The sequence below is a fragment of the Dendrobates tinctorius genome, unplaced genomic scaffold (genome assembly GCF_039654945.1).
Source record: "Dendrobates tinctorius isolate UK_male_01 unplaced genomic scaffold, ASM3965494v1 ptg000240l, whole genome shotgun sequence".
NCBI lineage: Eukaryota > Metazoa > Chordata > Amphibia > Anura > Dendrobatidae > Dendrobates > Dendrobates tinctorius.
The window spans coordinates 2488126-2560214 of NW_027361907.1; the positions used below are offsets into that span (position 1 = coordinate 2488126).

Sequence of the window (72089 nt, forward strand, 5' to 3'; positions counted from 1 at the left end):
TTATCCAGAGTCACACACAGATAGCTTGTATTTGTCCGTGATACCAGTCGGTACACGGTAGTGTGTGAGGAGCGTACACCGCTATACGGTGTCTGTATGGAAATTGTCAATCTCCGTCTATTTTTATACGGAGTGACACGCTGTCTCTGTATAGTTTTGACGTAATCAAACAGCAGATATACAAAACTGTTTGAAAAGCAGACAGCTCAATAAGGTGTAGGTCTGGAAAAATGGAAAATCTCGGTTTGTTTTTCCAGAGACACACACAGATAGCTTGTATTTGTCTGTGACACCAGTCGGTACACGGTAGTGTGTGAAGAGCGTACACCGCTATACGGTGTCTGTATAGAAAATTGTCAATCTCCGCCTATTTTTATACGGAGTGACACACGCTGTCTCTGTATAGTTTTGACCCTCAGCAAACAGCAGATATACGAAACTGTTTGAAAAGCGGACAGCTCAATAAGGTGTAGGTCTGGAAAAATGGAAAATCTCCTCGGTTTGTTTTTCCAGAGTCACACACAGCTTGTATTTGTCCGTGATACCAGCCGGTACACGGTAGTGTGTGAGGAGCGTACACCGCTATACGGTGTCTGTATGGAAAATTGTCAATCTCAGTCTATTTTTATATGGAGTGACACACGCTATCTCTGTATAGTTTTGACCGTAATCAAACAGTCGATATACGAAACTGTTTGAAATGTGGACAGCTCAATAAGGTGTAGGTCTGGAAAAATGGAAAATCTCTTCGGTTTGTTTTTCCAGAGTCACACACAGATAGCTTGTATTTGTCCGTGATACCAGACGGTACATGGTAGTGTGTGAGGAGCGTACATCACTATACGGTGTCTGTATGGAAAATTGTCAATCTCCATCTATTTTTTTATGGAGTGACACATGCTGTCTCTGTATAGTTTTGACCATAATCAAACAGCAGATATACGAAACTGTTCGAAGAGCGGACAGCTCTATGAGGTGTAGGTCTGGAAAAATGGAAAATCTCCTCGGCTTGTTTTTCCAGAGTCACACACAAATAGCTTGTATTTGTCCGTGATACCAGCCGGTACACGGTATTGTGTGAGGAGCGTACACCGCTATACGGTGTCAGTATGGAAAATTGTCAATCTCCGTCTATTTTTATATGGAGTGACACACACTATCTCTGTATAGTTTTGACCGTAATCAAACAGTCGATATACGAAACTGTTTGAAATGCGGACAGCTCAATAAGGTGTAGGTCTGGAAAAATGGAAAATCTCCTCGGTTTGTTTATCCAGAGTCACACACAGATAGCTTGTATTTGTCCGTGATACCAGCCGGTACATGGTAGTGTGTGAGGAGCGTACACTGCTATACGGTGTGTGAAAAAATGAACGCTCGGTAACTCACCAGAACAAAATAATAAAAGTTGGAGTGCTTTGTCAAAAGCAGTTTGAACAGCAGTGTGCACACAGCAATGCAGCTATCAGGTAGCCTTAAAAGGCAGCCTAATCACCACCAGCGCTGCTGCACACAACAAAAATCCTCCTTTTTCACTGCACACTAACTGTACAGTGAAAAGCGCTATCAGCAGAAGCAATTTTTTTTTCTTCTTCCCTGCCTTACGCTCTCCCTTATTCAGAATCAGCAGCAGCACCTCTCCCTATTCTAAGATCGGCAGAAGTAAGATGGCGGTCACGGCCTTTTATAGCCACTGTGACGCCACACAAAGCCAGCCAATCACTTCAATGCCCTTCTTTAAGATGGTGGTGGCCGCTGCCCATGTCATCGCGTTGCCCACAGTGTGCGTCCTCCATCATTGGCTGAGAAAAGGTGCTGGAAGCATTATTTGAAACGCGACTTTGGCGCTCAGCTCGGCGACCTCATGGCCGACCTCGTGTTATGGTCGGGTTCGATCGGCGAAACCCGACTTTAGCTAAAGTCGGCAATTTTTGAATTTGACTGACCCGTTTTGCTCAACTCTACCCATAAGATGCCCCATAGAATATGCCCCATATGCTGCCCCCATAAGATGCTCCATAGAATAATCCCCATATGCCGCTGCTGCTGCAAATAAAAAAAAATTACATACTCACCTCTCTGTTGCTGGGGGCCCGATACCGATGTCGCTGCAGGCTCAGGACCCCAACACTGACGATATTCACCTGTCCCCGTTCCCACACTGCTTGCTGCCGTCTGCCATTTCGTCTGTCAGTGACGTTCAGGCAGAGGGCGCGGCACGCAATAACAACATCACTGTGCCCTCTGACTTGAACATCACTGACAGAGGTCGCAGCAGGCAGCAGCAAGCAGTGTGGGAACGGGGACAGATGAATATCGCATATACTCACCCCCTGGCGTGGTCTCTGCAGCCCGTTCTCCCACGGTCTCTGGAGCCTGCCTTCAGCGGTCACGTGATACCGCTCATTAAAGACATGAATATGCGCATATTCATGTCTTTAATGAGCAGTACCACGTGACCGCTGAAAGCAGGCCCCCGAGACAGTGTGACAAGCAGGGGGCTGCAGAGACCGCACCGGGTGGGTCAGTAAGATCTGACACCCCCGCTCCCCCTCCCCCGCCGACCCCCTGGCGTATATGACACGCATCTAAGCCAAGAGGGGGACTTTCAGCCCAAAAAAATGGACTGAAAATCTCAGCTTATACGCAAGTATATACGGTATTAGAGGGAAGCAAATCTGATGAGATTTGAATTTGCCAAATCGTGCTGAAATTCAACTTGCAGTAAATTTATTCTCTGCGGATTGAATGGCCCTTACTGTTGTGAGTTCATTTTCCCCTTCACCATTGAGGTCTGATGAACTCCCTCTTCTGGTGAAGGAAGGTAGTGAGGCTGAGCAGAATGATGATGACTGGGTGACTGGGATTGCTGACTGGATATAAGGCAGCTGACGCCCTTCTGCCTTGCGGGTGATTACTCTGAGGGATTCTTGGAGACCAGTCTGATTCCTGCTCCTCAAAAGCTAAGTTTTCTGCTCTACTTTTTGCATTTGTGTTTTGTTTTGCCTTGTTTTTCTGGATTTCTGCCTTTCCCTGCTGGGTGAGCTGAATTCCTTTTTGCTCTGTCTTCAGATAATACCTGAGTACTGATATAGTCTTTTGAAGCCTAGCGTCTTCAGGGCTTTTTTCCCTATCAGTCTGTTGGCTCTTGTTTTTGAGAGGGTTTTGGTGGATTGCAGGCAGCAGCTTTTCTATTCTGTCTTATTTAGTTAGCTTGGGCCCCATCATTTGCTCAGCCTATCTTTCTATCTGTGTGAGTGTTTTTTCATCTTGCTTCACCGTCATTATATGTTGGGGGCTGCCTATTGCTTTGGGGTCTGCTCTGGGGCAGTTTAGATTTCCCTTTCTGTCTTTAGGCTATGTAGTTCTCTGGCTGTGACCGAGGGGTCTAGGGCACCATAGGAACCCCCCACGGCTACTGCTAGTTGTTGTTGTTAGGTTCAAGGGTCTGCAATCCGATAGCTGCCAACTTCTCTGGTTTTCTGGACTTAGCTAGTATTTCTGTTTTTGCCTCCTACGGTGACTCATTCATAACAGAATCACCCGCCATACCGCAGATCCTAGGGTACTCAATAGCAGGAAAGAATTGTAAAAAAAAAAAAAAAAAAAGTGTGTATATTCTTTCCTCTATATCTCTGAGGCCATAGGGGGAATTTTTTTTCTCTCAATGGAGATAAAGCAATTGTCTGATCGTGTGGAGCAGCTCGCTGCGGAAGTGCGGGGAATTTCCACCTACCTTGCTCATTCACATGCTGCTGAACCAAAGATCCCTACTCCTGATGTGTTTTTTGGGGATCGGTCTAAATTTTTGAATTTCAAAAATAATTGTAAATTATTTTTTGCCTTGAAGCCTAACTCGTCAGGGAGCTCCGCGCAGCAGGTTAGAATTGTCATCTCTTTGCTGCGCGGCGATCCTCAGGATTGGGCATTTTCTTTGAAACCAGATGATCCTATTCTGACTAATGTGAACGCATTTTTTCAAGCCTTGGGCTTGTTGTATGACGAACCTAATGCTATTGATCAGGCTGAAAAGACCCTGTTGGCATTGAGACAGGGTCGAGATTCTGCAGAATTGTACTGTCAAAAATTCCAAAAGTGGGCGGTCCTTACTACCTGGAATGATAATGCCTTGGCAGCTCTCTTTCGGAAGGGTTTGTCAGAAGCCGTAAAAGATACTATGGTGGGATTATCTGTTCCCTCTGGCCTTGACGATTCTATGTCATTAGCCATTCAAGTTGATCGGCGTTTACGTGAACGCAGGACTGCACAAGAGGTGTTGCCACCTGTTGAACAAGTGTCTGAACCTATGCAATGTGATAGAGTTTTGTCCAGGGAGCAACGTCAGGAGTTCAGAAGGCGTAATAAGCTGTGTTTTTTTGTGGAGATGCCTCGCATATTATTTCTGTCTGTCCTAAACGAGAGAAACGTTTTGCACACATGTTTTCTGTGGGTGGTGTTCAACCTAAGTTTCTTCTGGCAATTACTCTGATCTGCTCCCTGTCCACATTTTCCGCCAAGGCTTTTGTGGATTCGGGAGCAGCCCTGAATCTAATGGACTTGGATTTTGCTAAACGTTGTGGATTTCCGATGACACCTCTGTGGACGCCTATCCCTTTGAGGGGGATTGATGCTACTCCTTTGGCGAAAAATAAACCTCAGTTTTGGACCCAGGTGGTAATGCGGGTCGCCCCAGACCATCAAGAAAATTGCAGATTTTTGGTGTTGCATAATTTGCATGATACCATTGTTCTGGGTTTCCCTGGTTGCAAATTCATAATCCAGTTTTGGATTGGAAATCTGTGTCTGTGGTGAGTTGGGGTTGTCAGTGTGCCCTTAGTGAGGCTACGGTTTATTCCACCTCTCCTCAGTCGCATGATGTTCCTGACTATTTGGTGGACTTTTATGATGTATTTAGTGAGAATGAGTCTGCGTCTTTGCCTCCTCATAGGAGTTATGACTGTGCAATTGAACTGAGCCCGGGGTGTAAATTTCCAAAGGGTCGGCTCTTCAATTTATCTGTACCCGAGCACGAGGCTATGCGATCCTATATTAAGGAGGCGTTGGAGAAGGGTCATATTAGACCATCCTCTTCACCCTTAGGAGCCGTTTTTTTTTTCGTGGCCAAAAAGGATGGTTCATTAAGGCCTTGTATTGATTATCGTGCCCTCAACAAAATTACTATTAAATATCAGTATCCGTTACCCCTGATTTCGGATCTATTCTCCAGAGTTAAAGGTGCTTGCTGGTTTACCAAGCTTGACCTCAGGGGGGCATATAATCTTATCCGCATTAAGCAGGGGGATGAATGGAAGACGGCGTTTAATACTCCAGAGGGACATTTTGAGTACCTGGTGATGCCTTTTGGGCTCACTAATGCCCCTTCTGTCTTCCAGTGCTTCATGAACGACATTTTCCGAGACTTTGTGGATAAATTTTTGATTATCTATCTGGATGATATTTTGATCTTCTCCAAGGATTGGGATTCTCATGAGGAACATGTTCGGACTGTGTTCCGGATCTTGAGGGAGAATTCCCTGTATGTCAAAGGATCGAAATGCCTTTTTGGGGTACAGAGGATTTCATTTTTGGGATTTATTTTGTCTCCGTCAACTATTGAAATGGACCCGGCCAAGGTACAGGCCATTTATGATTGGGTTCAGCTCACTTCTTTGAAGGCCCTCCAGAAGTTTTTGGGTTTTGCTAATTTTTATCGGAAATTTATAGCAAAATTTTCTAGTATTGCCAAGCCATTGACTGATCTGACTAAGAAGGGTGCTGATGTGTTGAATTGGTCTCCGGAGGCTGTTTCTTCCTTTCAGGAGTTGAAGCGAAGATTCACTTCTGCCCCGGTTTTGCAGCAACCTGATGTCTCACTCCCGTTCCAGGTAGAGGTGGACGCTTCTGAGATTGGTGCAGGAGCTGTTTTGTCCCAAAAGGATCCTGTAACATCTAAAATGAATCCCTGTGCTTTCTTTTCCCGAAAGTTCTCTCCATCTGAACGTAACTATGATGTGGGGAATCGGGAACTGTTAGCCATGAAATGGGCATTTGAGGAGTGGAGACATTGGTTGGAGGGAGCTAAACACCAAGTCGTGGTCCTCACTGACCACAAGAATTTGATTTACCTGGAGTCGGCTAAACGCTTGAGCCTTAGACAGGCTAGGTGGGCCTTGTTTTTTACACATTTTGATTTTGTGGTCTCTTTTCTTCCTGGCACTAAGAATGTCAAGGCAGACGCCCTCTCTTGGAGCTTCTTTGCTGATTCTCCTGTGGTGACCAAGCCTGCTACCATCTTAGGCGAAGGGGTAGTTCTTTCTGCCATCTCGCCCGATTTGAGATGTGCTCTGGAAGAGTTCCAGGAGGTCAAACCTGACCGTTGTCCCAGTGGAAAGTTGTATGTTCCTGACCAGTGGAAGAAGAGAGTGATGTCTGAAGTTCATTGCTCTGCATTAGCTGGTCATCCAGGTATTTTTGGTACTAGAGATCTGGTGAGTCAGTCTTTTTGGTGGCCCCCCTTGTCTCGTGATGTCAGGAATTTTGTGCAGTCCTGTGGGACTTGCTCCCGGTCTAAACCTTGTTCTCGCTCTAGTGGGTTGTTGATGCCTTTGCCGGTCCCCAGGAGACCATGGACCCATATTTCAATGGATTTCATCTCTGATATGCCTGTCTCTCAGAGAATGACTGTTATTTGGGTGATTTGTGATAGGTTCTCTAAGATGGTTCATCTTGTACCACTCCCTAAGTTGCCATCTTCCTCTGAGTTGGTGCCCCTGTTTTTGCAACGGGATTCCTGAGAACATTGTATCTGACAGAGGAGTTCAATTTGTGTCTAGATTTTGGAGGACTTTCTGTTCCAAGCTGGGAATTCAGTTGTCCTTCTCCTCTGCTTTTCACCCTCAGACCAATGGGCAGACAGAGAGAACAAACCAGACCTTGGAGTCGTATTTGAGATGTTTTATTTCCGCCGATCAGGATGATTGGGTTTCATTTTTGCCCTTAGCCGAATTTGCTTTAAATAATAGAGCTAGTTCTGCCACTTTGATGTCACCTTTTTTTTTGTAACTTTGGGTTTCATCCTCGATTTTCTTCAGGGCAGGTGGAGCCTTCTGCCTGCCCAGGTGTTGACACTGTGGTGGAGGGAATGCACCAGATCTGGGACCAACTGGTGGATAAGTTATCTCTCTCCCAGGAAATGGCCCAGCGGTTTTCCAACCGACATAGGACCATTGGTCCCCAGTTTAAGGTTGGTGATATGGTTTGGTTATCATCAAAAAATATCGCTATGAAGGTGGCTTCTCCTAAGTTTAAGCCTAGATTTATTGGACCTTACAAGATTTTGGAGATTATTAATCCGGTCTCCTTTCGTTTGGCTCTTCTTGTCACATTTAAAATTCATAATGTGTTTCATAAGTCCTTGTTAAAGAGGTTTGTTGAACCAGTTGTTCCTGGGGTGGTACCTCCGGACCCTGTATTAGTTGAAGGTAACATGGAATATGAGGTAGAGAAGATACTGGATTCCCGTCTGTCTAGACGGAGACTCCAGTATTTGGTTAAGTGGAAGGGTTATGGTCAGGAGGATAATTCCTGGGTCTCTGCCTCTGATATTCATGCCAAAAGATTGGTGCGTGCCTTTCATCAGGCTCACCCTGATCGCCCTGGTGGCGTGGATGAGGGTTCGGTGACCCCTCCTCAAGCGGGAGGTACTGTTGTGAGTTCATTTTCCCCTTCACCATTGAGGTCTGATGAACTCCCTCTTCTGGTGAAGGAAGGTAGTGAGGCTGATTACAAAGCACCTGAGCAGAATGATCATGACTGGGTGACTGGGATTGCTGACTGGATATAAGGCAGCCGACGCCCTTCTGCCTTGCGGGTGATTACTCTGAGGGATTCTTGGTGACCAGTCTGATTCCTGCTCCTCAAAAGCTAAGTTTTCTGCTCTACTTTTTGCATTTGTGGTTTGGTTTTGCTTTGCCTTGTTTTTCTGGATTTCTGCCTTTCCCTGCTGGGTGAGCTGAATTCCTTTTTGCTCTGTCTTCAGATAATACCTGAGTACTGATATAGTCTTTTGAAGCCTAGCGTCTTCAGGGCTTTTTTCCCTATCAGTCTGTTGGCTCTTGTTTTTGAGAGGGTTTTGGCGGATTGCAGACAGCAGCTTTTCTATTCTGTCCTATTTAGTTAGCTTGGGCCCCATCATTTGCTCAGCCTATCTTTCTATCTGTGTGAGTGTTTTTTCATCTTGCTTCACCGTCATTATATGTTGGGGGCTGCCTATTGCTTTGGGGTCTGCTCTGGGGCAGTTTAGATTTCCCTTTCTGTCTTTAGGCTATGTAGTTCTCCGGCTGTGATCGAGGGGTCTAGGGCACCATAGGAACCCCCCACGGCTACTGCTAGTTGTTGTTGTTGTTAGGTTCAGGGGTCTGCAATCCGATAGCTGCCAACTTCTCTGGTTTTCTGGACTTAGCTAGTATTTCTGTTTTTGCCTCCTACGGTGACTCATTCATAACACCTTACTATGCTCTGAGAAACGGAGAGACTCAAGAGCATAATACATGTTGCTCACCATAACAGCTCACTGGCTCACTGTCTAGGTCAGGCTGTCCGAACTTGAATGTGCAGGACCTAGTTGCAGCTGGAATTCCTGGCCTAGCATGATGATGCCCTTAGTGTTAAGAAGAGGCACTGAGACTTTTTTTGTATCCTTTACCAACACTCTACTATTCATCAAAATGTCCAACCAGCCACCATTTTGCAGGATTTAGGCATATGGATGTTTGGATAAATTCACCCAACTGTAATGCTCATGCATATTTTTTGTAAAGATGCTGTAAAAGACACTTTAAAATATCTTAGCGCCTAAGTAAGGATAGACTTTAGGGTTTTTAATTCCCCTTTTTCCCTTAACGACCTTTGGCATATAATTATGTCAAAGGTCATGTACATGCCTTTTATGTGGGCTCACAAGGGGTGATCCAAACAAGCCCTTGTATGGCCATACTGATGGTAAAATAAAAATGCTATGGTTCTTGGAAAAAAATGGAGGAAAAAATAAAAGCTCAAAGGTGGAAAATCACAAGGTCATGAAGGGGTTAACAATTTTTCATGTTGTCTAACTACTCACAAGAAAGACAGGCTCTGCTACTTTATTAAGTGTCATGGCCAATCAGCATAAAAGATAGATTCTTACCAATTGGGCATTGGTGATTTAAATGCTTTGACCCATCAGCTAGAATAATTCCTGTCAAGTCCACTCTGGATATGATCATTACGTGCTTCCTTGCTATCATACTCTACTGCAGATCTGGACAAAGTGAAGCCGGGGGGGCAGACAAAAGACTGAAGCAGTGGTCCATGAGCCGCAAAGTGCCCTACCTTGCCTGCTGTCCATCCACTGCTACCATTATCTGCATTATATGGATGCAGACAGGGGTCTTCCTCCAATCAGCATGTGAGACTGCTAACGCAATGAAGTAATTTCACTGGGTCAGCTCTGCACTGTGGAGAGACAGTGAACCAGAGACAGGAGCAGAGGCAGAGTTCTGGGAGAACGAGTACGAGTTGAGTAGGTGCTGTTTTATTTTTTCACATGTATGGGATGTTTGTACATACCTAAGAGGCTATGGGGGCTCATACTGTATATGGAAGGCTATTTGTGGGCTCATACTGTATATAGAAGTTATGTGGGGCTCATGCTGTATATATGGAGGCTATGTGGGGGTTCAAACTATATATGGAGGCTATGTGGGGTTCATGCTGTATAATATAGGGAGGCTATGTGGGGCTCATGATGTATATAGGGAGGCTATGTGGCTTTCATACTGTATATGGGAGGCTATGAGGGGATCAAGCTGTATACGGGAGGCTATGTGGGGCTTACCCTATATATGGGAATCTATTTGACACTCATGTTGTATATGGGAGATTATCTGGGGCTCACGCTGTAATTGGGAGGTTATATGGGGCTCACACTGTATATGTGAGGCTATGTGGGCTTTCTGTTTATGGGAGGCTATGTGGGGCTCATACTATTTATTGGGGCACATACTGTATATGGGAGGCTCATACTGTATATAGGGGGCTATATGAGGGCTCTTACGATATATAGGGGTGGTGTTTGGGCTCATACGTTATATGGGTGGCTGTGTTTGGGCACATACGGTATATAGAGGGATGTCAGCAAACCTAATTTTGCTCAATATTACCGTAAGTCATACAATTAATATAAAATAATTCTAACATATGTTAATATTAATATTGAGCACAATTAATTTCAGCCTGTATTTTCAACCCTCCACAAAAGTCAAAGTGTCTTACGTGGCCCCTTGGGAAAATTAATTGCCCACCCCCGTGAATATTGAGGGTCACACTGGATGGACCTCAAATGATATGCCACCAGTGTCTGTGATAAGAAAATATTTAAAAATGAAATCACTTCTGTATCTTTACTATTTGCTTCCATCATGTAGAGCCTAGTGAAAAGTGGTAGCTAAGCTGTACTTCACCAGGGGAAAAACGTTCAGTTCACTGCCAAGGCACTGCATCTTAATAGCCTAGTCAAGACAAGGTGGCTTGTTTAGTAAACCCCTCACCAGTCAGTGGGCACCCAGCAGCACATGCCCTAAATGCCCGCCTCTGCCTGATATGATTTTCTGACAGGTAAAGGAATGGTTGAAGTTGTATATTGTATATACATCGTAGCTTCCTCCACTAGCTTTACACTAGCTCAAATGCTCCTGCTCTTTCTTATTATTTTATTTGTACTTTAATTACTTTTTATTTTTACTTTTAGGCTAGAGCATTAATTAATGGCAAAGACCCAGACTGTTTGTGGAAAAGTCAGAATCAGAGTGCCCTATATCACGCATAGATTCAGATGGGACATTGCTTAGCGGATCACTCTAATGTGTATGTGGAGCTATGTCCATGTGACTGATGCCTGTATAAAAGCAATTATTTTTAAGCCATTTCAAATTGCTTTTCCAAAGACATATTGATTTAAATAGAAACTTACTGTAAATTGTAACAATCGTTTCATTTATTTCTGCTTTCTTTCTATAATGTTCAATTATGAACATGACACTTAATCTTTGTTAAGACCATAGCTTCTCTCCTAGGGAGACTATAATAGTGTTGCCTTACTGACAAATGATGGAGTAGTGATCTGTAAATGTAGCTGCTTTAGTGACCGGACAAAAAAAATGGCATATTTACAGTGAACAATAGCATAACCCATCTGAACTACAACATAGCTTAGAAGAATATAGGAAAACAATAAGTAAGTCGCTGTACGCTGGTGGCTAGAGGTTTTCAGCCACAATTACTAGGGTCATTTATACACAAAATGCGCAATTTCACATTTTTCTATATGTTTTCTCCCTTTAAATAACATAATATTATTAGTTAGAAAATATATTAAACTAGCTTGTCCCGTGCAAAATTTTCGCACATTGGTTGTCAGGGGCGCAGGCAATTTCAGAAAAAGCAAACTGGTCAAATGACAATAGAAATCTCTGAGTAGTACTAATTGGCTAATCAGACTGATTTCTTTAAAGGAAAATCAGTCCTCACATAAAACCATTAATATGGGCATACAGGTTGTAGCGTGAATAAGAAAGGGATCCCTGTCTGTCTCACATCTCATGCCTTGTTGCAGAGAAATTATCTTCTATGACTTTATGCACTTTCCTTCAGCACAAGTCGCTGACACTTTGAGTCCAGTGTCGGCAGTGTGCCTTTTCTGTGTGCTTGAGAAAACCGAGATGAGAAATACCAGTGACTCGCCGGCCCCTGTGCAGAAGGAAAGTGAAGCCTGTGCCCTTAGAAGGGCGGAATACGGAGGAGGAACACAGGAAGATGGAATGCGCATGCACAAGATTTCATCTCTAGCACCCAACGTCACAGGGACATAAAGGTCCCATTACATTTAGCGATGCACCAGCGATGCCAACAACGATACGACCCAGTCAGGATCGCTGGTGCATCGCTAAATGGTCGCTAGTGAGCTGCCAAACAGGCAGATCTCACCAGCGTTGCAGCAGCGGTCGGCGGTCGTCACCTGTCACACGCAGCGAGGATGATGTCTTCCGCCCGCGTCCATGGAGTTGCTCGTCGGCGCCAGCAGGAAGCCGACGACGAGAAATGGACCATCCTGTTTTCGCGCGATCAGCAATATCCAGCGGGGAGCCGGGTCGGAGGTAAGTGTCACATGTAGCGAGATCGCTACCGATATCGCTGTTGCGTCACAAAAATCGGTGACGCTTTAGCGATATCGCTAGCGATCTCGCTATGTGTGAAGGGGGCTTTAGAATGATGAGGGGCAAAAAACATGCTAATGAAGTGCAGAGTGTTTTCTTCCTGAAAGCAGCCTTACCAGAGACTGGAAGAGCTCATTAACATAAAGTCATATAAGTCATCAAGACTTAAGATATGAGACAGTCGTCAGTTTTTTATTCACTCTATTTCCTGTATGTCCATATTAATGGTTTCCTAGCTCAAATGTGGTGACAGATTCCCTTTACGTAACAGCCTATGGACAAGTTTCGAGTGGAAAGTACCCATGATTTTGTAGACTCATAAAACTCTTTTTAAAAGTAACTAAACTTTTGTTTTTCAAACTAATTTTGACTACCATGGAAAGTTATAAAATTTTGCAAATCATTTTATTAGGAGACTTGTTTTCATTCCGGTAAAAAAATGCCTGGAAGTTGCTTCCAAACTATGGCTTCCAAACTATGTATATAACTAAATACAGGGATAAGTTACTGCAGGGGATGACTCAAACTGTCAGAAATTGACCCGAGTGTCATCTGAGTGTGATTCAATTCTCTCACATCTAAAGAGGATGAAGAATGTAATTTCTCCATTTTCTCAATTGTCCCTGTAAGCATACATCGGACTGCACACGGATGACATCGGAGTGCAGTTCGATGTTTCACACGCACCCATAGACTTGTATGGGTGCCTGGAATCCGATCCTCGGATGCATTCGGAGCATGTTGTTTACATATTTACATAGGTTGAAAAAATACCTAGGTCCATCCAGTTCAACCTTTCTCATCAATTGTATATTTTTTTGCTAAATTATCTATAACCTACAAAGTTATGTGTTCTGAGGAAGCAATCCAGCCCATTTTTAAAAGCGGTTATAGTGTTTGCCATTACTACCTCCTGTGGTAGCGCATTCCACAGTATGACTGCTCTAATCCTTTCCTATTTAGCTGCCAGGATTGCCTTTTCCCCCCCATAATGAGTGGTTTTCCCCCTGGTCATTAGTATGATTTTTGGAAGGTATAAGTTGTGTGCCAGATTTTGACTACACACACATTTGCACATATAAATGAGATCACCTCTGAGACGCATTTTTTCTAAGCTAAACAAGCTAAACAACTTTTCCAACCTTTTATCATATGGGAGACCTTCCATCTCTTGTAATAATCTAGTTGCCCGTATTTGAATTAACTTCTGAATATCCTTTTTAAAATATGAAGCCCAAAACCGGATTCCATATTCAAGATGTGGCTTTAGAAGTGATTTAGAAAGAAGTAACAATACGTTGGGATCACGGGATTTATCTCTCTTTTTTACACCCTACAATCTTGTTCGCATTTGCGGCTGCTGCTTGACTTTGAGTATTACTGCTCAGCTTACTAGTAACCAGAAAACCCAAGTCCATCTCCTGTTCTGTAGTCCAGAGAATTTTTCCATTTAATGTATATGCACCAATAAGATTACTCCGTCCTAGGTGCATTAAGCCCCCGTTACACACTGCAATATCGCTGTAAAGTCACCGATTTTGTGACGTTGCAGCGATATTGCTAGCGATATCGCTGCATGTGATACTTACCTTCGACCGGCTCCCCCGCTGGTTATCGCTGATCGCGCGAGAAGCTCCTGGACCATTCCTCGTTGGTCACTTCCTGCGGCGCTTCCTGTGGCGCCGACGAGCGATGCGTGGAGCCGGGCGGGAGGACGCAGGATCACCGCATCTGACGGGTAAGTAGTGATCCCCGTCCCCAGCGATGTCGCTGGTGAGATCTGCCTGTGTGGCAGCTCACTAGCGACCACCTAGCGATGCACCAGCGATCCTGACCGCGTCATATTGCTGGTCGGGATCGCTGGTGCATCGCTAGGTGTAACGGTACCCTTACTCTACATTTATCAACAATAAGCGTCATTTGCTAACTGTTTTCCCATTCAGACATCTTATGCAGATTGTTTTGTAAGGCCGGGGTCACACTAGAGAGGAATACGGACGAGTGAGAGGCGTTAACAGCACGCATTACACACGGACAAATGATTCTCTATGGGGCAGCTCCCAACAGCCGTATATTTCTCGTCCGTATTCTACGGTCCATTCCAATTACAGCATGCTGCGATTGTCAGCGTACTACGCCCTTAGTACGCCAATGAAAGTCTATGGGTGCGCTAAAAATACGCATTACACATGGACCACACATGTGACTTGCGAGAAATACGCACCCGGTGTCTTTTAGAAAAGCCGGCAATTCAGTGCGCTATACAGTAAACTCACACTGACAGGTTTAATAAAGAAATGAAAGAATAGATATATACACATAGAATACATATATATATATATATATATACATACATGTCATTGTGACAAACATATATATATATATATTTATATTTCACAGAGTTCTGCATAGCAGAATAGCCGCTAATTAAATTGCCGGCTTCTATCAAATCATTCCCCAACCCGACATAAAATGACACATGGTTTACATTCAGTAAAACATTTCATTTCATGTTTTTTTATATGTCCCTGACTAATAATTAGATGAGGGCTTGTGTGCAAAATTTGGGAGTTGTAGTTGTTATTTTAAGGGGTTAATTCGTTGTTAAAAAATGCGTTGGCTTCCCATTGCCCTATAGTGGCGACGAGTGGGTTAATCTAACAAAGGGTTAATGTCACCATTCGATTGTATTGGTCCCGAACACATCACACTTTATAAGGTTGGTATGTAATGTTTTTAGTCATTGCTATTGTTTCTTTAGCTTGTTTTATGAATGGATAGAGAAAGGTTTGTGGATATTTCATATAAATAAGGCAGATTTTCTTACAAATGAAAGTGTGCTTCTCAGGCACATTGTTCCCTAATGCATACTCTCTCTTGCTTCAGATTATCTTCTGAAATGGAGAAAAAAATATATGATCTTTCAAAACCCCACAGGAAGTGGGAAACATGCTGTTAGATGATGATGATGATGATGATGCAGACCCCACAATGAATGAGGATTTTGAAGAAAGTGAGATTGATTCTCATGATGAGGTGGAAGTCTGTGAACTAAATTCTGAAACAGAGCAAGATGGTGACAATGATGAGGAGGAAGAAGATATAGAATCTTATTATATGGGAAAAGATAAAAAAAACAAATGGAACAAGAATCCACCCATAAAAAAACGTATGGAACCTCATAACATTATCACTCACCTTCCTGCAGTTATGGGAACAGCACGTAATGCAAAAAATGCAGCTGAATGCTGGAATACTTTTTTCACAGATGACATTCTGGACTCTATTGTCATATACACTAATCAATATATAGACAATATAAAGCACAAGTTCATCTGTGACAGAATCCTGAAGCCCACGGATGAAATCGAACTGCGAGCATTTTTTGGATTATTATACCTTGCAGGAGCTTATAGGGCAAATCGGCAAAGTATGGAGGAACTTTGGGGTATAGAAAGTGATGGAATTGAAAAATTTAGCGTTATGTCTCTAAAAAGATTCAAGATTCTAATTCGTTGCCTTCGATTTGATGACAGAACTACCCGAACCGAATGTAAAACATATGACCGACTTGCTCCAATTCGCGATGTATTCAAAAAATTTGTGGAAAACTGTAAGATAAACTATCGCCCTGGGGCAAATGTCACAACTGAAGAAATGCTCCCTGGTTTTCGTGGCAGATGCGCATTTCGTCAATGCATACCATCAAGACCTAGCAAATACGGAATAAAAATGTATGCCCTTGTTGATGCCAGTAAGACCTACACATACAACATTGAAATTTATGCTGGAAAACAGCCAGATGGTCCTTACTGTGTCAGCAACAAACCCACTGATGTTGTGAAAAGAATGTCTGAGCCCTTATTTGGATCAGGTCGCAATATAACTGCTGATAATTGGTTTTCAAATTGTGATCTTATTGATTATCTAAAAACGCAGAAGCTTTCATATGTCGGAACTGTAAGAAAAAATAAAAAAGAATTGCTGCCACAGCTTGTTACTGTGACAGGGAGAAAACAGTACAGCAGTATGTTTGAATTCCATGATGGAAAGGTTTTGGTTTCCTAAGTACCACGCGAAAAAAAAATGTACTTCTTCTCTCAATGCTTCATAATGATGATGCCATCGATCCTAAATCTGAAGCACAACAAAAACCAGAGATTATTACATTTTATAATGAAACCAAAGGGGGTGTTGATACAGCTGATCAGATGTGCTCAACTTTCAGCGTCAGCAGAAACACCAAGCGCTGGCCAATGGTCATATTTTTTGCTATGCTAAATTTGGGTGGTATAAATTCACAAATTATTTACCTTGAAAACCAGCTTGAACCACTCCGTAGACGATTGTACCTGAAAAAATTGGCCCATGAACTAATGCTTGGAGAGCTGCGCAGGAGAAGTATGAAAACCATCAGTATCCCCTCTGGCCTTCAAGTTAGGCTCAAAAGATTCCGCCCAGATATTGATACTGAAAATCCAACACCTGTACCACCTCCCAAAAGAAGGAGATGCACCACCTGCACCATGGAAAGCGGGAACAGAAGGCTTTCTAATTATGAATGTCTCAAATGTCATCATGCAATCTGCCTGACACATGCAAAAATGTATTGCAATTCTTGCTCTTTGCTTTGCAAATGTGTTTTTTCTGGGGAACCTTCAGGATCTAATTCAGATGAATTCTATGTGTAATATTATTCTAGGTGCCTAGAAAATGTTTTTGTGCCAACATTTTCTCTTTTTAATAACCGTTACTTGATACCATTGGGGGCTATTTGGTGGGAGTTTTGAAATTTGTGTATATCAAAGTTATTACATTTATGTTGAGTAAATGGGTTTGTTATGCACCTGATAATGTGTAGTCTCTTTTATTACATCCCTATGAAGGTCTCTGATCACTTTTAGATCACTGAAATTGAGAAAATTAGATATTCTAGGCATTTTTCTAGCCTGCGCTTGACAGGCACATTGTTCCATTACGAGTTAGTGCGAATATTGTTCCTGATGGAGGGTTACATGTTCTCGGGCATGTGCAGTGCGCACTGCCCGGGAACTGCCATCAGGCTATTGCACTTGCGTGTTGCAGAGGCCCCAGCCCCGCAGTGTGAATACTTCATAACACACTGCGGGACGGGATCTGGGGATGCCATAGAAGCTGTCAGTACTGCACTCACAGGGAGACTTGCTGACCATGCACTGCGAATGATCAACAAGTTTCCTAAATCTGGCGACCCAGATGTCGCCATGACGACATCCGCTCACCATGGCAACAATCGGTACCCCGCGGGGGTCTCTGATCCCAAGGCAGAGGGGCTGTCAGCCCTGCGCCGGCTCCCAGAACACTGCGATCTTGTTTTGTCGCAGTATTTTGGGGGTTAGTGCACCCCCCATGAGCGTGGCCGATCGCGATGATGTAATGATCCGTCCATGGTCAAATTGTGCCAGGTCACATGGACGGATTATTACATCCGATGTCAGAAGGGGGTTAATGGAAAGTTGAGTGGAAGGAAAAAGTGTGATAGAAAAAGATGCACAAGCAACTGGGATAACCACAGTCTTGAAAGGATTAAGGCCATTGAAAACTGTGGGAGATTCACAAGGAGTGGATTGCTGCTGGAGTCATTGCTTCAAGAGCCACCACACACAGATATATCAAGGACATGGGCTACAAAAAGTTGCATTCCTTGTGTCAAGCCACTCATGACCAATAGACAACGCTAGAACGGTCTTACCTGGGCCAAGGAGAAAAAGAACTGGACTGTGGTCCAAGGTGTTGTTTCCAGATTAAAGTAAATTTTGCATTTCATTTGAAAATCAAGGTCGCAGAGTCTGGAGGAAGAGTGGAGAGGCACAAGCTGCTTGAGGTCTAGTGTGAAGTTTCCACAATCAGTGATGGTTTGGGGAGCCATGTCACCTGCTGGTGTAGGTCCACTGTGCTTTATCAACATCAAAGTCAGTGCAACAGTCTACCATGACATTTTAGAACTTATCATGCTTCCCTCTGCCACCAAGCTTTTTGGAGATGGAAATTTCATTCTCCAGCAGGACTTGGCACCTATCCACACTGCCAAAAGTACCACTAGCTGGTTCAAAAACAACAGTATCACTGTGTTTGATTGGCCAGCAAACTCTCCTGACCTTAACCACATATAGAATTTATGGGGTATTGGCAAGAGGAAGATGAGTGACAACAGACCCAACAATGCAGACGAGCTCAAGGTTGCTATCAAAGCAACCTGGGCTTCCATAACACCTCAGCAGTGCCACCGGCTGATCGCCTCCATGACACACCACATCGATGTAGTAATTGATGCAAAGGGAGCCCGACCAATTATTGAGTGTATTTACTAAACATACAGTTCACTTTTTGTATTGAAGAACTGAAAAAAATTAACTTTTTGATATTTTAATTTTGTGAGAAGCACTTATATTTATATAATACACACACACACACCATGAAACCTGAACTCTTCATTTCTGGTTTGTGCTCAGTACAGGAGGGATCTTTCTGTTTAACTTAATGATCAATGCTGTATGTAAAGGGGAGCAGGATGGGGAGGTCTAGTGACTGGCTCATTTCAATAGCTAACCAAACTCACTTATCTGCCTTTACAGTAGTGTTCAAAATAATAGCTGTCCAATATGACTAACCAAATTACACAGTTTTTGGTATAAATTAAATTACATGTCAAGTCATTTACCAGTTAGTGCAGTAGATTCTAAGAAAACCAACAGAATCGGCATTCATGATCTGCATGTTTTTGAGTGTGTATTAGAATAATTAATTGAAAGGGGGTGTGTTCTAAATAATAGCAGTGTGGAGTTCAATTAGTGAGGTCAATCATTTTGTGAAGAAACAGGTGTGAATCAGGTGGTCCATATTTAATGGTGAAGCCAGGACATGTTGTACATGCATTTCTTCTTGAAAGTCTGAGAAATATGGGTAGTTCGAACCATTGTTCAGAAGAACAGCCTACTTTTTTTTATCAAAGTTGAGTTGGAGAGGGTAAAACAGGCTGTTCAGCTAAAATGATCTCCAATGCTTTAAAACAGAAAGCCAAACCAGAGAAGCATAGAAGAAAACGGAAGGCTACCACTGGAAAGGATGGAATAGCCAGAATGGCAAAGGCTTAGCCAATGACCAGCTCCAGGATGATGAAAGACATTTTCAAGTTACCTGTGAGTACTGTGACAGTTAGGCTGGAGTCACACTACCGTACAACGCGGCCAAGTGCTATGCAATAAAACATCACATAGCACTCGGCCCAGTCTTACTGTATGGGGCAGCTCAGATCTGCGGTTATATTCCTATGCCAAATTGGCGATTGGCACCATTACTTGGCTCACTTGCACCCATATGAGTCTATGGGTGCGAGTGACACAATGCACAGCACTCTGATATCACCCGAGTGCGGTGCGATAAACACTGATGCCGGAAGCAGAGGAGATGCAGAAATTACTTTCTACACCTCTTCCGCAGCTGTGCTCTGCAGAATCCTCTCTATGCGAGAGGATCGGAGCACAGTAGCAAGACGATCAGGTCCTGCTCGCAGCAGAGCAGGAGCCGAGGGTCATTAGCATATTGCATCCAATGCTCTTGCATCAGATGCCATACGCTGGTGTGACTCCAGCCTTAGGGTACTGTTACACTTAGCTATGCACCAGCGATCCCGACGATATGACCCGGTCAGGATCGCTGGTGCATTGCTAAGTGGTCGCTAGTAAGCTGCCAAACAGGCAGATCTCACCAGCGACATAGCGGCGTTCGCTACTTACCTGTCAGACGCGGCGATGAAGACACCCTCCCGCCCGCGTCGACACAGCAGGAAGCAGATGATGAGAAACGGCCCAGGACGTTCTCGCGCGATCAGCGATAACCAGCGAGGGAGCCGGTCGGAGGTATCACATGTAGCGATATCGCTAACAATATCGCTGCTGCATCACAAAACCAGTGGCGTTATAGTGATATCGCTATGTATAACGGGCCCTTAAGATGATGCCTGTGTGAAGCTTATCTCTTTGCAAGGATTTCTTGATAAGTCCCACTGTTAAAACAAAAAACTAAAAAAAAAAAAACCCACATGTACTGAAGTGGATACAATTTGCCATAGAACACATCAACTGGCCTAAAGAGAAATGGAGAAACATTTTGTGGACTGATGAAAGTAAAATTTGTTCTTTTTTATAGAACACTTGTGGGGTGACATTAAAAATGCAGTTTTTGAGGCAAAGCCAACAAACGTCAAGAAGTTTGGGATGTAGTCCAAGCATCCTGAGCTGGAATAACAGATGACCGGTGCCAGAAGTTGGTTGACTCTATGCAACATACTGTAGATGTGAAGCAGTTCTATATAAAAAAAAAAAAAAAAAAACTGTGGGTATGCATCTAAATATTAGGTTAGTGATTCACAGGAATGCTAAATTCACAAAATAAGTACCGTACATATTTTGAGTTTGTAAAGACAAATGCAGACACTGCTATTTTTTTAGAACATTCCAATGTTCATTTTTTGATATTTTCTGTAAAGTAGTTAAAATGTATATACATTTCTCTTCACGTTTTGAATTTGAAAAACAGCGTACAATGTTCCCAATGCATGGAAATAAAAAATAGAGTAAAGATGTTGTGATAAACACACTATTATTTTGACCACTACTGTACATTGGCAATTGCAGAGGAGGCAAGCTTTGCAATTATTATCACAAACTAAACTGGTCTATCATCCTGAAGAGTAAACAAAAGAATCCAAATATAAAAATTATGTTAGGGTTAACTGGGACCTTGTTTCATTAATGGGAGTCAGTACGTACAGAATTCATCCAGGTTTAAATCGGGGATTAGGGCTGTGGAGTTGGCAAGCCAAACTTCCTACTCATTTCCCTAACTCCACGATTCCGCCTCACTACTGAGCATGTACATAAAGTGCAGCACAGATTCATCTCAACTAAAAGTAGAGATCCTCAGACCAGGAATAGAACAGACATTTATAAAAGACACTTCATAACTTTTTTCAAATTCTTCTGAAAACATTTACAGCACATACTGCATTGAACTACTGTATCTAATTTATTATATATTTTAGGAGTCGGAGTAGGTCCATTTTATACATATTCCACCAAAATGGACACCAACTCAGACTCCACTACCCTGTCACATTGACTCAACCTGTGTTAGAGAATGTGATCCTATGAAGTTGTACATCCTAGCATGAAGAGTACAATTGTTGTATAAAACTGAGAAAGGAACAAAAGTCTTGGATATTTCTTCTGCACACATTAGTTACTTCGTAGACAGTCTGGTTAAAATCATGAGTGCAAAGTGTGCGGCACAACGTTGGACATTCTTAAGCGCAAGACACACAATATTAAATTTTTATGAGAATTCAGAAATGACATTTACACCACTAATTAGAAAGAAAAAAAAAAAAGTATAAATAGAGAGCAGATGACAGTTTTGTTAAAAAATTCACCCATATCTTTATTGTTATAAAAGATGGCAAGGGGAAAAAAAGAAAAATGAAAAAAAAAAAAAAGTCAGCATCAACAGCAAATGGCATAAGCCAAATAAAAATATAAGTACTATAGAGAACTGACATGGTACCATGTGTCATTTAGTTTAAATAATGAATATAATAAATTATAGCAAACATTAACTGTAGCGATACACACCATCATCCCAATTATGTCATAATGAAAAATGTAAGAATAAATTAGAATAATAGTAATATCATTTTTGAAGTTACAAATCCACAGAAAGCACACTCAAAATCCTATCATAAATAATGTATTTATTGCATATGGCTATTAAGACAGCATCCAAGATCAATAAAGACTATATACAATGTACTACCCTATGTTTGTTGTCTCCAGCAGCATCGTATCATTTATCATTAAATATAGGAATACATATATTTATTCCCAATGTAAATCGGAAGACACTGCAAGTTACGTCTCTTGTCATACCACGATTGAAATATATTTAACATCTTGATATTCAGAAACGATATGTACCCAGTAGAGAAAGAATAAAATACTGTTTGATAACCTTTAAGTTTACGATAGCAAAATATCTTAAATTTAAGGGACACTGGGCAAGAATGTACAAAGTTTCAACTATACATTAGGATGTTTCTGCAAAACCTGTACATTTTGGTTGCATTCTGTAAACTAAACGTCAGATATTTAAATATTGCATATGCCTTATGTGAAATTTACACAGTCGAGCTTGATGTAAGCCTTTTTTTGCCCAACTACTCTAGTAAATCAAAAGACATTTCAAAACACATTCTCAGTATAAATGAAACGTTGACGTCAGCAGATAACAACGATCAGTGCTGTTGTGGTTCGTACGTAGCAAATATTAAATTCTATTTAATTTCGAGCCTAGGTCAAAATAGTTTAGAAAGTTTTACATCTTTACATTATATTTATATAGAAAACTACACTATACAGAAACAGGCCAATAGCTTGTACGCCGCTTTATGAAGCACTATCTTCCTCTTCCAACAAGAATCAAACTCTAAAAAGGAGCAATAGAAAAACATATGAATTTACAATCATTTTTGTCTGGCAATACAATCCTTGTTAGTAAGACTTTTGTTAAGCAAGTAGGAAGACATGAAGCTTTTCTAAATAATCAATTCATATGCAAAATGCACTGTTCAAAGCCTGGAAATATTATCTTTGTCATTTAATTGTTGACCGCCACCATCAGCCTTTATTTCACATTCAACAAAATTGTGACATTACAGATATATGCCCACATGGAAAGGCAGAAAAAGGGGGATAAAAAAAAAAAATGTCACAGTCTTTTTTACAAAACAATGTCCCATTTAAGTAAGGAGCAGTCATATAATTTCCATCTAAAAATAAGCTATGAGAATGCAGCGCTTTGCTATACATGTAATTTAACATAAACACTGCATTTTCTATACTGAAAGCAACAAAGAGTGCACGTGCCACTTTTGGAGTACACCAATAGCCACATGTCACACAGGAACTCGAGGTGGAATCCATAAGATATTACTGCAGCGTTTTGTTAAAAAGAGAAGAAACAGGCTGATCATTTCAGTGTTGTAACAACGCATCACTATACTCCAGAAAAAAGGGGAAGTTTTTGGTTAAGAGCAATGCAGCTAGGTGTATGGATTCTTACAATCAATATTAAAATCAATGTAGCATACACTGAAAAGTACCAAAATGTGAGGAAGGTATTAGGTCATGATAATAAGTAGGTGTGACCACACGCAAATCACTTGTTAAAAAAAAAAAAAAAATATGATAAAAGTATACCCCAAAGATCATCATTGATATAAAACAAAATTAAAATCACTCCCCCCCCCCCTCCCTGGCTGTGACTATTGTACATACAGTAATGTGCTAGGCCAGACTAGCGAATGTGAACTACTAAGGGACTGTGTAGTGCATGCAGCTGTTAGCGTAACATAGTCACATATGTCCATTAGTAGCATTTTTGGTCCACTTGTAGAAACGTGAACAGCATGTGTGCACCAAACCATTGTTATTTTATGTTCCCTAGTCACTTGGAAAATGGACACACCATGGCAGCATGTAAACTGTGAAGCGAATAGTTTTGATCCATCAAGCAATATAGTGTAAATTTTATTACATGATAATGCTGAACAATTTCTTCAGAATCTTCATTGCACAACCAAAATAATTAAAAATAAAAAAAAAAAAAATCTCTTAATTTATTATTTTTGTTTGTCTGAGGTAGGGCAACTGGTAGTCTTCATTTCATTTCAAATAAGTCCAATGTTACTGCCATTTCCCAATGTACTGAAGAATAAATAAGGAAGTCATATGAAGGCCTCGTAATTCAATATGGACTTGAAAGTACATGGTTGGTTTTTCATACCATCCGTGTAAATATGACAGATGAAAAATAATGCCATTCGGGTACATTGAAACAGGTCTGTGTCGTGGTAGCTCTCTGAAGGATGTCCACTACTTGTGTACCTGAGTGGAAACTTAAAACCGCAGGAGCGGAAAAAGAGTGAGACTTTAGCAGCATTTGGTCACAATGTAGGCCCGCCGATCTCTTCTGTAGCGTGGTGAGGTTTGGAGCCAGCGCCTTCATTCTGAAATATATAAATGGCAGGAACAATTAGTTACATTGTTATAGGTTAGTTGCCCACACCACACACATAAAAAGTATATTTATTTAAGTAAAATGATCAAACGCTTCAACATTGTGCATATCGATAAAAATGGTCTAGAAAGGAGGCTGCTTAACATTTTTTCTCCCAGAACACAAAATTGGAAACATCTTCCTTTTACTGACTAAAAAGTTTTCCACTATTACGTTTTATTCACCAATTCCTATTCCTCCAAAACAAACAGCAGATACTCTCCCGGGTCCTCCAAAAACATAGTTCTGGTTTCTGTGTGCAGGCTGTAGCACAACTAAAGCACATATCACCACTGCAGACAATTACTGAGCTCAGCATTTGACAGTGTCTACCTCTGCAGAGCCACTGAGCTGATTGGCGCACATTGCCCCTGCAGTCATAGTCATGATGTCACCACTGCATCCACCAAACAGGATCAGGAACAGGGCAGAACTTGTGTAAGGCATGAACTAGCTCTATATTTTGTTTTAGAGGTAAAGGAGCATTTAGGGACAGAAAACATGGGAAACCCATTTAAACATATGGTTCTGGACCAATTTCAGGATGTAGGATCCCCCGCTACACAATAAAAACAATAAGGCTCTATGAATCTGAACGATGAACTACTTTGCAGCAGTTACAAATTCCAAATCTACACATAAAAACAGGGCTGTGAAGTAGAGTTGGTGTCCATTTTGGTGGTGTCAAAGTTGGTATAGAAAGGACAGACTCCTAAAATATATAATATATTGGGTCCAGTAGTACAATGAAGTATGTGCTGTAAATGTTTCCATGACAATTTGGGAAAGTTATGAAATGTCCTATAAAGGTCTGTTCTGTTCCTGATCTAAGGATCTTGGGCTTTTAGGCCAGATGAATGCGTGCTGCACTTTATGTACATGCTCAGTAGTGACTAGTGCTGTGGAGTCGGGAGTCAGGGAAATTGGGCAATCAGAGGTTTGGCTTACTGACTCCACGGCCCTTCATAAAAAACATGATCTCCAAATTCTAAAAACATCAGCAAAAAAAAAAAAAAAGTATTAAGCCATGTACGTCAAGAGATAATCCATTAAGGGAAATACAGTTTCCCTTCTAAAACCTCCACTTAAGTGAAAACTCAAAAAAGGAACATGTTACACTGGTTTATTCTGAAGTCAAGTAAGCATGTAAATTACACTTGACTAGAACTGCTGAAAATATATTTGTTTCCCTAAAGTACTTTCCAGAAGTGTTTTTGAATTATTCACCTGTGATCAGGTTACAGCATGCAAAGCGGTGGCATGCCTCACCTGAAGCTCCACTGTTCACTGCTAATCCACCAAGAAATCACACTCGCTGTGCCGCCTGTGATACATCAACAATATTGGAAGTGAATAGGAAACCTGACATTGCAGCACAGGGTCTAAAAAATAAATCTAACTAGAACATTACCTATGTAAAATATGCGTAAGACCTGGTCAGTCTAAAATGCAGACTGAACACTCTGAATAAGGAGTAGAGGTGACAAATCTTCTGCAGGTAAAAATGCAAAATAAACAACTGCAAATAAATGGTCAAATTTGCCTGTCATATCCTTATCTTTCTTGCTATTTTTAAGGAGAAGCTGAAAGGGTTAAGGTAGTTCCCTATGTTCTTGTGAACTGCCACAGTTCTGAATGGCTGCTTATTGTCTTTACTGTTGGCCATCTGTCACACTAAAAGGAAAATAGGGAAATTCCTGCTTCCTGTCTTAATTCTGCACTGACAGACAAAGTTTACCAAAGGAGTTGCTCAATGTTTGTCTATTTGCTCAGCGATACACTAGAACTAGGTGCTATAATATCACTTGGTATGACAACGAATGAGATGTTGATTTATCATGTCCTGAGTCAACAGCACATTAATATTTGCATCATATCCATCTCCGATGACGTGGGAAAAGCATGGAACCTCATCATTAGCCCTGCACTTGGAACACTTGATGACTATCACCTTCAGGTAGTGTACATAAGGAGATTCCCTCAAACAAAGGCAAGCCAAGGTTCAACTTCCTATGCTGATGGAAAAACTAGGCTGCCATGCAAACAAACACCACCTTATTACGTCTTTAGAAAGTCAATTTTAACCAAGAGACAAAAACAAACAAACAACTAATTAAAAGAGAGAACTTACTAAATGCATTGATAGTTTCAGGTATGTATACTTTTGCAAAAATATGGACTGAATTAGATTGTTAGCAAAGTATTCTGTGTTAGTCAGGCTTATGATGGTCAAAACAAATCTCAAAAACTTTCACGAGATCTGACATGCACCTAACAAACATGAAATGTGATTTGCCCAACAGATAATTTTTGCACAGGAAGTATTCATATAAAACAAACAACCCCCCCCCCCAAAAAAAAAAAAAAAAAAAAAAAAATATAATATCTGTTTTAATCATATACTCCAGGATTAAAGGAAGGCTGTCCTGGGCTGCTGCACTGTCCCAGCCCATCATTGAGGGTTTAGCAATTAGCCTCTGGTTATATTACTATGCAAACACAATCTCGGTTTGACAGTCTAGCCTTGTGTCAGCCCCAGGGCTTTCAATGAAGACACACATCACCAGAAGCCAGCAAAACATCTATTTTTCATATGTGAGCAGGGAAAAATGCTAATCACTTTCCATTCAAACGAAAACATTTAGACTTGTTTGGTTCTTGGATGGGTGTTTATGTATATGTCAACCTGGAGCAAAATACATGTCTATTTTATAAAGTAAGATTTACTGATGCAAGTAATAGCGGAGGAGACTGTGACAAGGTTGCTCTCTGTTAGAGCCATTTTCAACACTGACTATTTGCAGCAAAAAGGTAAAGGGGTTGACAATTAGGGTAGTGAGGTTTAATAGACAAGAGTCAATCAGTCGAGTTATCCAATAATTAGATGGAAAATAGCTATAAAGAACATATTCAACACAAACAAAACACTGATGGACACTTTTTTCTGTGTGGGAGAAACCTAGGAGTATCCAAAAAAAATATACAAACTCCCTGGAGATGTTGCCCTTGGTCACATTCAACTCCAGGACCTGAGTGCTACAAGGTAAGACGGCACACCACTGAATTAAAAAAAGCAGAATGGATTCAATGTAAACTGTGTAGCGCTTCATTTTCCTTTGGCGAAGCTGTAGGAAATTTAAACATGCTGTACGTTTCCTCACAGGCGGGGTGTACCTGCAGTAGTACAACCAGTGATCAGCTTCCGGTTAAATATATATTTCCAAAGAATCATTTCTAGCCATGTTCGACGATTGGAAATTAATCGTTTTTGTTGGGTGAGGACGCATACAGTTATTTTGTGGTGGTGAGCTTTGGCCAGATAATCTAAGTCTACCCAGACTAGAGATGAGGACAGGAGTGTTGGCTGATGCTAAACCTACTAGTAGGATAGCTTTTAGTGATATGATTGGCTGTATAGCCCTTTAGGTTATTCTCCTATCCAATTATAAATCATGGCTGACATCAGACTGAGGCTAGTGATACACCAAGACATAAATAATGAAACCATGCTATGAATTATGAAACAATGCTCTGAATTACTTCACAATTATGAGTTATACGAGAAGGCAATATATGAATTGCTGAGGTATTAAGCCTAAAAGGTATCTTTGGAGGTTGAGCAAAGTATAGATGGTATCTTATCCTTCCAACATGCTGCCTGCACTTTGAGATTGCAACATTGTTATATTAGTTCAAGACTCCTCTCTGTAAAAACAATAGTTGCAAATCATTAATGTGCAGAGTCTTTGAAGTAACCTTTGCTGCTAGCAATAGTAGATCTTGCAGAGATGGAGCATTTCTTAGGGCCCCGTCACACATAGTGACTCACCAGCGATCCCGACAACAATATCACCTTGTCAGGATCACTGGTGAGTGGCTATGTGATCGCTGGTGAGCTGTCAAACAGGCAGCTTCACCAGTGATCAGCACCAGCGACACGCGGGTAACAAGCGACGCACGTCACTTAGTTACCCACAGTGTATCTTAGTTACCAGCACGCTGATGCAGGGAGCTGGTAACCAGGGTACACATCGGGTTTCTAAGGGGCGCAAAGCATTTAGAAACCCGATGTGTACCTTAATTACCAGCTCCCTGCATCAGCGCGTTGGTAACTAAGGTACACATCGGGTTTCTAGGCACAGCTCGCCCCCTTAGAAACCCGATGTGTACCTTAGTTACCAGCTCCTGCTCGCTGGTCTCCCGCCTGTCACACTCAGCGATGCGTGCTGACCAGTGGGAGACCAGCGAGCCCAAAAATGTCCAGACATTTCAACAGCAATCAGCGATACCCGGCAGGGGGGCCGGTCGCTGATAGCTGTCACACACAGCGATCTCGCTGGTGAGATCGCTGTTAAGGCCCATTTACATTTAGCGATGCACCAGCGATCTGACCACGATACAACCCGGTCAGGATCGCTGGTGCACCGCTAAATGGCCGCTAGTGAGCTGCCAAACAGGCAGCAGCGGTCGTTACTTACCTTTCACATACAGCGATGCTGACGTCCTCCCGCCCACGTCCACGCGTCGCTCGTCGGCGCCAGCAGGAAGCGCCCGACGAGAAATGGACCCGGCCGATCTCGCGCGACCAGCGACAGACAACGGGGGAACCGGTCGGAGGCAAGTATCACACATAGCGATATCGCTAGCAATATCGCTGCTGCGTCACAAAATCGGTGACGCTTTAGCGATATTGCTAGCGATATCGCTATGTGTAAAACCCCCTTTGCGTCACAAAACTTGCGACTCAGCAGCGATCTCGCTAGCGAGATCGCTGTGTGTGACGGGGGCTTTAGAGGCTATTAGGAACATTATAACAATTAGTCACTTAGGTCCATCACTGGATTTTGGTGATAGCATAATTTAGAGTCACCCATCTCCACTTTTGGGTGTCAGGTATAGCTGTTGGATAGATTTGCGCACAGCATAGGGAATGGAATATATGTAATTTTAATATTGCAAATAAAGGTTATATATACAGCTCTGGCAAAAATTAAGAGACCACCACATCAAAACCCTGTCATGGGCAGCCCAATCTCCAGACCTGAACCCCATTGAAAACCTCTGGAATGTAATCAAGAAGATGATGGATAGTCACAAGCCATCAAACGAAGAACTGCTTACATTTTTGCACCAGAAGCAGTAAGACTAGTGGAAAGCATGCCAAGACGCATGAAAGCTGTTTTTAAAAATCATAAAATCATGGATATTCCACAAAATATTGATTTCAGAACTCTTCCCGAGATAAAACATTCGTATAGTTGTTTCTAAATGATTATGAACTTGTTTTCTTTGCATTATTTGAGGTCTGAAAGCACTGTTTGTTTTTTTGTTGACCAGGTCTCTTTGTCAGAAAAAAATACAAAATTTATTGCTTGGAAATTCGGAGACATGTCAGAAGTTTATAGACTAAAAGAACAATTTACATTTTACTCAAAAATATACCTATAGAGAGAAAAATTAGACCAACTGAACATTTGAAAGTGGTCTCTTAATTTTTTGCCAGAGCTGTATTATCAGATAGTCCACTCAAGTCAGTGAAGTTATAATTAACGTACTCCTTGAGTATTGTAGGGCCTCATTCAGTGACATAGCACTGACAGCAGACTAGTAATAAACTGGTGTTCTGTACAAAACTGTATGACCTCTAATAACGCTGTAAGAATGAATGAATGAATGAATGAATGTAGCTGCTATTATAGTATATGGTTCCTTGTCTGCTTTTGGCACAAACAGAACATGGCTCATGAGAAGTTCAAACGGCAGCTTGGAGTTTGCTCAGCAAATATGTGCAGAAAGGGATGTGAAACTTATCCTGTAGTAACCCCAGTGTTACGTGTCAGACTCCTGGCTACTAGATTTAGTATTTATGATCCATACATTTTAATACAATGTCTCCTAATACATCATATGCAGTGTCCTGTGACTTTAGGACGTCAGACATGTGCGTTACTTGTGTCTTATGAGTTCCAGTGAACTTTCCCTGTAGATACTGGTATCAGCTAGTTCAGTATTACACTAATGCCACCATCTCTGACCCTTTCCATTAAACCAAGCTGCTCAACAATGCCTAATCCATGCGTCATATAATCCTGCTTAATACTGTATGAACTCTGGGTGATGTTTGAACACTTTTTTTTTCCTTTTTTTTTTTTTTTTTAAATTTAGCAAGAACATCTTGCCCTATTTCAAGGAACCCAAAGTGCTACCTTGTCTAAACTGCAACCTTACAAAAGAGATTAGCTCAAGTCTTCAAGTTATTTTTAGAGAGCTTCAAGCATCGGTGCCAAGATATAAAAACAGAAATGGGATTGAAAATTTAGTATGTTATCATAATTTTCTCCCCATGCTTCTAGCTTAAAAGTAATCTACATGCATAGACTCCTTTTCTATCTGTCAATAATTAAAAAAATGCATGCGTATTAGGAATTTCCTTTCTATAACAGAAAAGCACCAAAGTGTTTACTCCGCAGAGAGAATGCAATCTTGACCTGGTGAAATGATGAATTCCAACTTGTTTTTCTCAACCCTTTGAACCTGCTCCACAAGATTACACATTCCAGTCTGCAAGCACTTTACTACAGATATTCTTCAACTGCACTTTGACCAGCTTTAAAGTCTGCACAACAATCAGGAGGAAAGGGGGTAGGGGTGGCTAGTTCTCTTTCAACATTCCTAATTTTGATCAGAAAAGATCCCAATACATTAACTACAGTGGAAGAGGTGAAATAGCACATATGTCTAACATCACAAGAACGTGAACAATATTTCACATTGCCATAGAAAATTCCCAGGGCTCCGTCATTGCTGAATGAAAGCGATAGTGCTAAGTTCTGAGCTCGGACTAAGCCCCTTCAAAACAAGCCTTGCACTGTCCTCTAATCTCACTTGCATTGTCATTATTGTCTGTGGAAAGAAGAAATCTCTTCCTCTATTTTGTAGTAGGCCTGGGAGGCAGATGGCATGCAATCATTAGCCTATTGTCAACAGCAGCGCTGGGGTAGATTACTAGTGTGCCTTTGCTTGTCATGGCAGGTGCATGGCCCTGAGGCTGCCATCTGCTGAGGAAGGAAGTGTTCTCTTGCAAGAAGTGGATGGGAAGAAGAATGTAAACAACAACACTGAATCTCTACTGATTGGTAGAAATCAGTTGTCCATGTGGAGCAAAACACCTTTCTATGCAAATTTCTATCAGTGCAAACCCTCCTCATCTCATGCTAAACACCTCAAAATAAACAGATGCATTTGGATCATTTAAGGTCTACACAGTTTTCTCTTTTAATAATCAAGGCAGTAAGGAAAAGTATATAGAAGATGATAAAAATAGACTTTAATAATTGATTAGAAAATAAACCTATTGACTGTGTCATTCAAGGAAAATGGTTGCTTTATGGTAGACTGCTGTACAGGTTAATGCATTTTATTTTTCAGAAGCTAACAATGTTATTTTATTGTCAATATATCGCCCTTTGTTCCTTCAATGCTAACACAATGCATTAGACTAATACTCACTGATCGTCATTGATCCTTTAAACATATAATGAATTGTATCTCTTCCTCCTTAGTGTACCATCTAAGAGAAAGGGTAAGGGCAACATAGTGCAAGAATTTAAATACCACATCCCATATACTGATCATGTAGAATGTTTGTTATACAGACAGAACAGTGTGGGCGTGATAGCATTGTAACACTAGATCAGGCTCATTCATTTCTCTTGCTACTTGACGGAGCCAAAAATAATGACCCACAAAGTGCAGTGCTCACATCTGCTCATGCATAAAGACATGCACTGAAAACAAGTACCTTTGCACTCCCAACAAAACAGATTAGCTGCCTTCATTCAGACATGCAGTGACCTTGAATACAATTTTGGCACTGTGCACATGCTGAGCTTCAGACTGGTCTAATCCTGAACTCACAGGCAAAGCCTGGGGTCTTTTAAGGGCAGCATCCTTCCGCGCCTTTATTAGAGCTATTTATAATCATCAGGGGCTACATTATAAAGAGGTTTTATTCAGATATGAAGGATCTGGATACTACATTAGGTTCAATTCAACTTAAAACACAGCCCGGCCAGGAAAAGCATCATTGCTTGCCATATGCCAAGATTTGCTTATTTGCACATATGCTTCTGTGACTTGAAACAGTCACCTTCAAACATTCTCCCTTCATACTCATGCTATGCCCTATTCATTTGAACTAAAGTGATCCAGATTTCAGTCTGTGCACCCATGAAATATTGATAAATAGGTGCTATGGAAAGACGTTCAAGCCTCCGCAAGTATGCTATGATAATCCCAAGTATAATCTTTTATTCACTTACACACCGAATCATGAAGTGTCCACTGGGCATTCAGTCTTCAGTGAAGTGTCTGGAGATTCAGTGGCAAGCTCTGTGCCAAACCCATATGATCTTAACGTATTGAAGATATGTCAAGACTTGAGGGGTTGCCACTGATAGCTCAGAACATTTCACACATGAAGAAACATCCGGCTGAATTTGGTAATTCATTGACACGTCACGTGAGCGGCTATGTATTCCTTTTTACTGGTATGACTAATTTATGATGGCAAACAGGGCCATTTTTAACTTGCTTTTTTTTTTTTTTCAGTTATTCAGCTATGCTACCATGTGGGCAGGGGTGGAACAGAATATGATACATTTAAGTCTTACGAGACCAGCTGGCCTATGTTGGGTCCGAGATGTTGGCATGCCAAGCGCTGTGTATGCATGGTAAATCATGACATCTTGTAGATATAATTAGATTAAGGAATTACTAAACTGTAGTTTATGTCTGTCAGATGCCATATCAAGGTACCTTAAAAATTGAGAGTTGTGTGCATCTCACTAGTTTACTCGTCTATATAGTGCCACTAATTTCATAGCGCTTTACAGACCTAATCATCACTTTATTCTGCCAGACCATGGGCTGTGGTATTGCAGTTATACTGCTTTTTTTTTTTTTTTTTTTTTACTTATATAAGGCTGGTTTCACATTTGCGTTTTTTAGCGCTGGAAAAAAACGCATACCTGCGCATGCGTTTTTTCCCCTATATTTAACATGGGTGCGCATACCTGCGCGCTGGTAAGCGCATGTATGCGATTTTCATGCGCTGCGTTTTTTTGGGGTGTGCGTTGGTATTTTCCAGACGCAGCATGTTGCATTTTTTGGCCCTGCAAAAAAGCGCATGCGCACATATGCGCACGTTTTGCGCTAAAAATGGCCATTATAGCCTATGGATGCGCATATGTGCGCACTGGCATGCTCATGTATGCGTTTTTTTGCATATGCGTTTTTTTTTTTAACCATGGAATTTAGGGGTTTGGGTTAGAGTTAGGGTTAGTTAAGGGGGTTTAGGGTTAGGGTTATGGTCAGGGTTAGGGTTGGGGTTTGGGTCAGGGTTAGGGTTAAGTATGGTTTGGTTAAGGGTTAGGGTCAGGATTAGGGTTAAGTATGGTTTGGTTAAGGGTTAGGGTCAGGGTTAGGGTTGGGGTCAGGGTTAGGGTCAGGGTTAAGTATGGTTTTGTTAAGGGTTAGGGTCAGGGTTAGGGTTAAGTATGGTTTTGTTAAGGGTTAGGGTCAGGGTTAGGGTTAGGGTCAGGGTTAAGTATGGTTTTGTTAAGGGTTAGGGTCAGAGTCAGGGTTAGGGTTAGGGTCAGGGTTAGTTAGGGTTTAGGTTAGGGTTAAGTATGATTTGGTTAAGGGTTAGGGTCAGGGTTAGGGTCAGGGTTAGGGTTAGTAAAGTCATGGTTTGGGTAGTGTGAGGGGCCACCTAAAAATGTTGGAAAAAACCGCAAACGCGGTAAAAACGCACTAAAAACGCATACAAACGCTGCGTTTTTTTCATGCATGCTCATAAAAATGCTTGAAAAAAACGCAGCAGTTGTATGCTTATGTATGCGTTTTTTCAATGCGTTTTTTTGCGGGAAAAACGCGCTGCAAAAAAAAGCAAGTGTGAAACTAGCCTTAAAGTCTTTTTTTTATAGTAAAATAACTTGCTTTGAAAAAAAAAATCTTCAAGTTAGTACCCGCCTTGCATTCCTTACAAGCTAGCGTGGAGCATCTGTTTGTCAAATGCTATAAGAAACGTATGAATCGTAAATTCCAATTTCAAGTTCTCACGGCTAGAAAAATAGCCCTGCCACAGTCACAATTATATACAAGCTTGTTTGTGGGGTGGGTGGGTGGAACCACAAAACACTTAAGGGCCTGTCACACTAAGAGATATCGCTAGCAATATCGCTATAACTAGTGACGTTATAGCGATATTGCTAGCGATATCGCTGTGTCTGATACTTACCTACGACCGGCTCCCCTGCTGGTTATCGCTGATCGCGCGAGAACGTCCTGGACTGTTTCTCGTCTTCAGCTTCCTGTGGAGAGACGAGCGACGAGCGTGGACGCGGGCGGGAGGACGTAGGATCGCCTAGTGTGACAGGTAAGTAGCGATCCCTGTCCCCAGCGATGTCGCTACTGAGATCTGCCTGTGTGGCAGCTCACTAGCGACCACTTAGCGATGTACCAGCGATCCTGAGAGCGTCATATCGCTGGTCGGGATCGCTGGTACATCGCTAAGTGTGACAGTACCTTTAGGGTAAGTGCACACAACATCTTTTAGGAGGGCAAGCCTACTGAGTTTTTTTACAGCAGGACCCTTCAGGTAACGTAGATGTTTTTTCTTTTTAAACATGTTTGACCTCCAGCGGTTATTTTGAAGGTTTTTTTTTCTAACTTTTTATGGTTGTATTTTGCAGCATTTTTCTGGTTCTTTAAGAGTCTTTTTACAGCTGTTTTCTAAACGTTAAGCTAGCAGAAAACGCCTAAAGAAAGGTGTGCTCGTTTTTAACCACTTTTGTCTCTGGAAATCTAAAGTGGTTAAAATAAATTAAAAAAGGCCAAGCATGTGAACATCAAGTCGAATTTACATAGAAATGCACATCTTCCTGCTTTTGAACATCATCTGGGTGCTTTCAGTCAAGTTTTGGAGTGGACCCACGTGAAAAATACATTGTGAGCATATCTCATTTGCGGATGGGGGGGGGGGGGTAACCACACTACTATATCAAAACATTGATTCCAGATTTCAATCCAAGCTATAAAAACAAATGTGAACCAAAAACGCTCATTTCTCAAAAAAAACAAAACAAAAACAAACCTTTGCTTCCTTAGATCAGATGCTGGTGATAGCTTCTCACATGTAATGTGTGCTATGCAGATATATATTTATAGCAGTCAATGTAAGCTTGTCCTGCTATCTTCAAAATAATCAGAAGCAATCCTCATCCTAAGCACTTCCTATGCCTTAAGCGACAATTGTTCTAGGCCGATTTTGGAACAAACGCTCCTTTCATAATATGATGACACAATTTATTCTAAACTCTTTGTAACTGTATTTATCCAGAAACACAAATCTTTATCCCCCACCATGAGAATAGAAGAAAAACCTATGGATGGATGGACGATGGGGGGGCTTTACACATAGCGATATCGCTAGCAATATCGCTAAAGCGTCACCGATTTTGTGAAGCAGCAGCAATATCGCTACATGTGATACTTACCTCCGATTCGCTCCCCCGCTGGTGATCGCGCGAGATCGGCCTGGTCCATTTCTCATCGACAGCTTCCTGCTGGCGCCGACAAGCGATGCGTGGACGCAGGCGGAGGACGTCATCAGCGCCGCATCTGACAGGTAAGTAAAGACCTTTGCTGCGTCGCTGCGGAGATCTGCCTGTTTGGCAGCTCACTAGCGACCATTTAGCGATGCACCAGCGATCCTGACCGGGTCATATCGTGGTTGGGATCGCTGGTTTATCGTTAAATGTAAAGGGGTTTAGTAAAGTTCTTGAGTCAGTGTCAAATACCCCCAAATTATACACCAGCCATTCCTAAATCATAATGGGATAGTATGGGGCCCTTACATGAAGCAAAAAGAGGTTGTCAATTCAGCATGCTGAATAGGCTAACAAAGCAATCATCATTTGCAGCTCTTCTCTCATTCAGACCAAGTGTGGGAGCATCATGGGATTGAAGAAGAAAAAAAAAAAAAAAAAAAAAAAAAAAAAGCAGGAAAAGGTCACAACGCAAATTTCTAGGACTGAAATTTATTAAAAAAAAACAAAACAAACAACAGTATAAAAAGTGTACAGACATCCTCATACTAGCGGGAGATTAGTTTGCTAAATTAAAAACTTCTGCAACCTATAGACATAGTAATTAATTAGAAATTTGGTCATATGAAATCCCCTTACTCCTGCCAATTTTTCTCACATCTTTAAACAGTTTTAACTATAGCAGGCAAGAAAAAAAAAAAAAAAAAAATTAAAAAGTTACCTAGAACATGAAATTGGGATTAAAAAGGTGCTTTTATGCTATATAAAGAGGGTCTTTGCTCGCACATAGAAGGAAAAAAAAAAAAAAAAAAAAAAAAGACAGTTACTTTTTGTGGTTACTGATGTATGCCAGAAATACACAGATGTTACCACAAATTTGCAACCAATTTTCCAAGCCTATTGCTGAACCAGGCCGTGATGGCAATGGCCCAGACAAGTCTTACGGATTACCATATTTAGCCATTATTTTTCATGTAGAACAATGTTACCGGACAAAAAAAAAAAAAAAAAAAAGAAGGACAGTATGTATCACTGGTGACATCCAATGTGGAGTCAGGGCATAAAGCTGTGTGCCAGACGTAACTGCTGTCTAGTTGAAAGAGAATAGTTTTGTTTGACACTAGCTGAAGCGCACACACACCAGACTCATCCTGCTGTGACAGGAGTGTACAAGTCAGACCAGAATGGCTGTTACTTAAGCGATGCACATAAAGTGTGGAGGAGGGAAAGATCTCAGAGTCACATGCTCTAAGTTTTGCACAAAACAGGTTTGATTTTGATGCTGGTGCTTGTAAAATACTTCATTCCAGTGACAGGTCATGCTGACCATTCCTGCTCCTGGACACTAAGTGAAAAAAAAAAAAAATCAACATAAACAGCTCTATACCTGCCCCAAACATTGCAAATGTAAACTCTTAAGAAATTACAAAAACACAAATCGACATTTAAAGGACAAAAACAAAAGAAAAAAATAATATTCTTCCCCCTTTTACATTTCTTGTCTGTTCCCTATGCTCTGGACATGAATTACAAAGATACGGTATGTAAATGATTAATCATCTTTATCACCAATGATAAAAGCCAACATGATTTATTCGTTACATAAAACACCATTTTTTTTCTTAATTGTGACAGTGACAATTTCAGATACAGTTGAGCTCAAAAGTTTACATACCCCGGCAGAATTTTTGCTTTCTTGGCCTTTTTTCAGAGACGATGAATTAATAATACCAAAACTTTTTCTCCACTCATGACTAGTGGTTGGGTGAAGCCATTTATTGTCAAACTACTCAGCTTTCTCTTTTTAAATAAGAATGACAACCCAAAGCATCTAAATGACCCTGATCAAAAGTTTACATACCCTGGTGATTTTGACCTAATAACATGCACAGACGCTGACACAAATGGGTTTGAATGGCTACTAAAGGTAAAATCCACACCTGTGTTTGCTTGTAATCAGTGGGTGTGGATAAAAGCTGAGTGAGTTTCTGGGATCCAGACAGGCTCTTGCATCTTTCATCCAGCCACTGACGTTTCTGGATTGTGAGTCATGTGGGTTGTCATAACCAGGGTATGTAAACTTTTGATCAGGGTCCTTTAGATGTTTTGGGTTGTCATTGTGATTTAAAAAGAGAAAACACAGTAATCTGACAATAAATATCCTCAACCACTAACCATAAGTGGAGAAAAAGTTTTGGTGTTACTCATATTCTCTGAAAAAAGGCAAAGAAAGCAAAAATTCTGCCTGGACATGTAAACTTTGGAACACAACTGTACATCCCAAATGGATTCGGAATGAATCACACACACAGTCTAAACCATCATTTTGTATGTGGGACCCTATGAGTCGAATCTCAAGATTCAGTTTAGCTTCAGACTTGAATATTTTCCTGCATTGTTCATAAGTAGTTTTCTTTTTTATGTGGACAACCACACACACATTTAAGTACATTTAATCTGTGGCAATGCAAATAATGGGGAGAAAGAATAAGGATGTCATTTTAAATAAAATGTTTTTTTTCAAACCTCTCTCTTAGAAATAAAACATGAGTGTGGGCACAGCATACCCCAGCTTTGGGCTATGTCTGTGGTATATTTTATAAAGGTGCTCAAAGAAATTCCAAAAGTTCACTGCCATATGGAGACACGTATGTCACCGTAGAGTTTGTGGTGTGCATCACAACCTTTAGACAGGGCCTATTTGGCCTACACCAAAAACACGAGAGTAACAATCCTTTAAAAAATTATTACAAAATTTATTCTAAAAAGTACATAAGGACAAGTAAAAACATGTACATATAAAAAGCAATGTAGGGCTCAGTGGGAACAGGAAGACTAGCTCATCCAAACAACAAGTATATAAGATATGGGAACTGAAACATGGAGAATTTACTCAGTGCAAAAAAAAAAAAAAAACCCTGCTAATCATAAAGTGCCAATGCTTCAGCATTTCAAAACATCCGATACAAAACATGGTATTGCTGGTAAAAAAGTAATTAGTCAGACAATTGAATTAGCATGTACTGGGAAGAAAAGTCCCAGGCCGCACTAATGCATGCATGGAGAATGAAGTCCATCACTTAGTTCATATCCTTACCCATATTGTCCTACTAGGGTGAGTTAGTCAGCAGCCCCAGTGCGCGGTTCGCGTGGGCTTCCTTGGGGGGGGGGGGGGGGAGGGTGGCCAAGATTCAGCTCCCATATCTACTATACTTGTTTGTTGGATAAGCTAGCCTTCCTGTTCCCATGGAACCATTCATATTACCTTGCCTTTATATTTAATATATATGTTTTACTTCTCCTTTTCTGAATACATTTTGTAATAATCTTTAAAAGAATTGTTAATCTGTGTTTTTGGTGTTTAAATAGTAATTATGGAGTGTCCATAATAAAATTGGCCTATTTAAATCAGTAGACCTCTACTTTGATGGTTTATATACAGTTGTGGCCAAAAGTATTGACACCCCTACAATTCTGTCAGGTAATACTCAGTTTCTTCCTGAAAATTATTGCAATCACAAATTCTTTGTTATTATTATATTCATTTGTCTTAAATGAAAAAACACAAAAAAGAGAATGAAGCAAAAAGCAAAACATTGATCATTTCACACAAAACTCCAAAAATGGGCCAGACAAAAGTATTGGCACCCTCAGCCTAATACTTGGTTGCACAACCTTTAGCCAAAATAACTGCGACCAACCGCTTCCACTATGGCCTCTTTCACACTTTAGTTTTTTTTTTTTTACAATCAGTCACAATCCGCCAGGTTTTGAAAAAAACGGATCCTCAATTTTCTTTTGAGGATCCGTTTTTTTCCCCCATTGACTTCTATTATTGGCGGATTGTGACGGATTGCCGTCCGTTGCATCCGTTTTTTTTTTGTGGATCCGCCAAAAGTTGCTGTCCGTCACCATCCTCAAAGATTTCAAAACGGAGCTTGCAACGTTTTTTTCTCTGGCGGATCCTCCAGACACTCATTTAACCCCAAATTCTTTCTGGGTGCCGGACAAAAAAAAAAATTCTCTCTCCCCCCCCCCCCCCCCCCTTTTCCAGGCTGCGATTCCTTTAAAATTCTTCATTTGTCGGATCCGTCAAAAAAAACGGACGGGTGGCATCAGTTGGCATCAGTACTAAAACGGATCCGCCATCCGTCCTTTTGGCGGATTTTGACTGATGCAAAAAACTGAAGTGTGAAAGAGGCCTAACCATCAATGAGTTTCTTACAATGCTCTGCTGGAATTTTAGACCATTTTTCTTTGGCAAACTGCTCCAGGTCCCTGATATTTGAAGGGTGCCTTCTCCAAACTGCCATTTTTAGATCTCTCCACAGGTGTTCTATGGGATTCAGGCCTGGACTCATTGCTGGCCAGCTTAGAAGTCTCCAGTGCTTTCTCTCAAACCATTTTCTAGTGCTTTTTGAAGTGTGTTTTGGGTCATTGTCCTGCTGGAAGACCCATGACCTCTGAAGGAGACCCAGCTTTCTCACACTGGGCCCTACATTATGATGCAAAATTTGTTGGTAGTCTTCATTTCATAATGCCATGCACAAGGTCAAGCAGTCCAGTGCCAGAGGCAGCAAAGCAACCCAAAACATCAGGGAACCTCCGCCATGTTTGACTGTAGGGACTGTGTTTTTTTGTCTGAATGCCTCTTTTTTCTCCTGTAAACTCTATGTTGATGACTTTGCCCAAAAAGCTCTACTTTTGTCTCATCTGACCAGAGAACATTCTTCCAAAACATTTTAGGCTTTTTCAGGTAAGTTTTGGCAAACTCCAGCCTGGCTTTTTTATGTCTCGGGGTAAGAAGTGCGGTCTTCCTGGGTCTCCTACCATACAGTCCCTTTTCATTCAGACGCCGACGGATAGCGCGGGTTGATACTGTTGTACCCTCGGACTGCAGGGCAGCTTGAACTTGTTTGGATGTTAGTCGAGGTTCTTTATCCAACATCCGCACAATCTTGCGTTGAAATCTCTTGTCAATTTTTCTTTTCCATCCACATCTAGGGAGGTTAGCCACAGTGCCATGGGCTTTAAACTTCTTGATGACACTGCGCACGGTAGACACAGGAACATTCAGGTCTTTGGAGATGGACTTGTAGCCTTGAGATTGCTCATGCTTCCTCACAATTTGGTTTCTCAAGTCCTCAGACAGTTCTTTGGTCTTCTTTCTTTTCTCCATGCTCAATGTGGTACACACAAGGACAGGACAGAGGTTGAGTCAACTTTAATCCATGTCAACTGGCTGCAAGTGTGATTTAGTTATTGCCAACACCTGTTAGGTGCCACAGGTAAGTTACAGGTGCTGTTAATTACACAAACTAGAGAAGCATCACATGATTTTTCGAACAGTGCCAATACTTTTGTCCACCCTCTTATGTTTAGTGTGGAATATCCAATTTGGCTTTAGGACAATTCTTTGTGTTTTTCATTTAAGACAAATTAAATGAAGATAATAAAGAATTTGTGTTTGCAATCATTTTCAGGAAGAAACTGAGTATTATCTGACAGAATTGCAGGGGTGTCAATACTTTTGGCCACAACTGTAACTATAGTGTCTGTTCTAGCATTATTGTTGTTTTCTTTAGACAGGGCCTGTTTACTTTGACGGTTGTTCCTTGTCCATCTGATATATAATGTGGCCAATGTCATCAATGTATCATTCATAGACTATTTGGACCAGATTGTACAGTAAATTTTGCATTCTCCATAAAATTTCTCAAATGTTATCATCCATTTATTGAAATTTTCAATGCTGTCAAAATGTACAAAAGTTCTCATTTCATTAACATTTATTTTTAATAAGAGTCTTGTGTATTATAACAATATGCCTCCAGGAAAATACAACATTATACATCTACTTTACTTAACCTACGTGCATTAATAATCACTAAATAGAGATTCAGTATCTGGGCTGCAGTCTGGGATGGTGCCTGTAGTAATTGTGTTTCCTAAGCCTCCCAGATGCTTGCTACAATCTCTAGCATAGTACATAGATGTGACGTGGCCAGGGCTAAAGAATGCACTGCTTGATTTCGGCAGAATATAAGGGTTCTATATAAGGACATGTTGTTGTCATTGCCTGTCAAGATACCAATCTCACTCAGAGTGCCTAGAGAGGAAAATGAGGAGAGATTATCTGGTGAAGCACAAAATATTAAAGGGAAAGCTCTCAGTGGAATCTTATAATAGCCTAACATGCAATAAGCCAGGATAATTAAGCCGACATTTCTTGGGATAGTTTTAATGGGGTTTCAGGGTGTTCGGCTGTCAATTTACGTTTTGTTTAGGTTTGGAGTTTCTTTTGTCTTAAATTATTTATTAAGACCTATGTCGGTATTTCCATCTGCTAGTAGGTGAATACATAGAAAAAGGCAAGCTAAAATTATGTGTCTGTTCACATTAGAGCAATAGATTTTTCATCCCTTTGACTTTTAATGGGTCTGGAGGATTTCCATTCCATTTCAATTTTGGCAAAGCAACAGAAAAATTCATGCATGCAATATTACTCTGTCAAATACATTTTTTTGTTCTATAATTGAACTAAAGAAGCTTTGCCATAGTAAAGACTAATGGACTAAACTTTATGGCTACATATGCATAATGAAATTTCATGAGAATCTTTTTTTCTGTTGTTGTCCAACTATGAACCTACCTTTCCAGCGTGTATGGCCACTTTTAACTAACTGTAGCCATTACATTTATGGAGGTAAGCGCTTAGATTAGGAATATGGAACATTCTCACAGTGAACTATGTTTTCCAGAATGAACAACGACAGACCCCAAAGCTCTCATTTTTATAAGATCAAGGTTGCAGTCAGGTTACCTTCCTTTGGTGAGCTCTTTTGAGGGCAGGTTGTGGGATATGCTAGGTAGTTTAGATTTTTATGAGATCCTTTCCGGATATTTTCTCCCCTGGAGGTCCCAGGTGGTAGATATTGTTGTCATGTTTCTTATCGCAGTTTAACTGGTCTAGAGATGAAACATGGCATGGATAGCACCATCCAGCAGTCTGATATTAAGTTGGAGGGGATAGAATGGCCTAACTCACGTCAGCACCATTATAACTTTTCCCACGGTGACCGCAGTGACAGTGAGTTGAAGCGAGGTCATTGGCTGTGAACTCGCAGGACATTTCTGATGGCACCGCGAGCGTGAGAACTTTCTCACGCTCGAGGTGACATCAGTAAGGTGAAAGGAGTTCACCGCCACTGCTTGCTCAGCTCAGTGTCTGCTGGATGGCAGGCTGTATAGCCGCATCATGCAACCTGCCAACTAGATGTAGCAGAGCTAGACACGTCACAGGACAAATGGATTATCTTCTTCTTGGTGGACAGGTGAGAAACATGATTGTTCATTATTTTAATTCTGTTACAGGGGACATTTGCTTCAGTGGACTGGGCGATGACGCGAGTATGGTTTAATTTAGATTCATTAGAAGGAATCTGTCATTCTTGCAATGAAAAAGAATTTATTCTGGGTGTCTGTTTTTTTATCATATCACTATGGGGTTAGTAATGATGGTGTCTTAAAGATGCCTCTCCATTTCTAACCTCTGGGCTTGATTTCACATCACCCCCCCCCCCCCACACACACACACACACACCATTACCCCACTTGACACCGCACCAGGGCAAGTGGGAAGAGCGAGGCTAAGGGCCAGAATTGGGACATCATATGAATGCACTATTTCTGGGGTGGCTGAAAGCTGATGTTTTTAGTCTGGGAGGACTAGGATTTTAATATCAGCTGCTAGCTCTCTGCTTAGCCTTTTCTGTCTATTAAATATAGGGGGACCCTACATATTTTTGTTGGGGGGATTCCCTCCATTTTAATAACCAGGAAAGGCTAAGTATAAAGCTGTGAGATGATGTTAATAGCCTGGGAAGCTCCATGGGCATTATCCCCTTCCCTGGCTATAAACATCTGTCCCCAGCTGTCTGCTTTCCCTCTGCTGGTTAATAAAATGTAGGGGATCCCACACCAAAAAAAATTTATTCAGTCATAAAATACATGTACAGTAAGCTACAGGAGCACAGTACTAATTATGTCACTGACATCTTTATATCCATCTATGTTATGTGTAAGCATCTATTTTATTGTCGGCTCACACTGTGATTTTACAGTACGCGGCAGATGAATTGCCAGCTTTTCAAAGGATATATATATATAAAAATTTATTTTCCGATGGCACGTGCCGTGCGATTTTTTTCTAGCACCCATTGACTTGCATTGGCAAATCTCGTCCGAGACACAAGGACAATTGCAGCAGGCTGCAATTTTTTTTTTCTCAGTCCGATTTCAGCTGACAAAGGACAAATAAATAATCGAAGAGGAGCTGTGACTCACAGCTTAACAATGGTCAGAGTGCAATTTGATTTTTATCAGATTGCCCTTGTAGATGTGTAAGAGCCCTAATAGAGCTTTTTTAATGCTAGATCTGTTACAAATGGATGACAACTGGATATGGAAAAAGATCCAAGAAAAAAAAAAAAAAAAAAAGATTTCAAGGCTCTTGGCACCAATGGGCTCAATCCTACCATGTCTTTGAGATATTGTGAAGTATGAATTAAAAGACTACAGCACAATCTGGTGCCTGGAGTCAGAGGAGGGGGGAGGTTAAGGTAAACAAGCAGGGGGTGGGTAGAATTACTGTACCAAGAGGTAAAACGGAGGCTGTCAAGAAATACCCACAATTACAAATTACAGAATTCCTATAAGGCACCGGGATGGCAATTCTTGTAATTACAGTTGAAACTGCTGCCCCCATATTTTCTGCACATTTGGCAGGTTTCATCCTTCCTGAGGTTTGTATATGTGGAATTTCTTAATATTTTTCAATATTTTTTATGCAAGAGTACGTGAGAAGTTGCAGGCTTGAAACAGTGATCCCTTATTTACTACACAACCAGACCAATTGCATGTCCCTTTGGGAAAAGAAAAGAAAAAAAAAAAAAAAAAAAAAGAAGAAGGACTAGCACGCAATTCACAGAAAAGCAAAACAATAATGAACCCCTCCCAGTTTAATGCTAATCTCTGACAAGCTGCTCTTCAATAGCTGAGCAGGGGAAGCCTGGCTAGCAAATGAAAACCAACTATTTCTGAGTAGCAGAAAGAAGACATTCATAAATGCCAACAATAAACAATATCCAAATTACAATGTAACTGTAGAAGGGGAGACGGCAGACTAAGGAGCCATTCACAGTTTCCCCTCCATAACTGTGCACTACATCTGCAAGAGTGGAAATATTTTGTTTAACCTTTCCCTTACAAAAGAGGATTACAAGGCACTTCCGGAGCTTATACTCTTGGTGTATGAAACCGGTTTCAGACACATGAATTTCATCTTGTGTAATGTACGGTACATTCATTGAAAGAGAAAGGAACTTTACAAGTAAAAACATTTATTAATGGCCATTAAAGCCCTGTCATGGAAATGCCATTCACTCATAACAGGTTAAAGCCTTTTTTTTTTCTTTTTTTTATTTCCATTTGTTGTACCATCACTGCAATAATAAAATAAAATTGTTAAAATTTAAAAAAAAAAAAAACAAACAAACAAAAAAACTCAAGCCTGTGGATTGGATGTATAATTTCTCCCTATATATTGGTTTTATTTTTTTTTCAAACAACCTTTTTCTAAAGTGCAAGGTCCGAAAAACATTGTTTGGTAACTACAGCTGCAGTACACATCAAAGAAAGTACGAACGAACGATAACTACTGGAACCATATCTTAAAATAGGGACAATAATGATAAGTAGATAATTACGGTAGGAGAGAAAACGATAAAATTTCACAACCACAGATCCACAAAACCAACTAAGTTTTCAGTAATTGGGAATAAAAGAAATACAATCACATGCATGGAAAGAATAGTGCTGACAGAGGTGGCTGACCTCTTGATTCCCAAGTCATTGGCAAGCAGAATAGAAAGAAAGGTCTATGTACCATCTGGTTAAAGGTTAAAAAACATCAAGGCTTTGAAGTCTCCCTTAAAAGAAATATTGGGGATTTTTTGTTAGATTTGGATTAAAAAACAAAACAAAAAAAAGGAGAAAGTGGTGTCAGGAACATGCATGAGGGTACCCTTACTGGACTGAAAACACAACCGTATAATCTCAGGATGGTTTAGGAACATCCCCATATACATAATGCCTAATCTTCAACACAGTGGACAGCTATAATTTACATTTCCGAAACACATTGAAGTAGACAAAATCCTCTTAATACTGCTGGTTAATTTTTCTCTCATATGAGATAGTATCGGTTTTGTAGATTGTAAGCTTGCGAGCAGGGACCTCAATCCTAATGTCACTGTTTAAATTGTCTTAACTTGTATTGAATTTATTGTCTGTACATGTCCCTGCTTAATTGTAAAGTGCTGCGGAATATGTTGGCGCTATATAAATAAAAATTATTACTACTATTCTGGGATATGGAGTAATCAATGCACTCAATAACACAAGACTCGTATCTGTCACCACATAAGGCTTCATGATCATTTGACTAGCAAGTTAAAGAACCAACCTTTATACCTATGTTACTGTATGTACAAAGTTCTCCATCATACACAAGTACTGCAAAGATAACATGAATGGATTATACACACAGTAAATGAAGTCAGAAAAAAAAAGATGTAATGTCTCACCTCTAACAGTGGTGGCACCCTTCATCCGATGTCCCAAGAAATCTATGCTTGGGTAAGATCCAATGTCCATACTGGCAAGACCGAGAGCAGGTAAGTGGCCCCTGGAAGAGGTTTGTGTTAGCAGCAATAGGTTTCGCTCTTCAGGTGACAACTCAATGGCAATATAGTTCAGTCCATTCTGAAATCCAGCTGAAGTTTCCCTACACATGGGACTACCACATTCACCAGCCTCTAACGTCTCTCCAGGTCTTAGGGACACATTCTCCACAGAGGCCGAACTGTGCCTCTTCGGACTGTGTGCAAATGAAGGAGATACAGGAGTCACTTGAGTTGTAGATGAGAAAGTCTCCGAACTGTGCCGACGGCGCCCACCTTGTGGGTCTGCCCGAATGACCTTTGCACCCCTGTTAGGATCTGGGGGAGGACTGTGTAGATTAAAGCCTCCATTCATCTGGTCCAAGAGCAATGTAAGGCGCTGCACACCACCAGAAATGGCACTGTCTATAGGTAATGTTTGATTATCAGCTGAGGATACAGCAGGAGATGACTGTGGTGGAGACTTCTGTGGACTCATTTCTGTATAGTCAGAGTTTGAACATAATTTTGGTGAGACTTTTGATTTTGGAGATGGAGGGCCAAAGTCCAAATTCATGTAGTCTGAAATTGGAGATTGTTGAGGTTCCGACTCAGACGATGAAGACGATAGACTTCCAGCAGCAGATTGCGGTCTAGAATCTGAAAGAGCAGGTGGAGGAGGCAAAGGCAGAGTATCTTGGGACCTTGTCTCTCCAAAGTATATATGGATATATTCTCCTCCAGGTGGTTCTGGAGGATGCTCGCTCATACTGGGAAGCGTGCGCAATGCAAGTCGGGATGGTCGAGTTGCTCGACCATGTGGAGAAGAAGAAATAGGGGATTTCATCATTACATATGGTTCTGCATCTGCAGACCAAGTAGTCTGAGGTGGCATTGTGTGATTTTGACAGCAACAATTATTTTTAGGCTGCATGAAGAAATAATCAGGAGGAGTAAATGACAAAGATTCTGCAGGTGAAAGCCGTTGATGCACAGGTACTGGCCGTGCTTTTGGACCAGACCACATGAGCATATATCCATCTGGCGAGTCGTCTTGGGAACCAGCAGAGGACTCGGTGCAGCAACGTGGGTGAAGGATTTGCTGAGGTGCAGACACACTAGCAGGACTCATGGGAACATAATCAGCGGAAGAAACAGTAACTGCCCCATGACTCATTGGCATATAACCATCATCCTCATGATGCACAATCTCCACGTCCGCATAATCCTCTGGATAGGGTTGGCATGTTTTGGGAGAGGAAGACAGAAGTCCAGGACTTCCCTTACATGTGGCACGAATTAGAGTAGACTCATCAAGGGAAGCAGATGAAAGTTGTGGAGTTGTAACTTTCTGTCTTCCTGGGGTTGTTAAGGAGTACGTTCTCTTTCGGGGACACTTGTCCAGCGCTGCACTTTCTAATCGCCGGGCCAGACATACACAACCACCGGGAAATGGTTTGTCCATGGACATGTATCCATTCATGTCCCCTGTATGGGGTGGAGTACCAGAAACAGAATCTGGAGTTCCACTTCTACAGCTCAAGTATGCACGAGCCAATTCTCCTGGACTAGAACTATATTCATCCAAAGACATAAAACCGGTATCACTAGGTGACCCAGATGCTGAAGCATTGCAACTAGATGGCCGTACGGGAATAAGAGGGTCAGATGCAGATCCATGACCACTGCTTCCGGAAGATAAGCTAACTGGGCTTGCAGCAGATGGTGGAGACCGAGGAACAGGCATGGACATGGACCTGCTGTGCTGAAGGGGTCCTGGTGCAGGATACAATTTTCCATTACGACCACCCAAGCTTAATGTATGAGATCGGCTTAGTGGTGCTCGGAGAATACTAGGACTTAAGGGACTACTTATGACTGTCCTGTTGCTTAAATTATCTCCTTCACTCGCAGTGCGGAGTCGGGAAGATTGGTTTATAGGAACACTAGAAGAAGAGAGAGGAATATCTGTACGGGTCCTTCTGGGCAGTCCTGTCTGGCTTGGAGGCAACTGAGTATGATGTCGTCTACCTGGGACTGTAATAGGGTTCGAACTAGAAGACTGGCTTTTACTACGAGGCCTAAATTCAGCCAACTCCTTCATGGCCTTCATAGCTTCCAAAATAGTCTCATGAATGCTTTGGGCAACCACATTATCTTCAACTTGCATCCAGATTTCCCCTGGTCCAGTGGAAGCTGATCGACCGACCTCTACAAAAAAGTAGTTGTCCGAGTGTCCACACCGTCGGATGTTCATCAACTGAAGGGTAACAGAAGGTGTTTCAGTATTTAAACGCACAAAACTGATACTTCTGGCAGACAAGCACAGGCGATGCACTCCAATCAGACTTTTAATCTGGCCCAAACCTCTGGGCTTCAAGTTTACTTGCCAAATCTCTCTGTAGGCTGCATTTGCTGGTGTTATCAGTCCATAGTTTGGATCCTCACACATTGTCAAGTGGCTACTGCAGTTTGTGCTGCAACTGACAGATCCAGAACAGCAGCAACCCCCAGTACCTACACAGCCGTTTCTGTCTCTCTCTCCTCTGCCAGTGCCAAGCAGATCCGTGAGTGCTCGATACCAGCTTTCTTGCTCCTGCTCGTTCTCTGCTGCAACTGCAAAATACTCATCCCGAGTGTAAAGGGCAATCAGGTACTTGTTTTTAGCATCTGCTCTCTTATTAATATTAAGACAGCTGTCCAGAGAAATGATTCTTTTGGCTGCTGCAGACTTGCTCCTCCACTTCTTCTCACTCTCATAGTATTCCAGCCTAGCAGTAGGGCATCCCTCTCCAGGTTCTTTGAGCACAAAAAAGCGCTTGTGGCCATGCTTCTGCTTGCGTAGATAGCCGCACTTCTTTACGCTGCTGCTGTTGTTGTTGTTGTTGTGGTTGAGATTGGAGCCAGCAGCAGGGAGAACTGGCTGTCCTGGAGTGGGAGGGCTGGCCATCCTCTGCTCACTTCTCAACTGCTGCTGCTTCGATACAGTCGCTGCAGGGATGATGACAGATAACGTATTTGTAGTTTTCCACCTGCTCTACGTTGACCTTCAATGTAAAATAAAAGAAGTCTTGAGTAATACGTAGTAAATAGAGGGGGTAACCCCCTGTTAATCCTTACAATCTTATTATGTACTAATAATGGAGTGACAGAACAGGCATGAATGTGTGTATGCTGCTACTATCCACCGACCAGATGTGTGTGTACACTGAGAAAACATATTATATACATATAGGCAAACTAGGCATACATAATCTGTATGTACATCACTACAGCAAATACAGAGATCTCTGAATGAAGCCATAGTAATGATACACAGAGTACGGAGCTGTGTTCACAAGATGAGCGACAGCCCTTACAGCGCTCCTCAAGGAGACTCCTCAGCTGCGCGTATACACGCGTATACATACACACATACACCCACACTAGAGAAAAATCACATACATACACACACACTATATGTATACACACCCACACCACAGAAATATGTATACATACACTCTACAAATATATATACACACACATAATATATAAATATGCACACACACTTTATAATTTTGTATACAATGTTATAGTATATATGGCTACACACATTTAAATTATATATTATATATACACACACACGCTACATAAATTATGTATATACACCCACACTTTATAAATATGTATGCATTATATATATATATATATACACACACACAGCTGCCCAGTGTGTCCCCGGCGCCTCCAGCACCGCATGCCGCCAGGACCGCTGCGGCTCTGAATGAAGCCATGGAGATGCTGTGTGTACAGCACACACCGGTGACGGACCTTACCGCGCTCCTCAAGGAGACTCCTCAGCTCCGTGTGTACATGCTGGAAGTCGTCGCCTCAGACGCCGTTCTCTGGCGAAGTGCAGCCTTGGCATAAACAAGCAGCAGTCCTGTCAGGTGCAGCCATGCTCCTCAGCTCCGGCTGCCAGCCATAGGCGTACTCTCCTGGTATCGGTCACTGTGTAAATAGCGCATCTCCTCCAGTGACTGAAGTAGAGAAGCAAAACAACATGTGACGTACCAAGTTACCGACACTGAAAACACACACGGCCGAGGGGAGGGGGAGCTGCTCTGCTGATGTCAGGAGCACGTGACGGTGCGTGGGAGGAGCCTGCGCTTCTGGAGGTTTATGTGCAGCTCTGCTGCTCATTATTATGTGTCCCGGTAACCTGCTGTGTGACGCCTCATGAGCTGCAGCGCAGCCCCCGTACACAGGGTGAGCAGGACAGACCGCTGCACCGTTTGCGTACGAGACACCGCTATGCACATTACACACAGTTCTGCACTGTATATACACATTACACACAGCTCTGCACTGTATATACATATTACACACAGCTCTGCACTGTATATGCACATTACACACAGCTCTGCACTGTATATACACATTACACACAGCTCTGCACTGTATATGCACATTACACACAGCTCTGCACTGTATATACACATTACACACAGCTCTGCACTGTATATGCACATTACACACAGCTCTGCACTGTATATGCACATTACACACACAGCTCTGCACTGTATATACACATTACACACAGCTGTGCACTGTATATGCACATTCCACACAGCTCTGCACTGTATATGCACATTACACACACAGCTCTGCACTGTATATACACATTACACACAGCTCTGCACTGTATATACACATTACACACAGCTCTGCACTGTATATGCACATTACACACAGCTCTGCACTGTATATACACATTACACACAGCTCTGCACTGTATATGCACATTACACACAGCTCTGCACTGTATATGCACATTACACACAGCTCTGCACTGTATATACACATTACACACAGCTCTGCACTGTATATACACATTACACACAGCTCTGCACTGTATATGCACATTACACACAGCTCTGCACTGTATATACACATTACACACAGCTCTGCACTGTATATGCACATTACACACAGCTCTGCACTGTATATGCACATTACACACACAGCTCTGCACTGTATATACACATTACACACAGCTGTGCACTGTATATGCACATTCCACACAGCTCTGCACTGTATATGCACATTACACACACAGCTCTGCACTGTATATACACATTACACACAGCTGTGCACTGTATATGCACATTACACACAGCTCTGCACTGTATATACACATTACACACACAGCTCTGCACTGTATATGCACATTACACACAGCTGTGCACTGTATATGCACATTACACACAGCTCTGCACTGTATATACACATTACACACAGCTCTGCACTGTATATGCACATTACACACAGCTCTGCACTGTATATACACATTACACACAGCTCTGCACTGTATATGCACATTACACACAGCTCTGCACTGTATATACACATTACACACAGCTCTGTACTGTATATGCACATTACACACAGCTCTGCACTGTATATACACATTACACACAGCTCTGCACTGTATATGCACATTACACACACAGCTCTGCACTGTATATACACATTACACACAGCTGTGCACTGTATATGCACATTACACACAGCTCTGCACTGTATATACACATTACACACACAGCTCTGCACTGTATATGCACATTACACACAGCTCTGCACTGTATATGCACATTACACACAGCTCTGCACTGTATATACACATTACACACAGCTCTGCACTGTATATACACATTACACACACAGTTCTGCACTGTATATACATATTACACACAGCTCTGCACTGTATATACACATTACACACACAGCTCTGCACTGTATATGCACATTACACACAGCTCTGCACTGTATATACACATTACACACACAGCTCTGCACTGTATATGCACATTACACACACAGCTCTGCACTGTATATGCACATTACACACAGCTCTGCACTGTATATACACATTACACACACAGCTCTGCACTGTATATGCACATTACACACAGCTCTGCACTGTATATACACATTACACACACAGCTCTGCACTGTATATACACATTACACACAGCTCTGCACTGTATATGCACATTACACACAGCTCTGCACTGTATATACACATTACACACAGCTCTGCACTGTATATACACATTACACACACAGCTCTGCACTGTATATGCACATTACACACAGCTCTGCACTGTATATACACATTACACACACAGCTCTGCACTGTATATACACATTACACACACAGCTCTGCACTGTATATACACATTACACACACAGCCCTGCACTGTATATACACATTACACACAGCTCTGCACTGTATATACACATTACACACAGCTCTGCACTGTATATACACATTACACACAGCTCTGCACTGTATATACACATTACACACAGCTCTGCACTGTATATACACATTACACACACAGCTCTGCACTGTATATACACATTACACACAGCTCTGCAGTGTATATACACATTACACACACAGCTCTGCACTGTATATACACATTACACACAGCTCTGCACTGTATATACACATTACACACAGCTCTGCACTGTATATATATACATTACACACAGCTCTGCACTGTATATGCACATTACACACAGCTCTGCACTGTATATATGCACATTACACACACAGCTCTGCACTGTATATGCACATTACACACAGCTCTGCACTGTATATGCACATTACACACAGCTCTGCACTGTATATACACATTACACACAGCTCTGCACTGTATATGCACATTACACACACAGCTCTGCACTGTATATATGCACATTACACACACAGCTCTGCACTGTATATACACATTACACACAGCTGCACTGTATATACACATTACACAGCTCTGCACTGTATATGCACATTACACACAGCTCTGCACTGTATATGCACATTACACACAGCTCTGCACTGTATATACACATTACACACACAGCTCTGCACTGTATATACACATTACACACACAGCTCTGCACTGTATATACACATTACACACACAGCCCTGCACTGTATATCCACATTACACACAGCCCTGCACTGTATATACACATTACACACAGCTCTGCACTGTATATGCACATTACACACAGCTCTGCACTGTATATGCACATTACACACAGCTCTGCACTGTATATGCACATTACACACACATCTCTGCACTGTATATGCACATTACACACACATCTCTGCACTGTATATACACAACGCACAGCTCTGCAGTGTATATGTACATTACGCACAGCTCTGCAGTGTATATAAAGTACACATTATACACAGCCCTGCACAGTATATACACTGGGGCATAGCTAAGGGTTGTATAGTTGATGGGAGGTGTGTGTCTCAGAGATGGCTTGTCTCTGTAATGTAGTGTAAGCCCTATTTAATATCACTATATTCCTAATGTTTTGCAAGGACCTGTGGTGAGGTCACAATCACGTGACCAGTCAGCTGCTGGGTTTGTGGGTGTGGCTATACCCTTTTAATGTAGACTGCTCCTGAAACAGGGAGTTGTATGTGGGGAGGACTAAGCCTCCCGTGTGTGTTGAGGCTCCAGTTCTGAGCCTGAAGTAACGGACATTTGTGTTCTCTTTTGCCTATGCTAAAGGCTATTTCTTTTGTGACGTGCTTCTTTATGGGTTTATGATGCAAATAAACCTCATGAACTTTAAAAGAACCTGCCTCATGATTATCTCCCACTGCACCTTAGCGAGTAGAATCCCTACAATTGGTGGAGAAGTGCGGGCAGCGTTCCCAGTAGAGACTTGAGACAGTTGCTGCATGTCCTGGGTAAAGTTTTCAGCTAGGCAGCAAGCTCTACCTGGAATAATGGAGGACCTGCTGAAACACCTGGTCCAGTCCCAGGCACAGCAACAGGAGACCAACAGGCAGTTTGTACAGCAGAGCCAGCAGGAGCCACGGCAGCAGAGCCAGCAGGAGCAACAGCAGCAGTTCCAGCAGAGCCAGCAGGAGCAACGGCAGAGCAGATGCAGCTTCTGGCAATCGCCATCCAGGAGGGCAGGACGAGCACCCCAACCCCAGGTCTGGCTGATGCCAGCCACGTTGGGAAGTAGGTAAGAAGCGCATTACAAAAAATGACCCCTGAGGATGATGTTGAGGCCTTCCTGATGGTATTTGAGAGGGTGGCTGAGAAGGAAATACTTCAGTGAGAGCAGTAGGCAGAGGTACTGGCCCCATACCTGACGGGGGAGCCCCAGAAGGCGTACTATGACTTAACTGTACAAGACGCCAAGGAGTATCCCAAACTAAAAGCGGAAATTCTCGCACGTTTGGGGGTGACAATGACTATCAGGGCACAGCGAGTTCACCTCTGGGCCTATCACCGAGACAAACCACCGCGCTCCCAAATGTTTGACCTGTTGCAGCTGGTCCAGAAATGGCTGCAGCCAGAGTCGTCTTCCCCTGCACAGATGGTAGAGCGAGTGGTGATGGATAGGTTTGTGCATTCCTTGCCGAGACCCCTACAGACTTGGGTTGCCCAGGGTGATCCCCAGAATGCCGATGGACTGGTCGAGAGATACCAGGGGATGGAAGGCTCCTTGGGGAAGCAGCCCATTCCTTATTGGGGGTCCCAACACAGGGCAGAGTCCCAAAAGGGGTGGGCCGTCCAAGGTCAGAGGAGGCGGTGCCCAAGGTCCCCACGGGTGATATTTGCTGGAAGTGCCACGGGCCAGGACATATAGCTGCCTGTTCTCAGACCACCAAGCAGATGGACTGCAGCATGGGACGCTGTAGTTCCTACTATGCATATCCAGCTTGCAGTGTGAACTCGCCACCTAATGAGGGGCCATAAGTATGTCCCGTGAAGGTGCACGGTCGAGCTGTAATGGCACTGCTAGACTCCGGGAGCTTGGTGACCCTTGTACGGGCCAGTTTTCCTCTCAACCTACTCCCGGGTAAAAAGGTTGGCGTTCGGCGCATGCATGGCAATGAAAAGGACTACCCTATGGCCAGGGTGAACATTGAAACGGCGCATGGCACCGAGTCCCATGAAGTTGGCGTCATTCGGGACTTGTTGCATCCTATAATTATAGGCCGGGATTTCTGTCTATTTTGGGATCTGTGGGGTAAGGGTTCTGAGATTGCTAGCAAGAGCAGGGAACCAATGAACCCTAATAAGGCATCGCCACCATCAGAGGTAGACGGGTTTCCTTTATGTGTCCTTGTGGGGGATGAGGAGGAAGGGTCCCCTGTGTCTGACATTCTGGAGTTAGGTGTGGCCGGTGAGAATTTTGGGACTGCCCAACATAGGAACCCACCACTGAGAAAGGCCTTCAACAATGTCACCGTCATTAATGGGGTTGCACAAGGTTTCCCTATTTTATGATGAGTGGGGAGTTGTTATACCGGGTCACGAAAATAAGGGAGGAGTTGGTAGACCAGTTAATAGTACCAGGCCCCTATAGACAGAAAGTGTTGGACTTGGCCCATTCACACATCTTGGGGGGACACCTGGGGGTGGAAAAAACACAGGAACAGGTTGTGCAGAGGTTCTGTTGGCCTGGATGTCACCGGGAGACAGGAAACTATTGCAGGTCCTGCCCGACATGTCAGTTAACTGCCCCCACATCTCTCTTCCGGAACCCCTTGTGCCATTGCCCATTACTGATGTGCCATTTGAGAGAATTGCCATGGACTTGGTCGGTCCCTTAGTTAAATCAGCCCGGGGCCATCAGTATATATGTTAGGGCTGGCGGAACGCACCAAATAATAAAGATGGTAATAAGGTGCGTTCGCAGCCCGGGGTCCACTGTGCAGGGGTGGTAACCTGCTGCTCAGTAATGGCGGATGTTATATGGCGGTATACTATAAGAACACACGTGGGTTAACCTCACCCGGTGTGTACCGGTTTGGACTCTGTTGCTTCACAGAGTCGCACTACCACTGAACATAAACGCCGGAGCCTGTTTGTGCTCACGGAGCTCAGCTAAAAGAGCGCACAGTGTACGGACACAGAACTCTACCCCAAGGACACGGGGTTGGAGTCCTTCTAGGCCCACTGAACGCGCGGCGTTGCTGCCGCCAGCACCGCTATAGACGCTGGCTATGGAGCACGTGCACTGAGGCATGCCGAGTCCCTTGTGAGGCCTGATGCCTGACTCAACCTCAGACCTACCTACCCCTAAGCCTGGGCGCTAGCAGGCTCAGCTGAACAAGACATGCGTACCAAGGGTAGGGGGTTTCTTAATGAGTCATTCACCAGAGACATTCATACGTGCATGCATCACTCACTCCACATTGTATTTACAGACTGTCTATCCTAGCGCATGGGCGAGCGGCCATGCGAAACTTTTATAGGCACGGGCGTCCGGGACCTTCCTGGCTTCTCGGATGGGCCAATCCGAACACGAGCAGGACCTGAGCACACTCCACGGGCATGCTCAGTGGCCCGACATGAGGACAGTCCCTGGAGAATCTCGCTGCTGAGCAGCATGCATTGTCATAGCTGTGGCAGCAGCAAGAAAACCCACAGAGTTGGCCTGAGCAGAGCGCTGGGACCGATGAATCTGCTGAGCAGGCTCCACTGCGGCTGAAGAAGAATGGGAGACCGCTGGGTGCAAGGCTCTGGATTCCTGCTGTGCAGTGGCAGGAACCCGACGCCTAACATTACCCCCCTCCTAGGGCCCCCTCCCCTCTGAGCCTCGCTACGCTCAAACGCCGCAATGAGGAGCGGAGCGTGGATGTTCTCCACTGGCTCCCAGGTCCGAGCCTCTGGACCATGACCCTTCCAATCCACCAAATAAAACTTTTTGCCCCGCATCACCTTGCATCCCACGATGGCATTGACCTCAAACTCGTCCGAAGACAAGTCTGATGTCCCGGTAGATGACTCGGAGGACAGGTGAACAGGTTTAAGGAGGGACACGTGGAATGTATCAGAGATAGCCAAGTGTGGTGGAAGGGCCAGACGGTAGACCACAGAGCTGATCCGCTCAAGGACCTTGAAGGGGCCAATGTAGCGCGGTGTGAACTTAGCGGACTCTACCCGCAGCCTGATGTTTCGGGCGGAGAGCCACACCAAGTCACCAGGGGCAAAAGTCGGAGCAGGGCGCCGGTGTGCTTCAGCGGAGGTCCTCATTCTCTCCTTGGAAGCCCGGATAGCATCCTGGGTGCGATCCCAAATGTCGCGTGCCTCCACCGCCCAGTCTGCCACCCTGGAGTCGGTGGATGACACGTGCATGGGCACAGGGACGCGTGGATGCTAACCGTATTTTAGGAGGAATGGGGTCTGACCGGTGGAGTCGGCCACAGCATTGTTCAAAGCGAACTCTGCCCATGGCAGCAAGGATGCCCAGTCGTCCTGCCTGACCGAGACAAAATGTCGAAGATATGTGATCAGGGTCTGGTTGGCTCTCTCTACCAACCCGTTCATCTCGGGATGATAGGCCGAGGAGAGATTCAGCTCAATGCTGAGCAGGGAACAAAGCTCTCTCCAAAACCAGGACGCAAACTGAGGACTCCGGTCACTGACAATCTTGTCCGGCATGCCATGCAGGCAGAAAACGTGCTTAATGAACAACACTGCCAGGCCCCGCGCCGAAGGTAACCGGGATAGAGGTACCAAGTGCACCATCTTAGAGAAATGGTCGGTGACAACCCAAATGACCTTGCTGCCACTGGACTTGGATAGCCCCACCACAAAGTCCATACCGACCATCTCCCAGGGCCTGTCCTCTACCGGCAGAGGAAAAAGAAGCCCAGCGGGCCGCTGCCGAGAGGACCTATTCTGGGCGCAAGAGACGCACACCTGAATGTAGTCCCTGACGTCACGGGCCATATGCGGCCACCAGTATGTCCTCGCCAAAAGCTCAGAGGTCCGTTTTCTCCCAAAATGTCCACCCACCCTGGACGAATGAGCCCAAGAGAGCACCTCCGGTCGCAGACGGGCAGGGACAAATGTCTTGCCCGGAGGTACTGACTCAAGGGCAACCGGAGCCACAGTCCTCAGGCTCTCGGATGGGACGATCAGCCGAGGCTCCTCCTCTTCCTCCGATGACACCACGGAGCGGGAGAGAGCATCGGCCCGTTCGTTCTCCCCGGAGAGAAAATGGAGGGTGAAGTGGAATTGGGAAAAGAACAAAGACCATCTGGCCTGGCGAGAGGTTAGCCGCTGGGCTGTTTGCAAATACACCAAGTTTTTGTGGTCGGTGAACACCTGGAAAGGGTGGCGAGCCCCCTCCAGGAGGTGTCTCCTGTTGTGAACTCATTTTCTGGTTTACCTCTGGCTTCTGGTGAGGGTGATGGAGCTGGCTGTGTTGACAGAGGAGTCGTGAGTTCTCCATCTGGGCTCCCTCTAGTGACAGTAGGTAATGAAGCTGATCTAAATGGCAGAGACCTGCCACCTGAGCAGGAGGACTGTGAGTGGACATCAGTAGTCTCTGACTGGATTTAAGACAGCCGACTCCCTAATTTTGTGCTGGTGATTTTTTCCTGCCCTGAGGTTCTGGTTTCCAGTTCTGTTCCTGCCTTCTCAAGCTAAGTGTGCTTTGTTATTTTTTCACATGAGATTTGGTCTGGTTTTTGTGGTCAGCCAGCCCCTGCTGAGGCTGTGCTGAATTTCCATTCTTATGTCTCTGTTTATGCCAGTTTGCTTTTTGTCCCTGATCAGATTGGTCTCTTTTTTCTCTGTCTTCAGAATATACCAGAGTGCTGATATAGGGAATTGAAGTCTAGCAACTTCAGGATTTTTGTTATCAGAAAGTGTTGGACATTTTTTGGCAGGGTTTTGTGCGTGATTGCAGACAGCATCTTTTCTTCCCTGTCCTTTCTAGTTAGTGTGGGCCCCATCGTTTGCTCAGCCTATTTTTCTATCTGTGTTTGTGTTTTCATCTTGTCTCACCGACAATACATGTTTGGGGGCTGTCTATTGCTTTGGGGTCTGCTCTGGGGCAGTTTAGAGTTCCCCTTTTCTTGTTTTAGGCTTATTTAGTTCTCCGGCTGTGATGAGGCGTCTAGGATCATCATAGGTACGCTCCAAGGCTACTGCTAGTTGTGTGGATAGGATCAGGGGTCTGCAATCCGCTTAGTTACCAACCTCTCTGGTTTTCTGTGGCTTAGCTTGTTTTTGTTTTTCCTCCTCGGTGACTCATTCATAAGTCTCCACTCCGAGAAGGCCAACTTCATCGCTAGCAACTCCCTGTCCCCGATGGCATAATTCCTCTCCGCCGGTGTGAATGTCTTGGAGAGAAATAAGCATGGGTGCTTCCGACCTTGCGTGACCTTCTGAAACAGGACCGCTCCAGCACCGACGTAAGAAGCATCCACTTCCAGAATGAAGGGCTTATCTACATCGGGGCGATGTAGAATGGGAGCGCTAGTGAAATGGGACTTAATGGAGAAGGCCTTGGAGACCGGTTCCGACCACAACTTGGGATTTGCACCCTCCTTGGTGAGGGCTACCAAGGGTGCTACCAAAGTTGAGAAGTGAGGGATGAATTGGCGATAGTAATTTATGAACCCCATAAAGCGCTGCACCGCTTTGAGAGAATGAGGTTCCTGCCAATCCATCACCGCCTGTAGCTTGGCAGGATCCATGGCCAATCCCCGGGTGGAGATGATATAGCCGAGGAAAGGCAAGGACTCCTGCTCAAACACACACTTCTCCAACTTGGCATAGAGGGAGTTTGCCCGCAGGCGATCAAAAACTTTGCAAACATCTCTCCGGTAGGAGTCAATATCTGGAGAGTAGATGAGAATATCATCCAGATAGACTACAACCGAGGTGGTAAGCATATCCCGGAAGATATCGTTCACAAAGTCTTGGAAGACGGCCGGGGCATTGCAGAGGCCGAAGGGCATCACAGGTATTCATAGTGCCCATCCCTGGTGTTAAATGCCGTCTTCCATTCGTCCCCATCACGGATGCGAATCAGGTTGTAAGCCCCCGCAGATCAAATTTCGAAAACGCCCTCGCTCCCCGTAGCCTATCAAACAGCTCTGATATCAGGGGCAGAGGATACTTATTCTTAACGGTGATGGCGTTAAAACACCTGTAATCCATGCAAGGACGTAGTTTCCCACTCTTCTTCTGGACGAAGAAGAATCCCACCCCCGCTGGTGACACTGACTTCCTAATGAATCCTCTTGCCAGATTCTCCCTGATGTATTGAGACATGGCCTCTGTCTCCGGGAGAGATGGGGATAGACTCGATCCCAGGGAGGCTCCGCACCAGGCAAGAGGTCAATAGGACAGTCATAGGGGCGATGCGGTGGAAGGGTCTCCGCCGCCTTTTTGGAGAACACGCCCGCATACTGTCGATAGTGTTTGGGGAGCGATGAGAGATCAGCGGGAACCTCGGTGGAGTCAACCTGAATGCACTCCCTCAGACATCTACCGTCACATGATTTACTCCACTCTGATGGTGACTGGTGTAGACATCATAACCAGGGGTATAGCGTGCCGTTGAGCGAAGGCTGACGACATTAAATTGCCCTCTGCCCTGGAATCCACGCAAACCTCCACCGCCAGAGTGGAAGAATCAAATTCAAGTGTCCCCTTAAAGGACAGCTTGGAGGAAAACGTTGCTGATTCTAGTGCGCCGCCTCCTGCTGTGGGCACCGGTTGGCAAGGTGACTGGACTGCCGGCAAACATGACAGCTCACAGGAGCTCGAGTGGACCGGGGCCTGGATCCCTCACGGGAAGCCCCGTGTCGCTCGGTCGCCCGATCTGAAGATTCCAGAGGTTTAGCAAAACTAGGTACCAACCTAAACCTCTGCCTACACTGGTCCCGCTCCAACCTTCGCTCGGTGAAGCGAAGATCTATACAGGTGGAGACAGTGATAAGCTCCTCCAGTGTAGCGGGAATCTCCCTGGTGGCCAGAGCGTCCTTCACGTGGCCAGCCTAACCTCTCCAGAATGCCAGATTGAGGACCTTATCTGGCCACTCTAACTCAGAGGCCAGCATCCGGAACTGGATGGCAAAGTGGCTGACCATGGATGAGCCCTGTGCCAGCAGCCGGAGTGCGGTGTCATGGGTGACTCGTGGTCCCAGGAAGACCTGCTTCAGAGTGTCCAAGAACCGCGAGACACTCTGCACCACATGATCAACACGCTCCCACAGCGGTGTGGCCCACTCCAAAGCCCTGCCCGACAAGAGAGAAATAATAAATCCCACTTTAGCCCACTCAGAGGGGAATCGTGCGGCCAGCATCTCCAGCTGTATAGAGCACTGGCTTACGAAACCCCTACAAGAAGCACTATCACCCGAGAACTTCTAGGGCAGCGGGAGGCGGGACAAAGTCAGGGCAGGGATGGCTGAGGTCACACGGGAGACAGCCTCTGTGGCTGCCTGAACAGCGACTGCAGTAACATCCGCAGCTGAGGCTGAATGCTCGGGAGCCGCCAACCTGCCCTGCAGCTGCCGGATGTACTGCAGCACTCGCTGTTCGTCCGCCATTACTAGCCAGACCCTGGTGCTAGGATAATGTTAGGGCTGGCGGAACACACAAAATAATAAAGATGGTAATAAGGTGCGTTTGCAGCCCGGGGTCCACTGTGCAGGGGTGGTAACCTGCTGCTCAGTAATGGCGGATGCTATATGGCAGTATACTATAAGAACACACGCGGGTTAACGTCACCAAATGTGTACAGGGGCGGACTCTGTTGCTTCACAGAGCCGCACTACCGCTGAACATAAACACCGGAGCTTGTTTGTGCTCACAGAGCTCGGCTAAAAGAGCGCACAGTGTACGGCCACAGAACTCTACCCCAAGGACACGGGGTTAGAGTCATTTTAGGCCCACTGAACGCGCGGCGTTGCTGCCGCGAGCGCCGCTATAGACGCTGGCTATGGAGCACGTGCACTGAGACGTGCCGAGTCCCTGGTGAGGCCTGATGCCTGACTCAACCTCAGACTTACCTACGCCTAAGCCTGGGCGCTAGCAGGCTAGGCTGCACGACACATGTGTACCAAGGGTAGGGTTTTCTTAATGAGTCATTCACCAGAGACATTCATGCGTGCATACATCACTCATTCCACATAGTCTGTAAATACAGTCTATCCTAGCGCATGGGCAAGCGGCCATGCGAACCTTTTATAGGCACGGGCGTCCGGGACCTTCCTGGCTTCTCGGATGGGCCAATCCGAACACGAGCAGGACCTGAGCACGTGACCCTCGCTCTCCAATGGGAGATCACTCCACGGGCATGCTCACTGGCCCGACATGAGGACTTGGTCCCTGGAGAATCTCGCTTTTGAGCAGCATGCATTGTCATAGCTGTGCCAGGTGGCAGCAGCAAGCAAACCCACGGAGTTGGCCTGAACAGAGCGCTGGGACCGATGAATCTGCTGAGCAGGCTCCACTGCGGCTGAAGAAGAATGGGAGACCGCTGGGTGCAAGGCTCTGGATTCCTGCTGTGCAGTGGCAGGAACCCGACGCTTAACAATATATTAGTTATCCTGGACTATGCCACACGCTATCCTGAAGCAATTCCCCTGAGAAACTCCTCCGCGAAGAGTATAGCCCGCGAGCTGGTCCATGTGTTTTCCTGGACGGGTTTGCCGAAGGAGATCCTGACCGACCAGGGAACACCTTTCATGAGCAAGGTGATGAGGGATTTGTGCAAGGTTCTGCAGATCTCTCAGTTGAGGACTTCAGTGTACCATCCGCAGTCAGATGGCCTTGTTGAGAGATTTAACAAAACACTGAAGAGCATGCTAAGAAAAGCCATAGAGAAAGACGGTAGAGACTGGGATTGTCTCTTGCCATATCTGCTGTTTTCTATCCGTGAAGTTCCCCAGGCTTCCACAGGGTTCTCACCCTTCGAGCTTGTGTATGGCCGACATCCGCGAGGTCTCCTAGATATAGCCAAGGAAACCTGGGAAGCCGAAGTCATGCCCCACAGAAGCGTCATTGAGCATGTGGCCTTGATGCAGCAGAGGATTGCGAAGGTGATGCCCATTGTTAAAGAACATCTCCACCAGGCACAAAAAGCTCAGGCCAGGGTCTACAACCGGTCAGCAAGAGTGACGCAGTTCAGTCTGGGAGACCGAGTTCTCGTGCTAATTCCGACAGTAGAGATTACGTTTTTGGCCAAGTGTCAAGGGCCGTATGAGGTGGTTGAGAAGCTTGGTGACGTAAATTATAAAATTCACCAACCCGGAAGATGGAAACCATACCAGGTTTACCATGTCAACCTCCTCAAGCCGTGGCAAGATGGAGAGCCAGCGGTAACTCCTTGTTTACTGGGCAACCTAGAAGGTGAGGATGGAGCGGTTACCATAGCGGAAACGCTATAGAAGGCCCAGAAACAGTGCCGGGAGTTACTCTAGAGAAACCGGGACCTGTTTTCAGACTTGCCGGGATGCACGAAGGTTGTTGAGCACGAAATTCTGACCGAGCCACATGTGCGGGTGAAAATGAAGCCTTATCGAATTCCTGAGGCCCGTCAAGAAGTAATCTCCAAGGAGGTGCAGCGTATGTTGAAGCTTGGGGTCATTGAGGAATCCAAGAGCGGCTGGTCGAGCCAGATTGTCCTGGTCCCAAAACCTGATGTTGATTACCGCAACGATTACCGGAAGCTGAATGAGGTCTCCAAATTCGACGCATATCCCATGCCACGCGTTGATGAGCTCATCGAGAGACTTGGACCTGCCAGGTACATAACCACCTTGGATTTGACAAAGGGATATTGGCAGATCCCCATGGCACAGGAAGCCAAGGAGAAGATTGCATTTTCTACACCAGACGGGTGCATCCTGTGTGTCTGGATGCCGTTTGGCCTGCAGGGTGCTCCGGCGACCTTCCAGAGGGCTATGGATAGAATTCTTGCGCCTCATAAGCTATACGCTGCCATGTACCTGGATGATATAGTCCTCTTTACCCCGGACTGGGAGACTCATCTGGACATGGTCCAAGCAGTGTTTGATGCTCTAAGGGAGGCGGGGTTTACGATAAACCCAAAGAAGTGTGCCTTGGGAAAAGAAGAAGCCAAGTACCTGGGATATGTAGTGGGGCGTGGCGAGATCAAACCCCAAATCAATAAAGTGTAGGCAATTCAAACATGGCTGAGACCTCTGTCCAAAAAGCAAGTTAAATCCTTCCTGGGGATCATGGGATATTACAGAAGGCTCATCCCAAACTTTGCCGTGATGGCTGCGCCTCTAACTGATCTTCTAAAGGGGACAAAGTCAGTAATGATCAGATGGTCCAAAGAGGAGAGTCAGCCTTCCAAGAGTTGAAAGGGGCTCTGTGTAAGCAACCCATTCTGGTGGCCCCGGATTTTAAACATGAATTTATCCTTCAGACAGATGCCTCAGATGTTGGACTAGGTGCAGTCCTTTCCCAGGAGATACGTGGGGAGGAGCATCCTGTTCTCTACTTGAGTAGGAAGTTGTCTTCTTGTGAAAAAAATTACTCAGTTGTAGAGAAGGAGTGTTTGGCCTTAAAATGGGCAGTGGATACCTTACGGTACTACTTGGTGGGACGGAAGTTTAGGATAATATCCGACCATGCCCCACTCGGATGAAAGAAACAAAGGGTAAGAATGCTAGGGTTACCCGCTGGTTCTTAGCCCTGCAAGACTTCAGCTTCCATGTAGAACATAGTGCCGGGAAGCTACATGGTAATGCCGATGCCCTCTCAAGAATCCCTTGTCTGGTAGGTGAAAGTGCCAAACCCCACGGCTTTAGGCAGAGGGGGGAGGTATGTGGCATGGCTAAGGGTGTTGTGTAGTTGATGGGAGATATGTGTCTCAGAGACGGCTTGTCTCTGTAATGTAGTGTAAGCCCTATTTAATATCACTATATTCCTAATGTTTTCCAAGTAACCTGTGGTGAGGTCACAATCACGTGACCAGTCTGCTGGGTTCATGGGCGTGGCTATACCCTTATAATGTAGACTGCTCCTGAAACAGGGAGTTGTATGTGGAGAGGACTAAGCCTCCCGTGTGTGCTGAGGCTCCAGGTCTGAGCCTGAAGTAACAGACATTTGTGTTCTGTTTTGCCTAAGCTAAAGGCTATTTCTTTTGTGACGTGCTGCTTTATGGGTTTATGATGCAAATAAACCTCATGAGCTTTAAAAGAACCTGCCTCATGATTGTCTCACTTCTGCACCTGAGTGAGTAGAATCCCTACAACACGTTACACACAGCTGTGCACTGTATATGCACATTACGCACAGCTCTGCACTGTATATACACATTACACACAGCTGTTCACTGCACAGAACATGATTGCTGCAGAGCTATGTGTGCGATACATAGCATGCGCCATGCAGAAACTTCTCAGGCCAGATTCACACGATCTATAAGTAGCAGCGCTTTGGACGCAGAGCATGTCCACTGTGTCTAAAGCACTGCCGTCTATTGAACGCAGGTAAATTCGCATGTGTTTACTGAACCATGGCGATCTACCGCATCCAATACATTCCATGGGTGAGATTTCTCTTGCGGAGACTCGCTTCTCCCCTAGAGAAATTGACATGCTGCTTTCAGGGAAGACGCGCCACATGTCCGTCTCCGCGGGTGATTCGCAGGCGTCTGTGAATGCATAGTGGGCATGGAATTTCATCAAATCCCCTCCACTATGCTGTAACATCTGGTCACTGCGGGTTGGACGCTGCACAGAGTCCAGCCACCAGCGTTTACTGATCGTCTGCACATACCCTCACAAAAATGCCGATGTTGAAAATCTTATACTGCATGTGACTTGTAACTAAACTGCACCCAGTTCAAGTGAAGGTCGGAGACAAACGCATGCACAAAGTCGCCGTGTAGACCTGTAGGAATGCAAAGGGTAAATTTCTGCCCCTTTATTGCATATGATTGATGGGAGTTTTGCATCAGTTCAGCTCCATTTTTTACAGGGCTACAGAGTGCTGAGCTTTAGTTTCTGTGAGATAAAAAAAATAAATAAATGGAACTGAACGAACGGAACTTGTCACCCCCCAGGGCGTTTTTTAGTTAAAGAGCCACCTTCAGCAGCACTAAGGCTGCAATCTGTGAAGGTGGCTCTTTTGTTTCTGACCCCTAGTAACGCTGAAATATCGACTTTTATAAATAGCTCCTCATACCTGTAATGTGTCCCATTGGTATGGTGTGTCCCCCTGTATCAGCTGCCTACCATCCGTCCATTATGCCTGTCCGGTGTCTCGGCGCCACCCACCATCTGTCCATCATGATGCCCCTGTGCGTCGGTGCTTCCTCCTGTTTTGAATGCTGGCGTCTGCGCTGTGACAAGAGTTCTCGGGCATGCGACCGAGATCAGGCTATTGCGCCTGCGTGTTGTGGAGGCCCAAGATCCCGCCCGGCAGTGTGTTATGATGTATTCACACTGCGGGGCTGGGACTATTGTCTGATGTCGGTTCTCGGGCAGCGCACAATGCGCATGCCCGAGAACTCTTGTCACAGCGCAGACACCGGCATTCAAAACAGGAGGAAGCACCGACGCACACACAGGGACATCATGATGGACAGATGGTGGGCGGCACTGAGACACCAGACAGGCATGATGGACGGATGGTAGGCGGCTTATACAGGGGGACACACCATACCTATGGGACACATTGCAGGTATGAGGAGCTATTTATAAAAGTCGATATTTCAGCGTAACTAGGGGTCAGAAATAGAAGAGCCACCTTCAAAGAATGCAGCCTTAGTGCTGCTGAAGGTTGCTCTTTAACTGAAAAACGCCCTGGAGAGGGTGACCGGTTCCCTTTAAGGCTTTGTTCATATGACTATTTATCCTTTCCATTTGTTCCAATTCAAACATATAAATTGAATTATTATTCCTGTGTTGAACAGAAGCAGAGAGCTCCCATTGATTCATGTGGGTCCCTCTGGTTTCAGTTTGTTGTCTATTTTTAGAACAGCCAAAGAAGTTCTGTACATCAGACACCACATAGAACCCCATATAAATCTAGGGGCTCCTATGTTTGAAACAGGATGCTAATGCTGTTCATCTGTTCCGTTGTTTTCTTCTAAACGGATATCAGTACACAGTCTAACGTTGTGTGTACACGGTGCATTTCTGTGACTTTTTTCCGCACGGAATTGGCCCCAAAACGATAGGGAATCATTATACCAGCAAAGTCAATGAGAATCCTGAAGTGTTGTGCACATGATCAGTATTTTTCCTTTCAGGATTTTCTGTGCTTTTAAATCTGCAGCATGTCAATTTTTTGTGCAATTTTGTCTGGTTTTTCACCCATCGACTCCAATTGAGTCAGTCAAATACACTGCAAAAACACAGGTATAAAAATGTTTGCAGATTTGCTTCGTTTTTGCTTTGTGTTTTTGCACCTACAGCAGTTCTGATCATTACCAGCAAGATCGTTACCACTAGTCAGAGTGCTGCTAGGTCACACTGACAGCGTGAGCCCGCAGTGTGACCTTGAACAGCAGTAAAAAAAGTTACCGCCTCTCACAGGTGTCGGCTGATGAGAGACTACTAGATATGGGGGAATCCAAACAGTAAACTTCGGCATCCGTACCGAACACCTGGTCCGGTGCAGACCCCGAACATGGACTTCATCAGGATGTTCATGTTACTGCTCTGGTTCAGCACAGTCCGAACAACAAGTGTTTCTTGCACTGTCATCTGCATGACAGTGCGAGAAACACTGGCAGCTCTGATTGGCAGTAAAATCATTACCACTGGTCAGAGAGCTACAGCTCCATTGCTGTCAAATGACAGTATGAGATCGCAGCTGTGACCGAAAGTAAAAAGTTTACCTCCGGTCACTGGTGTCGGCTGATGGGACTACTACTCCCAACAGTCTACGCTAATAACAGCGAGAGCAGGCAGCGGCTGATGGGAGTATTCATCAGCCGGCACCTGCGCTCTGAATAAATGATTGATAAAAAAAATGGCATGAGTTCCCCTGTATTTTTGATAACCATTCAGGCAAAACTGATAGCGGCGGGTTGCAACCTTCAGCTGTCAGCTTTAGCATGTCTGGTTATCAAGAATAGAGGGGTCCCATGCTTTTTTTTTCAAATTATTTAAATAAATAATTTAAAAAAGTGGCGTGGGGTTCCCCCCATTTTTAACAAGCAGCCAAGCTAACGCAGACAGCAAAACTAGAAAAACAGTAGCCCACAGCTGCCCAGAAAAAGCACATATATTAGAAGTGCCAATTATGACACTTTTCCCAGCTCTTCCCACTTTCCCTGTAGTGGTGGCAAGTAGGGTTCATATTTGTGGAGTTGATGTCATCTTTGTATTGTCTTGTGACCTCAAGCCCAAGGCTTAGTCATCGAGAGGCATCTATAAGACGATTGTAAATAAACACACAGTAAGTGTAAAGTCCTTTATTTGAAATAAAAAGCACACTTTTACTTTTTTATTTAAAAAATGACAAACATAGTTATACTCACCTAACGCCCATTCTACTGAAGCAATGACCTCCTGTAAAGAAAAAAAATTGAACACAACCATATCTCTCGACTGTCCATCGGTCTGTCCCACACCGTAATTCATGTCTGAGATAAATAGTTTTCAACCAGGACGGTGTCAAGATGTGACCGTCCACTCTGAAAACCACTGAAGAATGAGCTGCTGCAAACGCAGCTCCATTGACTAGCGGTAAAGTCATCTAGGTTACCACAGGTCACTGAGACTGTGTTCTCAGCTGAGCCCCTGAACTACAGTGAACTCGATGAGATTACCACTATCACAGTGAGAGAAAGTCTCACAGTGCAGTGTTGAGTTCACCTTGAGAAATCACCGCTGCACCGTGAGACTTTTTCTCACTTTTCTAGCAGTGATCTCAAAGCGGTCACCACAGTTCAGGGGCCCGACTGGGAACACAGCCTCAGTGAACCGCTGTAACCTTGATGACGTGGCTAAGGCTGAGCTCACAGCAGCTCATTCTTCAGTGGTTTTCAGCCTGGACGGTCTCATCTTGCACCATCCAGGTTGAAAATTGTTTATCCCAGACATGGATTATGACTTTGGACATAATGTCGGACAGGTGAAGGATATGGTTGTTTTTTTAATTTTTCACAGGAAATGATGGCTTCAGTGGAATGGGTGTTAGGTGAGTATTGTTTATTATTTTAATTTTTTTATAGGAGACCATGTCTTCAGTGTAATGGGTGTTAGGTGAGTATTACTGTGTTTGTTATTTTTAAGTAAAAGTGTTTTTTCATCTCAAATAAAGGACTTTATTCTGGCTGTGTTTTTATTTACAATACAACTATAGGATTAGTAATAGATAGGCGATGTATAGACAATGCAAAGGTGACATCAATCCCACAAATATGAACCCCACTTGCCATCACCACAGGGCAAGTGGGAAGAATAGGGAAAAGCGCCAGAATTGGCACATCTAATAGATGCACCTTTTCTTGGGCAGCTGCAGGACGCTTTTAGGCTGGGGAGGGCCAATATAACTGTCCTAGAATTCCAGCTGTCAGCTTTAGCTTGGCTGGTTGTCAAAAATGGAGGGGCCCCACGCCATTTTTTTAAATTATTTAAATTAGCACAGACTATCAAATCCCTCAAAAGGTTTTCTATGGGGTTGAGATCTGGAGACTGGATAGGCCACTCCAGGACCTTTAATGTGCTTCTTACAAAGCCACTCCTTCGTTGCCCTGGCGGTGTGCTTGGGATCATTACCATGCTGAAAGACCCATACACGTCTCATCTTCAATGCCCTTGCTGATGGAAGGAGGTTTGCACTCAAAATCTCACAATACATGGCCCCATTCATTCTTTTATGTACACACGAATCAGTCGTCCTGGTCCTTTTACAGAGAAACAGCCCCAAAGCATGATGTTGCCACCCCCATGCTTCACAGTAGGTATGTTGTTCTTTGGATGCAACTCAGCATTCTGTCTCCTCCAAACACGACGAGTTTTTTTTCTAACAAACAATTCTACTTTGGTTTCATCAGACCATATGACATTCTCCCAATACTCTTCTGGATAATCCAAATGCTCTCTAGCAAAAGTCAGAAGGGCCCAGACATGTACTGTCTTAAGCAGGGGAACACGTCTGAAGGTGCCAGCGGTGGTTTTCACTGGCAGTTGTTTTATTGAAATTTTTTTGCTGGCATCTTTGCCACTATCATCTTTGTAATTTTAAGTATGTAAAGCGGGCAGCTTCCAAACGAAGCCACCCAAAGAATGTTACTGCTATTAAGGTTCGGGAACCTTGAAGTGACAGAAGACTGAATGTCGTGTTTGCATTGCTGTGCATTACGCTCATTGTTTTGCAGAATCTGCCTGAAAAAGACGTTGTGTGCACATGCCATTAGAACGTGAGTGAAGCCACTGGTTTCACCGACTGGGGTGAAGGACCACAGTAGGGAAGGCTCAGGGCGGAGGTGCGTCCTGCTGTCAGCAGCTTTACATAGGGATTGATTACTGGAAGGAAGAACGCGCCATATATGACTGCGGGGGAGGGGCTGCAAACGGTGCAGGTGAAGCCCCCTGCGCCCACCCACCTCACAGGCTGAGCTGTCAAGTGCCAACGTAAGAGAATGACTTGGGGCTCCTGCCCGCATGTGCCCCTTACTCCTGTATGAGTGGCTCAGGGACACGTAGGCCGGTTATATTGATGCGTCATTCTGTTCGTCGTGACCATAATGGGAAGCATTGCGTAGAATACATTATCTGGTGTGACCGCTCGCTGCAGATGTTCCCAAGCACGCTGTGTGCACGCAGCAGGGAAGGTGGGGGGCTTCCTTTTAACCCTTTTTGTGCCAGAGAGGAGCAAGATGCAGGGGGGTCTTCCCTTTAGCCCTTTTTTGGGCCAGAGAGGAGCATGGTGCAGAGAGATTTGGGGGGGGGGGGGGGGTCTACCCTTTAACCCTTTTTGTGCAGGAGAGGAGCATGGTGCAGGCAGACACTGCAGGGCTATGCAGGTAGATACACAGCTGCACTCTAAGTCTGCAGTGATTCATGTTTATACTGCAGAGCAGCAGCCCTCAGGAGTGTAAGCGGTTAATCTGCAGTAGTAGTGAGGAGAATGACTCCCCTCCCCCTTCAAAATAGGGAGAGGTGCAGGGAGCTGCTCATTAATCAGGGCTTGTTGCCTACCATCATGTGCTGCTGATACCACCCAGAGAGGAAGGGCAGCTGCCATGTGTCCCCTCTGCTGGCTGGCTGCTGGACACAGTGTGCAATGCTCTGCAGTACACTAGATCGGACCATGGGAAAGACGTTTTACATTGCAGGCGGTAAACAACTATACATGGGAGGCTCCTGTGTTGTTTACCAGGAGCAAAGTGAGTCATCCTCCTCCCAGCAGACAGCTAGTACTATGCACATTGCATTGCTGGGAACGTCCAAGCTTTAACCCTTCCAACACTTCGAAAATACCTTTCCCCAGATAACCAAATGTGGCTTCATGTAAATAAGCTGATCATGGAATACATGGTCCCCTATGGGGTACATTATATTGTATGGGATATGGGGTGCA

The 72089-nt window shown here is 43.8% G+C and overlaps 1 protein-coding gene across 4 annotated transcripts; it reads right to left on the reverse strand.

Annotated features, from left to right (window-relative positions):
• Positions 1 to 22018: 22018 nt before the first annotated feature.
• Positions 22019 to 50880, reverse strand: IRS2 (insulin receptor substrate 2). Of its 4 annotated transcripts, none has more exons than XM_073556823.1 (3): positions 50547 to 50874; positions 46657 to 49778; positions 22019 to 24351 (listed from the first exon to the last, which is right to left on the reverse strand). In XM_073556823.1, the coding sequence occupies exons 2-3, from the start codon at positions 49679 to 49681 to the stop codon at positions 24347 to 24349; spliced, it is 3030 nt and encodes a 1009-aa protein (XP_073412924.1). In that variant the 5' UTR covers positions 49682 to 49778; positions 50547 to 50874; the 3' UTR covers positions 22019 to 24346. The 4 variants fall into 4 exon arrangements, with proteins under 4 accessions (XP_073412924.1, XP_073412923.1, XP_073412922.1 ...); XM_073556822.1 differs by lacking the exon at positions 22019 to 24351 and adding an exon at positions 36531 to 37355 and having other exon boundaries at positions 50785 to 50880; XM_073556821.1 differs by lacking the exon at positions 22019 to 24351 and adding an exon at positions 36531 to 37355 and having other exon boundaries at positions 50542 to 50874.
• Between the last annotated feature and the right edge of the window lie 21209 nt (positions 50881 to 72089).

Excerpts from the sequence above, each read along its gene's own strand:
- IRS2 (XM_073556822.1), bottom strand. The coding sequence starts at position 49,681 with ATGGCCAGCCCTCCCACTCCAGGACAGCCAGTTCTCCCTGCTGCTGGC. Across the intron at positions 37,356-46,656 it reads GGGTGCCACCACTGTTAGAG|TGTCCAGGAGCAGGAATGGT; the intron begins GTGAGACATTAC and ends TTTTTCACTTAG.